At 39.4% G+C, this 72,089-nt stretch overlaps 1 long non-coding RNA gene across 1 annotated transcript; it reads left to right on the forward strand.

The window, feature by feature from the left end:
- The first annotated feature begins 1,456 nt into the window (after positions 1–1,456).
- On the forward strand, positions 1,457–17,073 carry LOC137473456 (uncharacterized). Its single transcript, XR_010998813.1, has 2 exons — positions 1,457–1,746; positions 16,646–17,073. It is a non-coding gene; the product is annotated as an uncharacterized lncRNA (long non-coding RNA).
- The last annotated feature ends 55,016 nt before the right edge of the window (positions 17,074–72,089 follow it).

Below are 72,089 nucleotides of genomic sequence, written 5' to 3' on the forward strand. Positions count from 1 at the left end.
CCAGGGACAAATGAATGTTTTTCTGAGAAACCTGGCTGTCTTGATATAGCTTTACCATAAGAAATCAAAGAGTAAAACAGAAATATGTAAACAGGAGTACAAACCCCCACATTTTTCCAAAGTGTGAAAATTATTCTTCCCGCAAGAAGGCTTCTCTTCCTCAAGAAACTGGCATAAACTCTACTGTGACTCCCCAAGGGATCTACTGATATCAGCAAATCCACCCAAAAGCAGTCACTTAAGGAGTTCCTCGACATTTTCCAGAGTCATTTGAGCTTCTGGGATTTTCAGTCTGAAATCCTGTTTCCAGACATCTGACCCCTGGATACTGTACAGCCCTTGGAAATGTTTATTTTGAACTCTGAGACCCTCTTTAGCAAGGCTACTAGAGGACTCCTGTACAACAACAGTAATCATCATTTCTCTCAGAGTGGAATCAAAGACTGCCCAATTAGTCTGGTGCAAGGCAGTGTTTGTGTATGAGTTATAACTAATGAGGAATTGAACGAGAATTGTTCCATTCCCAGGTTAAGCACTGCTGGCAAAATTAGCAAATGTGATTCCTTTTTTCCCTCAAGACATGAAGCTGGAGAAAAAAGCAAGACGAGAAGGAAGCAGCTTCTGCATTTTTCTTCTAATCAGCCATGCGTATTAGCGTATAAGGCAAGACAGGAAGGTAATATGAGAATCAGGCAAGCAGCCAGATGACATTGTGTAAAGCATCTTTGTATAACTGCCAGCTAGTGTCTTATAATATTGAACACTGAAGTTTCTATTTAGCAGTGTTGATTGAATGGTGGGAAAAAAAAGTCCAGGCAAGGATAATGTCTGTAATCAGCACTGCACGATTGCTATTGTCTATGCTTGGTATACTTAATGGGGAAGCTAATTACCATGTGTTCATTTTTATTACATTTACTATATTGCATAGAGAAGTAATATGATTTTTTTCCCTCCATGGATTTACAGAAAATAAACAACACAAACAAAACCATGATGGATCCCCCTCTCCACCCCCAACCCTAATTAATTCTCATTAGGGCCACCGTTTTTATTTCCAAGAGGAAGTCAGAAGGCGAGGATAGCATGCCTGATGAGCTCCCTAACCTAGCCCTGTGTGTGCTTGGACTGGGCTGCTGATGGGTTTGAATGTGACAGGAAGGAAACTGCACAAGCCCAATGCACAGTCGTTTCATTTAACTTCTCTGAGGCACATTCATATACCTACCATTTCCCATGCAGCTTTACAAAAATAAAAGGGCAAAGCACTCCTGAAAAGTAGTGGACTGACAACTTCTTTCTGCATGGCGGGAAAAGAGCAGTGCTGTGGAGACACATCCCAGGAGTGACATGAGAGTGCCCTAAAAATTTTTAACCCAGTCTTAGAGTAGCTAGATGGGAGAATGTTGGTCCCTCTCTGATCCTCAGACCATCCTCTGTGCCTGTCTCATGCAAAACATCTGGCTGAGTTTGCCTGCCTTCAGTCTGCTGTTGTGGGACATCGGCACAGCAGAGGGCCCTGCAGGACACCACCTGCAGCAATGCCTCCGTGTTACCCATGGCCTCATGGGCTGAGCCCACCCTTGGGTCAAAGCCTTCTGCTCCTGGAGGGAAGAGGGTGTGCACGCACATCTTCAGCCCTTGTCTTGGACACCAACCAAGGGACTCTCGGCTCTTGGTAGGGCTTTTCTTTGTGTAAAATACTTGAACAGCTACCTTGAGAGGGATTGGGACTTTGCTCTAAAAGTAAGTTGGGAGTTTGTCTATTGACTCCTTCTTCCCCGCTCACCTTTCCAATGAATATTCCATGAAATGGGAGCATAGAGGGTCTTTGAATTGCCTCCATGTGAATTCATACCTCACCTGAAGTCAGTGTATGATTTTCAGTGAGAGCAGTGCCCATAGGGGCCTGATTGTTAAGTGTTTGGGAGCCACACGATGGTGGTGGTGATACCAAGTAGGGTGTTTCTGAAGTAACTTTGTCCCCCTAACTTTTCTTGGAAAGCAGTTCTGTACAACTCTGAGAAACGTCTGATTTGCATTGAAGGGTTAATAGAAGTGTTAGCATAACCTCTGCCAAATTTGTGTGACATTATTGAGTCCTATGAATTGCTGCATGGCCCCTGGAACAGCTTAGGGTCCTGCTCAGGTCCTGTTACTCTTCCTGAAAGGATCGAGTTCCACATTCATGCTGTGTTTAGAGAATGCACAAGGTACAGTGTCCCAGGGACCTGAGCAGCAATTTTCAGATGCTGATTAGACCAATATTAACACCAAAGCACAGCTAAAAAATGTCACTCAAACTGAACTGAGTGCTGATTTTAACAAGCAGGTTCACAAAGTCTGATCCTCCCACACTGAAGTAAATAGGAAGATGTTACAGTATTTATAGACTGAATTTCAGAAAGCAGAAGCAGCTAATGCACTCTCTTTATTAGGCATGTTCCCTAGTGCCTGCAAATTGCTGTATATTTCAAGCCTTATTTAATTTTTAATATAGCAACCTGTTACGTAATCAGATATATTTTAAGGGAAACTTATTATTGCATCTTGGAGTCTGACTGGTTTCCCTGTAAGAGTTCAGCAAGCTATTATATGTGGCTTTTATGGACAGGATCTCCTCTCCTTTTCTCCTGCCAAAACTGAAATTAGAATATCCTACTCAAAGTATATTAAGCACAAAGAAGCAGAGTCTGAGAGTGGTGAGTAAGGAGACAGATTACTTCTCTACTACACAGAAAGGGAGTGAAGACTTCCCCATCTGCTAATGAAGATTTTGACATAAAAAATTGGTTGTTCTCCCTTATGGACCTCTATTGCTGCCACAGATTTAGGCAAGGTAAGAAGGGAAGACCAGATGAAGATAAAGTACTTGATAAAGCATTTCAGTGCCTGTGAGACATGACTAGAAGGTCTCTAAAGAGTTTGGTTGCTCCTAGGTTCATAAGTCTTAAAACCATGAAACTGAGATGTAAGACAGACCTGGGCAGGGATTCTACATTTCTCTTTTGCCCTCTTACGCTGTGGGAGGTGAGATTTTGGAGGGATGGGTTTAAAGATAATCTACATTGCAGGTGCAGTTCCATTTACATCCATTATAAATAAGCTTCCTCCTAAAAATGAAAGTTAAATATTTGAGAGAAACTTACAGCAGGCTTGTCTCTGAATCAATGGGTGCTCTGGTGCTGAACAGAGGATAAACCTTACCAGAGGTCAACTTCACCCATCCAGAGAGGGGAGGAGCAGGAATCACAAGCTTCAAAAGAGGGACACAAATCTTTATGATTGCAGGGCATCTTCCCTGGGGTGGTAGGTATGGTAAGGGAGCAAACTCTCCTGCTTTTCCTTAGACTTTCATTGGACTTTTGTTTCTTTTCTAAGAAAACATAAAGGTCTTTTTCTGAGGCCTCTTAGATGCATGATTTAAAGGCTACTTACAAATTTTCTTAAGACAGTAAGCTTACTGCCTGAGGAACCAAGTCAGTGTCTACAGACAGGACTCACTCTGAGGTGTGGCCCCATTTTATATTCTGGCTGTAATCTTCTGCTTCCTAAATACTTGAGCTGAGACAAAGAATTGATTGAAATATCTTTTCTGTGGATGTGTCATGGTTTGACACTGGCGCGATGCCAGCGCCCCCATGAAAATATACTTTTCTAAATAATTGCTGTGAGATGTGATCAGGAACAGAGCAGAGCAGGCCCATCTTAGTAACAAAGGAAAGAACTTTATTAAACTACTACTACTAGAAAAACTACAAACACTAAATCCTGGATGAAGACTTTCTAAAACACCCCTCCTCCTCCCACCTAATTTCTAAACAAACTCAACAGTGAGACACCACCCAGGATCCTGATCAAGTTGCTACTCTTCAGATAATCAAATACTCAGTCTTTCAAGGGAGACAGGAGTCTCTCCTGTGCCACAGACCCCCCACCCCAGGAAACACAATTGCCACCCTTGTGTTTCCGTGTCACACACGGCAACCGCCCGGAGAAAATTTGCCATGGTGACACTCTCCTTTCCATGTCACAGTGCTCTCACCACTGTGCATGGACAGACTGCTCATAGGGCTCCTTTAAGGATGCTTTGCCGTGGACCAAAAGAGACAACAGTTCAGTTTCTCATTTTGGGACTACAGTCCCCCCCATTTTCCCCTGGGGCTGAGGGTCCAAGAACAGAGGTCTTCTTCTCCTCTTCTTCTTCCTTGAAGATAGAGGGCTTCTCCACACCTTCTCTCTACTCCTCTGCTGGTAATCACTGAAACAGGTCTCCTGGCACACCAACGCACCACCCTAAGTGCAGCTTCTGTTAGGAGAATTTGGTTCAGTCTATGGCTAACAAGAGAAGTCCAGCCACAAGCCACTCCATCATCTCCTTCCAACTCAACAATTTCCTCTTCCATCATCTCGGATCCCAGACTGTCTCTCTTCTACTTCATATCAAGGAGGAGTAATATTTCACAAAGCCTTCATTTCTCAGGAAAGGGTTAAAAGCTCAGACTCTCTCTGGACGGCTGATATCTCTGCCCAGCAGCCGATTCCCAAGGCCAAGGCTGGGCGCCTTTCCCCCCCCCCCCCCTTCTCCTCTGCGCCGGCAAAGTTACAGGTGCCGTCCGGACTCTCTATCTCTTCCCTCTGGGGGGGGAATGACAAAGACATCTCCGCTTCTTTCCACCCTTCCGTCCACAGGAGCTGGCTCGGTTCCAGTCCTTCTACCCCTCGGCTCACCTCGACCAGGCCTCATGGCTTCCCCTCCCCCACACAGCCCCATGGCTGAGCAGGGGAGATCTGCACTGCACCCTGACCAGAACCAAAGAGAGCGAGCTCTTGAGAGTTCTTGCTTTTAACCCCCTGTGTTCTCAGAGGCATATCCCTATCTTCAGTGGTCACTTCAAGTGCCAATATCCAAACTTGACCACTGATTGGTTTGACCCAACTTCCTGAAAAAAAAATCACTTCCATGTCAAACCACGACAGGATGGAATTTCAAGTTTTTGAAGTAAAGGACATTTTTGTATATACAAGATCTGCTTTTACTGAAAAATATTTTTTCCAAGAAAAAATAAATCAAAACAGGGAAAAAATCTCTGTAGTTCTGTTACAGAACATCAACAACTTAATAGTGTGTTTAGACTGCAGTGATAACAATGGACAAATTGAAGAAAACAGTGGCTAAAATGATAGAAGTATATGTGTTTGCGACTTTTATGAAGGAATTAGCTTTCAGATAGCTTCCATGGTCACTTTTCCATGCCTATTGTCAGAAAAGTGCTCTCAGCGTGTCTTCTGAGCTCTTCTGCAAGGTGTAGTGGGAAAACAAATATAAAATGATTAAGGAAATATCTCATATGGCCTATTTAGACATAGTCATAGGAGAACTTAACCTGAACTACATTCACAGGACTGTTTTCTATATTCAAATAAGTTTAGAATTGGTTCTCTTTAACTATATCATAGTATGCAATGCATGAACACCAATTCAGTACAGTTTTTAATTTTTCTCTGTGGCTTTTCATATCCTTACTAATTTTAGATAGTGTTTACATCAAGATTATCAGTTTGATGTAGCCAAAACTTGTAGTACCACCCACATATGCTGGTAAATTTTTTGCCTTCAAAAGTAAATACACATCTGGCACCACTTCTCCTATCCTTTTTCCCTTTATGAGATAGTTCTATAATGTAACCTAGTGTGCAGAAAAGTACTGAAATAGCAGAGGAAGTTTAGTGATTTAGGGTGGCATATCTCGCAGGGAATCCAGAGGCCACAGATCTCAATTTGAGTGTCCATTCAGTCCACCAGATTGGCAATAGACTGGACCACTGTAGATAGACTTAAGTGCTTAAATGAGCAGTGTATTTACCTTGTTTTTTTGTCATGCCCTTTACCCACCACTAGCTCTGGTAACTCTTTACATGTAGATTCTTAGATCATGGCACAGCTTTCACTGAGGGCTAAGCTTGGTGTGGCGTTTGGGATGGGCTAAGAGCACACAAGCAAGATGCACTAACACAATCATTTATTAAGCTGTGGTGGCATTTCGGACAGAAAATCACTCATCTTCCTCTCTGATGTAGAAGCCTAGCACAGACATACTCAGGAGGATTGCTTCTTTGTTACCACAGACAGGAAGGCTTGGCTTTTGCAAGGTATTATAGGGATACTGGGCTCTGATACAAAAAGACAAAAAAAAACCCAACAACAAAACCTTCCTCAATAAGAAAAAAAAAAATCACTTCAGTTACAGCTGATGTGGCCATTTGAAATGTATGGCCCACACTACATTCGACTTTCCACTCTTTAATGTCTTGCTAGTGCTGCAAGACATGTTTTTAATCAGATTTCAAAAGAAACATGGTTTATTATAGAGCTGGTATTTTGGAAAGGATTAGTTCTGCTCTGTCACTTCTGCATCTATAAAATTTTATTCAGTCATCATGCAAGCAAGAATACTGTATGTTATGGTTATATTTTAAGGCAGCAAAGTGGTGCACACTAGTGGTCCCATTAGTGGAAAGTGTTGAATCTAGTGCATTTCTAAGCACTTCACTCTAATCTTTCTACCTCTATGTATAGAAGACATTAATGTCTTGTTTTAATTTGAGACTCAGATGCTTAAAAAGCTCTCATCAAGAACAATTTCTAGGCCATGTAATATAGAGGAGATAAAATAAAGCACTAAAAATAAATAATTCAAGACAAATTTTATTCATTATGCTGTGTTTTCTGTGGGCAATGGTTTGTGTAATTTCTCCTGCAGTGCCAAACTGAACAGGATCTCCTTATGAAGGAGCTTAGCTTTTTGCTTCACACAAAATGTTTGATTTATGTACTTGAATCCTTTTATCAAGTAAAGTTTAAGTCTGTCTGACTGTCTCTCCTTGTTTCTATCACCTTAAAAAATGTGGAAGAAACCACTCCCTTCCATGGACATACCATTTCTCAGGCCTCTCTTAGGAAAGGAATGCTCCATTTCTCTGCTGCTTAATCAAACATATTTTATTAACTCTGTTTGCATTGCTTGCAAGAAACTTGGAAAAACACATTTCTTGCCAGTGTGAAATAGTGAGTTCCTTTGAAGTTGTAAACTTCTGGCCTAGTCTGATCTTATTTTCACATGAAATTTACCTTACATGGAACTTACATACCTTCCTTTGGGTAGGGAAATGGCATGTGATTTAAAATATGATGGCTAGCATATTTCTGATTTTTTTAAGTTAATATGATTACTAATAACATTAAATAATAAAATATTAACATTCAGAATATAAAGTAACTCTGTCTTTTCCAATCAGGGTTCAAAGTACCCCAAATAATTTTAAATATTCAGTGTTACTGATTTTCCACCTACTTGTGGCTTCCTTCTTTCGTTCCTCAAGTATTTCTGCCAGCTAGACAATCTTCTGGCACCAAAGACTATCTGAAGTTTGTTCACATATTAAGAGGTTCTGCAGGGTAAGTCTTTGGCCTACAGCATATTTCTTACTAGCTAAGTAGAAAAAAAAAAAATTACCTTCTACAAAGATGGAACTGGAAATTTTAGGGTCAATAGCAAGTTCAGAGCCAGAGCAATACATGGTACAGGGGACTGAGCGCTGTTTGAGAAAGAAAGTCAGAGAAACCAGAGTCAAGTGACTGAACAGCAGAAAGCAGTGATTAACATTTCCTTTGGGCCTGCTGGTGGATGGTGGGACCGGGATTTCTGCCTAAGTCTGTGGCTCTGACTGTTGATTTCCAATAAGGTCTGAGAAACACAACATTGCAAGGACCTCAGTTTTAATTGCATGGACCAAATAGAAGAAATAATGGCAAAGAGATGGGACGTTTGCTTAATGAGACAAAGAATAGGATAAAAGATATTGCCTTTTGCTCTGTGGCCAATGCCACAGTAATGAGTTTTCTGCAGAGTAACAGGAAAGTGGGAATGTATAGCTTCTACTCAACAAAAGCTTCTCAAAGACAATTCCATCCTCATTACAGTTTCAATAAAACAGTAACTTTCACTGTCTGTCCAGACAGAGAAGATGAAGCACTTCTAAAGGTTTGTCAGTATCAGGCAAAATGGCATCTAAGCAGATCCTGGGGTCACACTTAGGAAGAAATTAAATTGCTTCAGCTGTAAGCCTTCCATCAGACTGGATAGATATGGTAGAAAGCTGGTCTCTTCATTGGAACTGATTCAGGGAAGAATTCTGACACCTGGGTCAAGATAGAAACAGGTAAAATTTGTGCCATTATATCCATCTTCCCAAGAGTATTTTTCCTGTGTTCAATTACTCTTCATTTTTGAAGAAACGTAAGATTGTTGGATTGTTGTTATAAAGGTTGCAAGACAAGAACAGCATCAGGATAGTTTCTTTGTCTTACTCTTTCACTCAACCTCTTTAACACAAGCCAATACCTTGAGCAGGACTGCTCCCTTGATACTCTGACTGAAACTGCGTGAATGCTGTCCGTACAGCGTTTCTTGATGAACAAGTAGTCAGAGTGTAAATAAACCCAGTCAAGAGCAGTGCAGCCCTTAAGAAGGACCTCAATAAATGGGAGACAAGGGCAGAAAAGAAGTTTGTAGTTCAACAAGGACAAATGCAGGGTCCTGCACCTGGGGAATAATAACCCCAGGCACCAGTCCAGGATGGGAGCTGATCTGCTGGGCAGCAGCTCTGCGGAGAAGGACCTGGGTGTCCTGCTGGACATCAAGCTGTCCCTGAGCCACCAGTGTCCTTGTGGCCAAGAGGGCCAATGGTGTCCTGGGGTGCATTATGGAGAACACTGCCAGCAGGTTGAGGGATGGGATCCTGGCCCTCTACTCAGCCCTACTGAGGCCACATCTGCAGTGCTGTGTCCAGTTCTGGGCTCCTCAGTACAGGAGAGACATGGAGCTCCTGGAGCATGCCCAGCAGTGGGCAATGAAGATGATGAAGGGGCATGAGCATCTGTCTTATGAGGAAAGGCTGAGGGAGCTGGGCCTGTTCAGCCTTGAGAAGAGAAAACTGAGAGGGGACCTCACCAATGTCTGTCAGTATCTGAAGGGAGGGTGGCAGGAGGATGGAGCCACTCTGCTCAGTGCTGCCAAGCGATAGGACAAGAGGCAACAGACAAAGACTGATTTGCAGGAAGTTCCACCTGAATATAAGAAACAACATTACTGTGCAGATGACCCTGAGGTCACTGCACTGAAGCAGGTTTCACAGAGAGGTTGTGGAGTTTCCCTCACTGGAGATATTCAAGAACCATTTGGATGCAATCCTCTGCCATGTGTTCCAGGATGGCCCTGCCTGAGCAGGGAAGTTCGACTGGTGACCATCTGTGGTCCCTTAAACCTTATCCATTCTGTGATTCTGTGAAGAAAAATTCACTTTCCCCTTCCAATGTAGAAAAGAGATAGGTATGCAACACTTTGCTCATGAAACCTTCTCATGAAGGACTAGAAAAGTGTTGGCAAAGTCCACCAGCTTTTAGATGTCTTGTCTCTTACTGACCATCTTTTCTCACTCATTGCTTTCTGTTGTATCTGATCTTTAAAGACATGGATGTTCACCTTCTTGATGACAATGGTTGTGTCCTGAGAGCTACCAGTATTGACTTTAGAAGACACATGGGAAGTTCGCCATGGGATGGGATCTGCTGCCCCAAATGACAAAGAGTCCATCACTCTTGTCTTTTGTTAAACAAGTCAAAGAATGGTAATAGAAAGTGTTTTTCCTAAAATCCTACAACACAGAATTTCTCCCATGGCATTTTGAGAATTACTGTAATTTTCACAAAGACTGTAAGCATAATAAAGATGTAATTGGGGTTTCCCAACAGACTTAAAATAGGCCTGCTGGGGTACAAGTTAAGATTTTGTTTTATTCTACGATTAAACTGAAAGACATTTCTTAAGACAGAGACTTGGAAAACAGTGTGGAAAAGCAGCATTTACATACTGGATATTGCAATTATAGGACTGGTACTGTAAGTTTGTCATACAGAAGACAAAGGAGAAATCTATTCTCTTCCATTTGTCTTCAGAAATTGTTGCCTTGAATAATGTGTCCATTAAAAAAAACCCAGTTAAAGAGAGACCAAAAAAGAACAGTAAAAATATCAGATAATCAATTAACATGGCTGGTGAATACATTAAAAAATCTGCTTTTATACAGGAAGGAGACAGCAGGGTAAGTGTGGGACAAGGTAGCAGTCTTTGAATAACTGAAAAAGTTATTACAAAGAGAAAACAAATTAACTAAATGGGCTGCAAAGAAGATTTGAATGTTAGAAATAAAACAAAAGAGACTGGTAAGAGAATCTTGTTCAGTGGGGGAATGTAAAAGCAGGCCATACACACTTAGTCTGGTCAAAGTATCAGCTTAAGCTTGTTTCTGAGGAGGTAGTAGGTGGCCACTTGTGGTCCCTTCTTCCTGGCAGGTTTATGACTCAAAGTGGCAGCTGGAGAACAGAATTAACGGGCACCTGCCAAAATCACCTCCGGGAAGTGCTTTTCTTATCAATCATCTTGAAATATTGTTGCTGTTGTATCACACTGATGTGGCACTTACTTTCTGTCACTGACTCAAACTCCACAATTGCTCCTAGAAAAGTGTGTTCTTGGAGGACAATTTTGTTATGATTCCAGAAATCCAAAGGAAGGTCTTGTTTTAAGTTACATAAATGCTTATAACTCATTTTAAACTAGCTTTTGAACCAGTTGAGATATACCTCTTGCAGGAGTTACTCCTGGTACTTGTCAGCAGAGGAAACATGAGATGAACATGACTGGTGGGCATTCAATAGAAACAGCAAAGCAGTTGTTTGCCACAGCTAATCAGGAGGCAGTGTCACAGACCCAGATATAGCAGTTGAGTGTCTAGTCTGGCAGGTATGCCCTTCTGCTGAGAAATTTTTAGTGTAATAAGAAATATGGAGTCTCCTGGTTTGCATCCAGATCCAACATTTGGGTAACAGTGATGACCATAATATCAAGCCATAGTTGATTACAGTGATGCATTTACACTACCGGTCTTTTATTATCAAGGTCTCCCATTGCAAATCTCCACAGAGCTTTATAAAGAAAATAGCAGTTTGCAGGCTTTCTAAGCCATTGTGCCTTTTACACACATCTCTATAGACTCATACACCTCTCTGTAACTATTGCTTGGGGTGTTCAGCAAGGTATACAAGAAGGAATAAAGTTTTATTAGGCAAACCGTTACAATTTGTAGAAATTGTTCTCATAGGCAGTAAATTCTTTCAGGCTGACAAGCCCTCAGCTGGTTCTGAGGAATAAAGACTTTTTCCTTCAGATATGACACAGAAATTATGAAGTATCTTTAGGCCTATTAGTCACCATTTTGCAAGATAATGTCAAGGCAATATTTTAAAGGCATTATTTTTGCTTTCCCAGGTAGTGGTTTTCTTTGTCCAAAGGTTCTTCAGACTCATAATGTATATTTGACTTTTGGTTTGGGAAGGGAGAAAATAGCCCCAATACCTCCCATCTGTATTTGCTTCTTCATTAGTATGTATTTGCTTCTCAATTAGCATTTCCTTTCTTCCTAAACCACTTGCAGGTCTAGTGCTGCCCTAGCCGGTGAGAAAAGACAGGCTGGAGAGATCAGTAGGTGATCAGGGAAGCACTTAAAGGTGATGGCCTAGTGCTTCAAAAAGCACTTGCATAAATAAATCTGCATCAGAGGGCAGAAGGGAAATGAAGCTCAAAATCTGGCTGTCTGCTTGCACTTCCCAGGTCCACGGCAGTTCCCACTGCTAAGTGGGAACAGGCAGAAGTGATTTTGCTTTTCTCTCTTTGGACATGCCATGGGAAACCAATGAAGCCATTCAATAGAAAAACCTGGTGAACACTGGCAGCAAGAGGCATTCCCTTTTCCCAGGAGATCCCAAATACTGAAAGGACAGACTAAAACTTAACAGGCCCTCAAGCCCTGTTGATGTCAGATGATCTCTGACCTCCCAGGTTTTCCTCCATCAAAGTCACTGCTCAGCCTCTAGTATGTAAAACACTTTGCAGGAAGGTTGTTTCAACATAACTTTTCATATTCTTTACAAAGCTGGATGGTTCAGATGGCAGAGCAATGCATTGAGGTCTCTGGCTACATAAAGCCATCAACCCTTTCCAGATGCAGAAGCAACAGATAGAGGAAAGACAGCTTGGAACTGCTACATACAGAGCAAAAAACTACAGAAGATGCAAATGGCATGAGAAATAAGACATGTTCAGGGACAATTCAAGTATATATGGCAAGAAAATTATTATTAGAGCAAAAGCCGGGTGAAGTGAGATGATAAATAATGATGGTAGCATGCAAGATGAAGAGACGTAGGAAGCAGAGGTCCAAAGGATCAAGGGAAAAATATTAGGATTGTTCTGCAAGCTGGAATCATGCTAGAAGTAAAGGGGTACACTAAAGACAGCAAGAATAATTTAACAAAAAAAAAAAAAAAAAAAAAAAAAGGGAAGATTTTCAGATCTGGACTGGAAGAAATTAGTCTGATTTGGAGAACGCCAGATATCAGCAAATTAATTAATCAGGTAGCAGAGCTGATGTAAGCATGCCATCGATTAGACTCGGCATTGATATCATACTGAACACCGTCACAGAGCAGGATTTCAGTTGTCTGAGTTCCTAAAATATTTCCTTCAGGCTGTACATGATTCTGCATTTAAAGAAGAAAAAGAAAAAGAGCAGGCTTGCTTTTTTGCCTTTTTTTTTTCCCTGAGCTTTGAAGTAAGGTAAAGTCACTTAATTTAGTTTCTCTTGGATGGCTCCCTTCTGGATGGCTTTTAAAACATACTTTCAAAAGTACTGACATTTAATGATCTGACACTGCTCCCACTGAAGTCACTGTTGAAATTCCCCTTGACTTCAGGTTCTAAACAAGCTAATGAATAGGCTGAAAAATAAGTACAAAATACGTGAAATTGAAGCTATAACCAACAGGGATTTTAATTTCAGTTCCAGGAGAACAAGTTTTAAAACAGAAGCCACAATACCCATTTCCTAGATGACTGCCTGGTTGCTCAGATTCCTGGTCATTCTGATATCAGCAATGCGATCACTTATTTGCTCTCTGCCAGTCAATCAAATACAGAAGAAAAGGTCTTGATTTAAGCTCAGGAGAGAATAAGACATTTTTGTAATAACAAAAAAATTGCAGTGCTGAGAAAACCACTTCCACCAGCTCCCTTTTTGGTCTACTTTTGTTCACATGTGCCCTGGCAGATATAAGCACAGTTTTGTGGGGCAGAAAACACATCAAAATAACAAACTACTATTTTGATCAACAACATTTCATTGTGCAGCACCCTTCAGAGGACAGGTTTTCTTACCAGCTATCTTCTTATTGTTCACTGACACAATATTGATAGCAATAAATGCGAGATATGTTAAAACAGAGAAAGTGGAATAGAAAGCCCCAAACTTTCTAAAAGCTCTGTATTTCTAATTTTCAAAATAAATGAGGCATCACCCCTGAAGTACAGATGAAAGAGATCTTACAGGCAGACTTATTACTACCTTGTTTTTCAGTCCATGTTAAAGTGTCTTGATATGTGACCTCTCTTTCAGGCAGTTATCTAATTTACTCTTTCTCATGGTCAGTTGTGTGGCCAGCTTTTACAGTTGTGATGAGACACCCACCTGCACTTTTCAAATTACTTTTCTCTGATTACTCACAAGCAGACATCAAGTTTGGGATGCTTATTGATGATTGCATATGAGCATTTTAAAATACAAGTAACAAGTAATGACCTTTTAGTGAGATTACTACCTTCCAAATGGACATAAGTAAGATTCAGTACCTCTCCTCCTTTTGGCTACTTATGCCTATCAACCTGACTAGGAAGATACATATTTTTCATGAAAAATTTCATCTATCTCCTGTGAGCCATGAATTAAGAAAGAGGAAGACAGCTTTCTTCTGTCATGGGAGGGGTAGTGAGTCAAAAGGAGAAGCCCAAAACCCTGCTAGAGCATGATACTAAACAAGACAAGTAAGTGTGCTGGATGATTTTTTTCTTCTTTTTAAATGCATGCAAAGAACTATAAAAAGTCAATAATGAATAGGCTGAATAAATAGATACATGCCATTGCCTCATTAAGGCATCTGCTGATATTTACCAGCTCATAACGGCAGAGTTAATGCAAACTGTGTAATTTCTTTCCGTATTAACCTTCCAAAAAATAGGCATTACTCTTAATGGCAATATCACAGAAATGAAAAGCCAATAGTAAGTGAAAATTTCACAGTGTTATAGTGCTAAAGCAGTGTCAGCACCAATTTAAAAGTGTTTCCATTTAAAATTTAATGAATATGGTCAGACACTGGAAAGCAGCATAAATGCTGTGCTGGTCAAGCAATGTCCAGTTTTCTTAATTGGCTTCAGGCCTGATTTAAATTCTGTCCAATTCAATGGGACTCCTTCCAGTCACTTCACTGGATGGTACCTCTGGTCCTCAATGCTCCAGTGTTATGGGCCTAGGAAATATATTAGATTAGTGGTAAAAGTTGTCATTTATCCAAGGGGTCATTTACTTCTCTCTCATGTAAAGAGAGTGATTTTCTGAACATGAATAGACTGGGTTTGTGAATATTAAAAATGACTGTTATGCACTCCATAATTTATCACTCAAATTGCACCTTCAGCTATATTGGGTATGCTCAAGGATCCTCAAAGACTGTGTGATTAAGTACTCAGTAAGTTAACTAAGAGCCTGGCTTCTCATTTCCTCACATCTGGAAGGATCATTTACATTTGTCAGATTTATTACTTATTTCTAGAATATTTGCAAGGTCATAGCATCTAGGAGTCTGAAGTTACATACCTGGACCTAAACTTCTTAATGGCTCATAGACTCAGAATAAAAAAAAGTCATGCCTACCTCAAGCAATTTATAGTCCATGCAGAAGTGAGCAAATAACTGGGTGGAGCAGGTTCATTTCCAAGAGGGCTTGAGGGAGATCAGTGAAGGAGCTTTAGGGTTGTGTTCAGGGAACACCTCCTACACCTGGGAATGACAGCTCCAGTTTGAAAATCTACCCAGAGATGGATTGAGGGCTGGTAGCTGGGATTATGAGAATGGGGAGCAAGCCTTCCAGCAGTGTGTGAGCAATGATAGATTAAACTCTTTTTAAACCATTTGAGACCCTCAGGTGAAAGACACTATATGATTACAAATAATCCTGAAAAGGCAAATACTGAATATAAAGCTGTCAGTGGTGCTTCTGGAGGAGGCAGGTTGTGCACCATGGCTACCACTGATGCAAGTCTGGTTAGCTTGTTTGTCCTGTGCAAACATTTCCTTTTCTGTCCTTCTTGTTATCTTTAATAATTAGAAAATTAAATCCATTTAATACAGTGAATGGATTATTTTTTAAAAAAGTGGATTTTTTCCTGAATATTAATGAGTTACTATAGTTTTTATTTGAACCTGTCTTGATTTTATTTTTGTCATGTTTATTTGATCATTAAAATGTAGGCTAGTGGGAATGTGAAGTGAAATCAACAGTGTACCTTGAATATAAATGTATCTTGTTTTTAACAAAAGTTTTTACTTGTGACCATGGGAAGGCAGCTCAGAAGTAACAATATAAGTCATATTCTGTAAAATGTGTTTGAAAAGCACAAATTATGTATTCCAGAAATTCCTGTGCACATCCTGCCAATTTTGACCTCTGTAATCTTCAGGAAGTCAGATTTTACATAGCTCTACACCACATGTGTTCTCAGGACCAAATTGTTCCAGATGACTCCACTCCCAATCCCAGTAAACTCTGCACCAATCTTTCTCCAGACCTTCTCTGTACCTTAGGCTGAACCTAAAAAAACTGCTCTGTGCTGTATGGGAAATGAACCTGACTCATGGTTATTCACTCTGTAAATAGACCATTAACTCCAAGGCAAGGGTTCAACATAGATATATGTAGTCATTTTTATGCTTTTGGCATTATAATTCTTGTGCCGGCTATGTAAGCAAATGCGCAGAAAAATGCAGGGACATATTTGCAAAAATCTCTGACCTTCTGAAATTACTGAGAATCTTACTGAAGATTCAAGTAGAAATAGGTCTCATTATTTCTTAAGCTGATTACCACCAGTCATATTGGTGACAGTTTGCCACCCTCCAAGTTTCCCAGGAAAAGCAGAATTGACAGATAGCTCTTCCACTACCAACAGCATCACAATTCTGGTGTGGTGTTAAATGTGTTTAGCCATCATTTCCTTCTCCTGGTATGATCCTGGGTGCAAGATAAAAGTAATTAAGTATTTCATGAGGTTGAGAGAATGATGTGCTAGGCAGAGTTCCATGTATTAAGCTTTGAGCTGTACAGAGAGGGTCTAGTCCTAATACACAATATAGGCCTGTAATTTGTTAATGACTTAGTGGAAATTGTGGGTGCTTGATCTCTTACACAGCCTCCACTTGGAGCTGGGCCCTTGAAAGCACTAGCTTGGCAGGGCTGAGAGACAAGCAGTTTGTGTAAACCATTACCTATGCAAACTCGTCATTTTGGCTGACAATAAGAGACAGTGGGAAGAAAATAATTAGACTAACCATGCTGAGTGCTCTCATCAAAGGACAAAAATCAGACCTAGAAATATGAGTGGGATTTCTTTGTTGGTTTTTTTTTTTTTTTCAGTTGTTATCTTCAGACTAACACAAAAAGAGGCAATGAGAAAACAAGGATTTATGTCAGACTGGAACTCCTCATTATCAGCCTGCTACCTTGAGATGGAAAAAAGAATTCCTGCAACTCGATTCTTCACAAGTAAACTCTGATTGCTAATTATTTGCTAAATTTCCTGCTGATGTTCCCTGAGTGTAGGCAGGCTTGATGAAAGTTTCTGATGCTTGTCTTGTCAGCAGGAGAGAAGAAAAAGTGGGCCAGTTTAGTTCAGAAAAGACCCTCACTGCTCATCTCTTACATTTTCACTGAACATACATTGACACTTGTCTGCCACAAGTTCACAGCATCCCTTCCGCCTTCCTTCATCACGGACATTTGAAGTACAGATGCTCAGGTTCTCTAAAAATTTCTGGCAATAAAAAACTGAAAAAAACCAAAAACTGATATCATGTCATTCACGTTCTACAGTCTCAAGAACAGAGGAAAACTTGCATGTCAGAAAATTATTGTAACAGGTACAGTCACTTTTACTTGTCTATCACCTCTCTTTACACTCATCAGCCAAACAAAAAGTAATAAATTATAGCTGTCCAGTGTTATTTAATCTTTGGTATTCAGATATTTCCCAGCACATGGCTATCTGGAGAGATGCTGATTATTTCCAATACTTCTGGAACAGTATGATGCATCTATGCTGAGAGAGGCCTGTGGTATCAGACAGAGGTCAGTTTTTCAATGACATTGAATGATAACTGCAAAATTGCATAGGAGGAAAATTGCAGAGGAGGAGCAGGTACTGGAATCTGGGTTCTCTGTGCCACAGGGAGGCCTCTGTACAAGATAAGTGCATTAATAATCGCACCTGGTCTAATTTCCTTACTGATGACTATTATTCCATGCAATGTGGAAGGGCTTTAATGGGCAGAAATTAGAAGATATTTTTTGTCCTCCTCTCATTTTATGTCAACTACCATAATTAGGTGATGGTCTTACAGCTATCCTTTTTGGGGGAAGAGAAGAATCAGTATTTTGGTGGTTGTATGAGTCATCAGCTAGTCAGACTTAACACCCATAAATCCATGGTCTCTGATGGAATACACCCATGACTGCTGAGGGATCTGGCAGATGTTGTTGTTCTGCTGCTCTCCACAATCTTTGAAAAATCAGGGAGAATGGGAGAGCTGCCTAATTACTGGAGGAATGCCAATATTACTTCTATCTTCAAAAAGGGCAGGAACAAAAACCCAGGAAACAATCAGCTAGTCAGCCTCACCTCCATCCCAGCAATGATTACAGAAAAGGTCATTCTGGAGGTCATCATCAAGAATATAAAAGAAATGAAGGTCATCAGGAATAGTCAGCTTGGACTCTTCAAGGGGAAATCAAGCTTAATCAATCTGACAGCCTTCTGTGATGGCATGGCAGGACTGATCGATGAGGAGAGAGCAGTGGATTTGTCCACCTTGACTTCACAGGGGTTTTGCACTGTCTCCCATGATATCCATGTAGGTAAACTCAGGAGATTTGGATTAGATGACAGTGAGGTGGATCAAGAGCTGGCTGAATGGCAGAGCTCAGAGGCTTGTGGTCAGCAGAGTAGGAGGCCTCTGGTCTGTGGCATTCCCTGGGAATCAGTAGTGAGTCCAGTCTTACTCAGTTTGTTTATCAAAGACCTGGACAATGGGATAGAGTGTACCCTCAGCAAGTTTTCTGGTGGTACAAACTGGGGGAGTGGCTGCTACACCTGAGGGCTGTGCTGCCATTCAGTGGGACCTTCACAGGCTGGAGTTGGGCAGAGGCAAACTGAGTGAGGTTCAACAAGGGGAAGTGCAGGGTCCTGCACTTGGGGAGGAATAACCCCAAGTACCAGCACAGGCTGGTACTGGTGTACCTACTAAAGATTAGATCTTTAGTAGATCTAGTCAAGAGTAGATCTGAATAAAACCCGCCATCTTTCCAATCCAAATAACACTGCATCTTCACCGTATCTGAGAAACAGATGTATGCATAGTTATACTATCCAGGTACATTTGAAGATCAAATAGAAAATATCTGAAAGGAAGTTTGGCATCTGATCCAAGAACAGATTTTTATAATTTTTAAACAGACAAACTGATTACTTGTGAGTTTGTAAGGAACTTGTTATATGAAAGCTTCCAAAAATCTTACACTACCCTAGTAATTTTTTATGTCAGTAAGAGCAGTCGCAATAGTTAAAACAAGCAATAAAAAATTATAGCACTCAGGAAGTGTTGAGATACTGTGAAATGATGATGCAGTGAATTAATGACTTTGTTTATTATATTTTTTCCTTATGACTTTGCATTAGAGGGCCTAGCTCTATAGACACAATTTTATTCAGATCACATAATGTTCAGTGCATTAGGTTTAATGGGCCTACTTCAAATGAGATTAAAGAAGTAATATTTAAAAAAAATATACGCTGGAATGATTAAAAATACCTAACTTATTTTTATTTTCCTTAGCTTTTATGTCTAAAATTTCTTCTGCCATGAGAAATGGAAGAATGACCTTTTTACCTCTAATTAGTACATTTTTGAGGCATTTTTTCCCTGTTCTCTCTTTAAAAGAAACATATCATGTATTCTGACCCTTCTGAAGTATTCAGAATTCAGTCCCCTACAGTGCCATTACTTATCTTCTGGGTTATTAGATTATTACCAAGTATCATACCATGGAACAAAAATGTGTAACTCTGTTCAATATATAAACTTAATGACACTAGGGGTGAGAGAATCAGAAGTGCAGGTAAACAAATAAACAGTGAAAACTTGCGACTGTCCCATGTCCTGTTCATGTGTTTTATTAAACTGCAATTTCTTGACAAACTCCTATTCCTCCTTCTGCATGAATCTCATTTATCTCTGGCCACATTTGAAACAAACAGAGTTTTCACAGAATCAGACGGTTACATGGATGTTTTCTAATGTTTAGCTTTGCATGAGGCAGGTAGTGCTTAAATTTATGATTAAAGAACTTTCCTCTGGGAAGATTTCCTTGAACACTTGAAGGTAGAAAATGTTGCAACTTTGAGGAGAGAACAAAATAATGGGAATTAGTTATTTTAGAAGTTTGCTTACAAATGGAGGCTTTCTCTGTCATGTGACTGAAACCCAAGCACTAAAATTCAGATATAGTTTTTGCCTTAAAGCTGCATTCTGCAGCAAAATGCTCTAACAGAACACCTCTGACAGAAGCCTTGGGCAAAGAAAGAACATTATTGTGATTCCACTTTGTATCAGCTATTGCATTCTTGAATTCACAATTGCAAATCTGTGTAAAATATCCTAGATTAGCAGCCAGGCTCAAAAGTTACAGGGCCATTATGGAAATGGCTCTAGAGCCACTGCTTTTAAAAACCTGGTTTAATATGTCTGCATCTAAGGACTTGCAGCATGGAGACAGGGATAAGGATGCACACTTGAGAAACTGTCCATAGTTTTTCAGATTCTCAGAATTCATTTGTTCTCAAAATCAAGAAAAAGAATAAGACTTTATATATTCTCATACAAAATTAATCATACCCTTTCATGCTCTGTTGATCATTCCTGTAGAGAAAAACTTTTCTTTCTGGTGCAACAAAACCAAAATATTTGTATGTATGTCCCTCCACACTGTCCAGAAGGTACTAAAGGGAAAGTAAGTATTTAACTCACTTTCCATCCATCTCTCTGAGGCACAGCATGGTCATGTAGGTCCCCTAGTTCTCTATCAGTGACCACAGTCTCCTTTGGGCTACCCTTAGGAGCACCTGGTGGACCACATTCACATGCTCCAACCTTTTGACTGTAAGATGTGATACACCTCATCAGGCAATCTTTGTAAATCTCTGCGTCCAAGTGTGTGGCTGAATCTCTCCTGAATTTGTAGGGTGTGTTTCTATCAGAGTAAGTTTTGGTCTTACTTACCATACAAAGATTTTGTATTCAATCCTGCAAAGAAATTGGAAGGAAGTTAATTCTTTTGCTACTACAAGAGCCTTTTAGTTTATTTCCTTTGCTGCCTGGAGGAGGTTTTGTTCCAAGCTAAGAAAGACCTCAGAGCCCATTATTTTTTCCCTCGTACATTTTTACCTCAGGGTTGATCAAAAGTTCAGCGCTTAAGATGAGGAAAGCTACAGAGCTCTTGGCAGAACTGGCCCACTGCACCACAGCAAAGTGAGAGGCACAGGTTTGCTTGGTTCATTGCATACCAAGTCGTGCCACATCACAAATAGAAAACTATTATTGTATCTAAAAGTAGAAAGAAATGACTTCTTAATTTGAAAATGACTTTTCTGTGTTAGAGATTTGACAGGGAGGATGAAGGACTAGAGGAGATAAAGTGTCGCTGTGCTGAAAAAAATCATTTTGTAAACATGAAATATTGATCTGGCATGTATTGTGTGAGTGCTTGCAGTATGTGTATATTGAGTTCCAAATGTTGCACATTCAGAAAAGCCAAGTTAGAAAAATCACTCACAGGGATATATACACAGAAGTCCACAATATGGACTGTCTGGAAAAGTGTGAAATGTTTATCTAGACAAGAAGAAAATTCTCTTCCATATTGCTGAATAAGGTTTCTGTGGCCACAAGTTTTGTTTGAGGAGGATTTAATGTAATCTAAAGTATCCATAATCTGCATTTTTATGGTTAATTAATATAGATGGTCTGAAAAGTGCTTTCATTAGAATTTATCTTTTGTTTTTTCCCTTTCCTTTTTACTTGACTTCAATAGAAATTTCTTTTGCAGCCCAGAAAATGGGAACATTTATACTCACATCTTTTTATAGCTCCATATTTTAAAGTGCTGTTCTAATTTTTGTTGTTCTCTGGCCACTTTGCAACATCTTTAAGACTTCCCTATATTCCCAGACTGACATGAAATGGTCATAGTCTAAATGTACAGCAGACTCAGAGGAACTTAATTACAGATGTGCCATTAAGAGCACATTGATTTTCACTTAAGAGGATTAATTCTTTGCTTTTTATAAATAACGTGGTTCAACCTGCTCAAATTTTCAGTTCTACCTGAATCTCTCAGCATTATAACAAAAAAGAGTTAAGATCTCTGTTTTTTGAGGCTCTATTGTTTTTGCTTTAATGTTTTTCTTTCTGATCATGAGGGTTAGAGAAATATTTTTACAGATACAAACATTTCAGATTCTGAGGGAATAAAATCACTCAAGAACTGAAAATTTAAGAAAACAAATATTGTAAGACTTAAGAAGAAGCAGAAAGAGATGGCACTGTACAGTTGAATGCAATGCATATGTTTGGGTAAATCTACTTCATTGAACAATAAAGATTTTCTAACAGACCACATGAATTTTTCATTATGTGGTACAGTTTTGTCACCACTGTACAAACACTGATATATGTTAATGTCAGTCACATACTTTTTATATGCAAATAATGTAAGCATTAACAATGCAGTCACAATAACACCAAAATCAATAAATTATAAAAATTTTGAAAGTGTCTTTATTAACTCCCTTAAAACCTTTGCTATTTTTAATAGGTGGATACAAAGATGGAATGATGGTTATTTAGCAATTAAGACAGAGCTTTAAAATGAAAAGAACTCAATTTCTTCCAAAAAGCCATAATCAAAGCTATATCTATGACAGTCAAGCTAAGAGAATGTTCTGCTTATGGCTGGGGAGGAGAAGGTTGGTAAAGAATGGAATCCAGTTGTCAGTGCATCTCACCTCTAGACAAGAATTATTCTGTCCTCATGATTACATGATTTCATGATTACAAAACAAATCTCAGCATCATTCATTTAAAGGATGCAGCACGACAGTTTCACAAAGCATTATTAATTTTTTTTCATTCCTGGAAGAAAGGAATGATTGCAAAAGTACTGAAGATGATAGCAGCCCTCATTCATGATGGTGAAAAGTGATGGCAGCTGGGGTTGTGATAATTCAGGGAAAATTTGCCTCAAGGATGCAGAATATTTCTTCACATAAGATGGTAGAATGCAAGATCTGTATGAACATGGAAAAATCTCTGGAAAGAGAAAACTACCATCTCTCACTGAGGAGTGTCCTGTTCTGCTGGGGCTTGAGGCCGCATGGACAGTTTGGTGTATGGTGGCCACTGTACCCTTGTTCTTGTTGCTAACAGAGAGATGAAAGCAATTGCACATCCTGCTGCCCATTATCACTGCTGATGCACATCCACAAGCCAGGAGCTTCAGGCAGCTATTTCCATCCTGGAGAGAGAGTCTTTGTGCTGCTTTCCTGGAGGTGGCACATTTCCTATCCAGGCACATAAAGCATGCTTCATGCTCACTCCCTTGGGAAGATCAGGTGGAATATGACCCTAAGATACTTCCTCTCCCTGTTTTACAATTACAGTGAAGATCTGGAGTGGAGAGGCAACAGTCAAATTATTAATTAGCACTCTGATGACTACATCTGCATTTTTAAGATTTCATTTTGATTTGCATGGGCCTGCAGAGTCAGCTGTTAAGTTGTAATTCAGCTGAGTTAAGTGGTTATTTGTAATTTTTTAGAAGAGGGAGAAAAAAGATCTAACAAAGAATTGGATCTTTGTCATTAGACCTAGGCAAAAATACAAGCCTATATGCTTCATTCATTAGTGAAACACTGGGGCCAGCACTACGGAAAGAAAGGAAAAATCTTTTACAAGTAGATAATAAGTAATGCTCCCCAGAAGTGACAAACAGGTGAATGATGCACACTGACATTTCAGACATTCACCTTAAGGAGGAGATTGGGCCTGAAGTGCATCTCTTGGTTGTTAATTGGCTATAACTGAACAGAGCAGGGCACTTCTACCTAACTAATGCACAATATGATTTCATCATAGGTTCACAAAGGAAATGGCATTTATGATTGAAAACAGCAAATGTACTGAACACATAGTAGGTGTTTACTACTGTAGTTGCAATATGTATGGAGTCTTATACTCTTATGCCTTCTCTTTCCAAGGCACTCGGACTCCAGATTGCCTCTCACACACTGCTGGATCCTTCTGGATGCAAAGCATTCAGGTGGTGCCTGAAAGTGCTGTTCTGAAAGCAAACTCATTTGATCAATGCTGTTTAACCCATGATAGTGCTGCCTGCCCATTGCTGTCTTAAAATAGGTGTTCACAAGCATCCTTTGAGCTAATGCCTCCTTCCTATAGTCAGCTGAAACAAAATCAGAAGTGAAGACTAGAAGAACCTGCCAAGTGAAAACCAAAGCAGGTTTTCCATTTACATTTGGAAATGTGAAAGGCCTTCTGCATTGTCTCAAAAAAAAAAAATTTACTATTGCAATACACATCACTTGGGCAGCTATAGTTTTTTCCCTCTTATTAACAGGGCAGCAAAGTTGGGAAGATCCATGGTCAGGATCTAGGAAACTGCCATTAATTTCTGGATTCTTGGATGAAATTTATAATTACTATTCACTCCCAAATCTGATAAAAAATCTGGGGAAATGGCAAATTCCCACCTCTGAGTGGTGATGTTTAAAATAGTAAAATTAAGTTCTTCTTTGGATAAAACTGAAAAAAATATGAAACTTTTCTCAGGAATCTGTCCATGTCTTCATTGCATTAGGAATTAAATCCTTTTATCAAACATTCTGTCAAGGCAATCCAGAGAGTATTGATAAAATAAACAAAAAAAATCATAGAATGATAGAAAAATTTAGGTTGGAAAAGACCTTTAAGATTATCAACTCCAACTGAAACAAAACACTGACAAGCCCAGCATTAAACCACGTCCCTGAGTGCCCCATCAACACCACCTACATGGCCTTGAAATACCTTCAAGGATGACAACTCCCCATGGCAGCCTGTTTCAGAGCTTGACAACATTTTTGGAAGATATTTTTGCTCATACCCAATCCAAATCTCTCCTGGCACAACTTGAGGTCATTTCTTCTCCTACTGCTTGTTGACTGGGAGAAGAGACTGGCCCTTACATGGCTATGACCTCCTTTCAGGGAGTTGTGGAGAACCGTAAGATCTCTTCCCAGCCTCCTTTTGTCCTGGCTAAACATCCCCAGCTCCCTCAGCTGCTCCTCATAGGACCTGTGCTCCAGACCCTTCCCCAGCTCTGTTGCCTTTCTCTGGACTCACTCCAGCACCTCAAGGTCTTTCTTGTCATGAGGGGCCCAAAACAGAACACAAGATTCAAAGTGTGGCCTCACCAGTGCCAAATACAGGGGAACAATCACTGTATTGGTCCCACTTGCCACACTATTTCTGAAACAAGCCATGTGCCATTGGCCTTCTTGGCCACCTGGGCACAGCTGGCTCACGTTCAGCTGCTGACCAGCACCCCCAGGTCCTTTTCCACTGGGCAGCTTTCCAGCCACTCTACCCTCAGCCTGTAGTGCTGCCCAAGGGAATGGTCTGAAGTTGTGATATTAGAAAAAGGTTAGAAAAACCCCCAGAGGGTGGTTGGGCTCTGGAACAGGCTGCCCAGGGAAGTGGTCAAAGCCCCATGCCTGAGAGCTCAAGAAGCATTTGATCAACGCTCTCAGGCACATGGTGTGACTTTTGGGGATGGTCCTGTCCATCCCCCTGGGGATGGTCCAGAAGTTGGACTCAATGATTCTTGTGAGTCCCTTGTAACTCTGCTGATTCTGTGATTCTGTGGTTCTGCAACCCAAGGGGAGGATGTGGCACCTGGGCTTGTTGAATGTCATGGAACTGATTTCAGCCCATTGATCCAGCTTGTCCAGATCCCTCTGCAGAGCCTTTCTTCCCTCCAGCAGTTTGACACTCCCACCCAACTTGGTGTCATCTACAAATTGGCAGAGGATGCACTCAATCCCTTTGTTCAGGTCATTGATAAAGATGTTAAAAAGGACTGGTCCAGATACTGAGCCCTGGGGACACCAGTGATGGATGTAACTCCACCCACCACCACTCTCTGGGTCCAGACATCCAGCCTGTTTTCTACACAGCAAAGAGTTTATCCATGCAAGCCAGAGGTAGCCGGTTTCTCCAGGAGAATGCTCCAGACACTCACTTCAGCTGTGGCCTACTGTGGTCATTCTTTTACAGGATACAGAAGTTACAGGCAAAAAAAAAAAAAAAAAAAAAAATATATATATATATATATATAAGGAACATTCTCAGGGCTCCTGATAAATTCACAGCAACCTCTTGGCCATTCCAAATAAATTCTATCTGATTTTTCACTTTTCTTCCTAATCTGGAATGGGAGAACTTTGGAATCCCAGCATTTTGCAAAAAGAGAAATTGTCTAATGCCAGACTAGAGTTACAAGGATAGCAGTATTTGTTGCTGCAAAATGTTCAAATACTGTGGAAATAAAAATTTCTAAGAATAGAGACTGATTTGAAATGTCACCATGAATAAGCTCTTTCATGAAGAATACAAAGTTTTCACTATAAGCATTGTAACAGGCACCTACATGGACCAGTCACGTCCTTATACATTCAGTATCACATTGCTCATTTACATTGAAATTAATCAGATTTACTCTCAAATCCTTATCTTCAGCACTGATTCCTAACAATACATCATTTATACATTTGATTTTTCCTTACTGAACTGAGCTTAGGAATTCAAACTCTCAGATACTTGAATATACAATTCATATATGTACAGCACTTTGATGAACATCATTAAAATGCTTGTTCTTTTTAATCAATTGCTCAAAAATCAGTGTGCTTTTGAGCTGTAACACTCTGTTCCCCTTTGCTTGGGCAGATAAAACTACATGGGACACAGAGTATGTAATTATTTACATGCTTATACCAGAAATAATTTTCTAAAGAGGTTACTGTATTATGAAAGTATTTAATGAAGTACTTTCAGCTTTTGTGCAATTAATGCAAATTTATGTGATGATCTACTATTTTACCAATCACTGACTGTGTGCATTTTAATTTTTTATCCTTCTTTTACTGCAAAAAAAGTTGTTTTCATTATACTCTTGACTGAGTTTAATTACAGCTGCTTTGAAATTTGCAATTTGTGTTCTGTGGGAGGATATACAATTCCAAAAAATCCAAAAAGAAATTCAGAATAGAAGGGAAAACATCTCCAAATTTCCTTTGGAAAGGAAGCCTGGGTGAGGAGCAGTGACTGAGATTTCTTTAGTTGACAATGACAGAGCTATCTTGACCACAGATATTTGTTTCAATGCCTTTCCTTTTTGTTTTGTCTTGCATCAGGAGACCCTGGTGCCAGCTAGTCTGTCTGAACGAGAAGGTGTTTGAGGAGGAAACCCCAGTGCTGTGACAGAGCTGGTGACTCTGGTGACTTTCAATGTATTTGTTATGCCTATTGCTCATGTGACCTCATGTAGTGAAAAATTTTAGTATTTATACCCATGCACAGGGATTTAAATGTGAGAATGATCAAGGTCTGGATCACAGTGCTGAAATACATTTTAATGGTAGCACAATTAAGTTGGCTTTAGATCAATATTCATTGTGACACAATGTTAGTATTTTCGATTAAGGGAAAAACAGTACATATTTTTACTTACCCTTTCTTATTGCTTAACCTGGAGTATTTCTATTCAAACAGGATTACAATCCAAGCCTTCTTCCATTGTTTTTTACTGTTTTGTCATTCCCTCAATTTTTCTACCTCAGGCACGTGAAGCAAACCTACCTTCACATACAGCCACACCCAGTTTTTACAAGATTAATTTACTCCCTACAGCCATACCGTTACTCAGGGTGGAAGCTGATAATCATAACACATTTTTTTTTCCATTTCCATAATTTTCCCTGTCTATACTAACCAGATCTGCAGAGCTTTCACCAAGTCTCAATTTCTTTACTAACAGAGCAGTATTTTGCAACGATTTTGTGGTCATGGAAACTAACAGACACTGCATTGGGTTGGTTGTTTTATGCATACAGATCTAAATTACCCTATTGAAGTACACTAGCCAAATAAATCCATCTTCCTTTAGGTGTTTGTCAGAAACTGGAAATTGCCATTAAAATATCAAAACTGTGCATCAATGAAATAGAACTTCTTTCCACATTTTAAATACTAACATCTACCTTGCTGTAGGATGTTTACTTCTCTTGTTTTCCCATCAGTCTAGAAAAATGAAGCAAAGATAATTAATTTTCTTTACTGCTAACTCAGCCACTCCCTTTTCAGCCCTTTTCATGTGGGGTGAAAGCATTTGTCTCATCTGACATGCTCCCATCTCTTGTGCCTCCTTTGGCACTTGCAATTACATCAGCATATTGATACCTGTCTCCTGCTACCCAGCTCCCTGCATCTTCCACATATTTCTTAACTCAACTCACGTGTATTTTCTCCCCTGTTGCCCCTTATGCCAGGGTATTTGCATAGTGAAATCCCTGAACTCTTACAGATCCTTCCTTAAAAGTTTGCTTTTTTTTTTTTTTTTTTCTGCAAGGCTTATATTATTTCTCACTAGGCTGGCCAGGAGTAGACTGAGGTCACTACTTATTATCCAGGCCAGAAATATCTTATCTTTTTCATACATTTCCCTTTGGTTTTCCATTCTTTATTTCATCTTTTGCAATTAAAGTGCAAACTTATCAGGATGGGAGAGGTTTTTGTTCTCTGTTTGTGTAGCATTTAGTACAAGGCTTTTGGGACATGTGAATTCCTAGACCCTGCAGTAATAAAAGAATAAACACTTACAGACAGGGTAAAATAACATATTGAAGGTAATCTCCCAAACAAACATTATACATCACAGAAACTTAGGGCTACCCTCAAATTCAGAGAAATGCAGTAATATTAAGTCACCAAACAATGTTTTTCTGTTTGGACAATCTTAGTCCTGCTGTGACACTGTACAATAACAATGTGGTTATGGCATTATAACTATTTAAACTGTCATTGACTCAAACAGATTCTTTTTTTCTGTTCCCTGAGGACTGTCAAAGCAAGAGAAACATCCAGGGGTAACCAAGGAGAGAGTTCCCGAGAATCCCCCTATGCAACACTTTTCCTTTCTCTCACTGATAAATTAGAAACTCACAGCTCTGATGAATAACAGCAAAAAAGGACATAATTCCTAAAATAATTACTTTGAAAATGTCCTATGGAAAGGCTTCAAATAATTCTGATGATATATGAATAATGAAGAGTCTGTATTTTATAACAGAAGTCATTAGGGATGAATAAAAGGCTGACAGAATGTGTAAAAGTACCTATTTTCATTTAACTCTAACTCAAACTAAATAATGGATTTAGTTGTAAATTCTCAGAAAATCCATTGCATAGTCTGTAAGTACTGTAATTTTAGGAACAATGGAGTATATTTAGTGCATAGAAAAGTGACTAGATCCCTCCTTTAAGTGGAAATTTCATTTCAGCCTCAACTTTAAAGCAGTGCTGGGCACCTTCGTAATTCTCCTACTTCACTCTATCCACAGAGTGAAAATAGAAGATGAATAGGAGCCTACAAGGAAACCTGATGTATCATCAGGGGAAAAAACTTGACACATAAAGAGAGTTCCATGAATCATAAAAATACACTTCAATAACTAATCTAGAAGGAAAAAAAATCCAACCTTGATTGTCCAATTATAAAACTATAAATGACTGCACTTTTGGGAATGCTCCTGTGGCATCAGTGGAAGTTTTGAACTAAGCCTGATGAAATCCTATTCTTCTTGTGTTATTTTTTCCATGCCATCTTATGTTGCTCTCATACTGCTGTTTAAAATATTTGCAGTAAAAATTCTTCTGGAAATGCACGTGGTTTAAACATGGTTAAACAAAATAAAGAAACAAATTCATAAATATCATGCATGGCAATCATGCAGATTTGGTCCCCGCCTCATTTCCTTTTCAGGACAGTCTTCCAAAAATACTTTCATCAAGAAGAGGAAGAAATCATATGTAAGCATAAAATTGTTATCTTGCAATTTTAACATGTGTCTGGATTTTTGACAGTTTCCATGTATTCTAAGGAATTATTTAATCTAAGTACAAACTGTGTAAATCCTATTTTTTTTCAGTATTGTACATCCATTATATTTTATGGATTGTTCTTAACAACATGGATGGAGCTGTGATAAACTACAAATTTAATAGATTTCACCAAGAGCTATGCTGGGCATGTAGCAGAGAACAGTGTTTCTGCAAGAATCATGATATAATTTCCTGCTCTTTCCAGTATATAGCCCTAATATTACATTAGCATATGGGCTGGGTAAGCTTTACTAATGTTTTAGCCTGGATTCCTTGGACAATATATCAAACCTCTGTCCGTGTTCTTTGGATCTGCATGTCTGCCCTTCTTCCCTCTCTCAGAAATTGTCATCTGAGCAGGAAAGCCACAGAGCTAATGGCACCCCCAGATGTTATGCAAGAAGCTGTGTCGGAGCTGCAGGAAGAGGTCCAGCCTGGTACCAAGGAAAAGGCAGTTTGGCGGTGGTGATGGTGCATCCTGTTTGGCAGTGATGGTATTTATGTGTGTGCACAGGACAGGCAGTGGGCACACAGGCAGCTGCTGACAGCCACCCACAGATGTCCCCTGCAGCAGGGCATGCCACAAGGGGTTTGAAGGGGTGGAGTGGGAAGAAAAGACTGGTGGGCAAACACCTTGGGTGAAACCACATTTCATTGTTCTTTTGGCTACTGAGTAAACTGCTGAGTTTTGCTATGTCAGCTTCACAGTGATAGTGGGTCTGAATAAGACCTTCAGCTTGTCCCCATAGCATCCAGGATTCCTGTGAGATCTCCCACACAAGAAATTTCTAGATCCAAACCTACACAGCTTGCAAGACTAGAGGATAACAAAGGTGGGAAGTCCTTTGATATCTATATGTCCATGATTGTGTGTTATTTTCTGCACTCAGTAAAGGCAAATATGAATGCAATTTGGAGCTGTATTTTTTCTTGATTATGAAAGGGTTAAAAAGAAACACATTTGTAGCACAGAGTCAGAGCGACCTTGTGGGGAGCATTCTGGCCTGTACCAGCAGTTCTTTCTTCCTTTCCACATAGCTTCTAATGGAAAAGTACTGCCTGCCCTCTGTAAATTATTAATTTCTTCATGTTATCAGATACTGTTGATAAAAAGACAAGTGGCCCCTGTACTGACTGTCTGGGGTAAAATGAATAATTGCTGATGCCCTTTAAACTCTGTATAGGTTTTCATCTACTTTCTCCTGAGCTCGGCTTTGCGCTGTGCAATGGACTGTTACACACTTTTAGCTGCTCACATGTAACTCCCTACGGAATAAACCGTTACTGCTTTCATTTTAGGTGCTGACTTAGACGAATGACTTTAAATTACTTACAACCTTCAGCTGATCTAAGATGTCAAACAAACTTTAAACTAGTATATGCTCAAGGATGTGTTAGCCTGAAAACAAGAAAAGGCGGAGGCGCTTTTTCATTAGTCACCGCTCCGTATGTGAAGGAAGGTCAGCCCCTGGAGCGGCTGGGCATGGAGGCAGCACACACTGCTGCTCCAGTCAGTGCTCTTAGCTATTATTAATACAAACAACTCAAAGCAGTACCTCTGATAAAAGCTCAATAAAAGCTACTGAGATTAGGGATCATGTTAACTGGTGTCGATAGCATAAATTATCAAGTGGAACAGCTCCAAATTATAGCATAAAGGGACTCATTTAAGAAGGATTATACATCAGCTTCAAAAAGAATGAGGAAGTAATGGGAATAAAAGCACGTACCAGGCCCAACAAGTAGTACTTTTTGAAAGACTGCTGTACCTCAGAAGACTTTAACTTTTCAGGATAGGCAGTCAAAAGGAAACAGCAATAGGCACAACAATAAGGGTGAGCAGCTGTCTAAAATGCTGTAATGTACAGAAAATGGCACTTCACACATATTCATGAGAGACAGCAGAGTATTCTGTACTGCAGAGGAATGCATTTGGGCTAGCAGCTGACAGTCTAACTACTGAGGATTATCTCCATAGTATTCACTTTAGTTCTTCAGTATCCCTTCTGAGGTTATGCTGCCTCATCATTTGTCATACTACTGCTGAAAGGTAGGAAGCATTTCCAGACCGGATTATGATCATGATACTCTGAAGAAGAGAAATATCAGTTAGCTTGGTTGCACTCATGTCTTCCAAAGGGGCTTTCAAAATGAATGGCAGATCAAAATTACAAAGTGAATTAAACTTCTACTTGGGTCTCCCTATACACTTACATAAATGTTGAAGGACTAGGACAGTTGTGGACCAAATCCTGTACCATGAGGTCTTGCAGTGCTCTTTATGAACTAACCATTCTCTCTTTTAAGCATGGTGAGTTTCTGTGAAGGAACATTCTAAGGGTAACTTGTGTTAACCTTACCCTGGCTATTTGTTCCCAATGAATTTCCTAAACACATGCCAGAACTGGATGTTCTACTTTTCTGAAAACACTTCAAACTGAGAAAAATGAGCTGTTTGAATGCTGTTGTGGAGGAGAAAGTCCTGAAGACATAGTCCTCAGAAAAAGGAGCATCAGATCTAGTTGACATTTATAACACTAATTTATTCACTTTACTAACCAGACACATCTGGCAAATTAAGTGTGCTTGCTAAAAACTTGAACTTACAGAAAATACAGAGCTAAAATGGGGTTTTGTGTTTATGGGCCAATGTTGTTTTGGTGGAGCTATGGGGAACAGCTTTTAGAGTTCTCACAATATCTGTTTGTACATCACACCACAAAGCTCTGTAGCTAAATAGCTAATTAATAATATTTATGCTCAAAATAGTATTGTTGTTGAATTCAAACTATTAGACAATAAAAAGGAAGAAATTTCTGTAAACAACATTCAAAGCAGATCACAACCATGAAAGTCAGTAGTTTCACTGAGTACTGGTTTGGGGTATGGGTGGAAGGAGGTAGGGTATGGGTGGAAGTAAGTAAATGTGGGCTCAGAAATATGGTGCTCTGAACAGAGGATTGGTTGTGCTCTTTTGTGTTAAAGATTGTCTGAATTAGGCTTATTAGAGCAAAAGCCTTTCAAGTTCCTTGGCTCCAACAGGGAAACAAGGTTTTATAAGTTTTTCTTGTAAGTAATTGCCATAACATCAGCTACATTGGAATTAAATTCTTGAGAACTTGGAGACAGTGCCAAAGCTTTGATTTTCAACCAAAAATGTACTCAGATGAAAAAAGAGATAATGATAACACATGGTACCATTGTAAGTGTATTCCTCTTAGCAGGGAGGCCCAAAAATTAAATGGATGTGTAAAATGCCTTGGCTATTCCATATTTTATTTAGTCTGTCCAGTGATGTTTGAGGGAAATTCAGTCTATGTTGTTGTACTGGTTTCATAACTAACCTGAAGTTTTCTATACCTTATCTTGTACTTCTCATGAACATTAAAATTCTTTAAATTGTTATTTGTCAGCCTCGACTGATAATGTTGCCACTGGAGGTATGTGGACTAACCTCCTTCCAAACTGGTTTGGTGTGTACTGCAGGGAACCAACATTACAGTTCAGGCAAACTATGCAAAATCAGACTTTTGTCACCTTAATAAACTTGAGAAAAATCCTAACTTGTCACTGAGAAGGATTCCTCAAAATCAGGAAAATGAGAAGCTGAATGAGTTAGTGGATATTTCACATAACAGATGGGCTGGAAGCTGCCCTCACCGAGAAATGCTAGAAAGTTGTATCCACCTTCTCCACTGCTTGTCTGAACTAATCAAAGAACCAATTAGTGATGAGATGATTGAGCCAGACGCTGTCTCTGCTATCCATTAGATTTCTTACCCCCTGATCTTAACAAATGTAAGACAAATGAGAAAGCAAAGGCGACCCTATTGGATTGCACTACCACTGTCATAAAAGATTATTCTTAAATTGTTTATTGAGTCTAGAAAGAGAAAAATATTTGACAGGGAGGAATAAATGCTGCCAACATTGATTGCTTCACATTTCAAGGGCAAATTTGAAAGTGTACTTTCATCATCAGAGAGATGTTCTCATAAACACCTGCAAGAGACATGAAAATCTGGCTGCTGGCATAACACAATAATAATATAGAGGTGTCTACATGCTGCACATGGGATGATGTGGTGTGAAAGGAAAGGAAAGCAAAATGGACAAGAAGAACCACAAGGACTAATAAGCCAGCAGAGAAAACAAAAATTGTCATAGCAGTCTCCAGAATTTCCTTTTGAAAGGAGGATTCGCAAGAGAGAGCTATCTGTAGAAGAAGCTATGGCTGATAAACTGGAGCTAGAATGCTGATATTACACAGTCCCAGAAATAACTATGGCCTGCTTGTCCAGATATGTGAACCCTGCCCTGCCTTTCCCAAAATCCTTCAGGTACATCCCAGCTTCCTGTTTTGAAGCTGCTTTCTTGTCCACACAAACCACCTTTTTACCAGAAAACACAGCAAATAGGACTACTTTCCCATTTTCAATCCCCCTGTCTGCTGGATTCCTAACTCTTAGACTTACTTTGTTTTCTCCCATGGAAATTCTCAAGCCTCGCCTGGTGCCTGGTGTTCCTTAGCACTTACCCTGCCATGCTGTTGCTGCTATTTACAGCTCTCCTGGTTTTCTTTCTTCAAATGTCCAAATAAAACAGAGGTTTCCATGTGTGAACAATGCAATATATTCAAGGAAGAAGCAACAATAATAAAAGTTTTCAGATCACTCAAATGAAAAATAATGGTTTAGGGGAGAGGATGGAAAGAAAAACTAGATTTAGCATTTTTCTCTCTGAAAAGAGAGAACAATCTACTGAAAAAAAGTAAAGTATAAATTGTTCATAAATTAAAATGTCAGTGGCTTATTCCCTGTAGAGTGCATGTGATCTTTACTAGAAGTATTTGTGATTGTAATATACATATTTCCATGACTGCTGTCTTATTTTCTGTTTGTCTTTATACAAATCTACTGGAAAACTTCTCTTCAAATATTCTTCATATTCTTCAAATATGAAGTTTGCTATGGAAGTTTTCCTAGCTCAACATGTTTTGCCTGCCAGCACTTACACAGGCAGCCTTTGTAAGTTAATTATTCCAGGTGGCTTAATTCTTCATGACAAATAATAGAAATGTAGAAAAACACTTATTATTTTTATAACCCTTACAAAAACTGAGCACTTGGCTGCATTAACTCTTGTGTGCCTTTTCAGAGACTGTAGGCACTTTCATACTCAGAAACAATCTAGTTTATAGCCCCAAAAAGAGACTGAGACAACCCTCATGCTGAAATCAACAGCAAAACTCTTGTTTGTCTTTCTTGATCAGCTGAAGTTCCTCCAGTCATGGAGTTCAGAGCTGCCTTGGTCAGATTCAAACCATAAAATGTAAATGGGTCATGTGAGCATCACATCACTGAGCATCACCAATGGCCAGTGCTTCTTTGACTTTGCAGCCCTGAGGGAACAGTGTTCATCTGGATGTTTGCATCTGAGCCAGCCCACATTTTAGTTATATGTATAGAGATAAGACCTACCGAACCTCTGCAGCTCCAAACAATGAGGAGGATGCAGGCGCTCATGGAATTTTTACCTGACTATGTCACTAGTGACTTCAATACACCCATCAGTGCTGTGAGATAGAGACTCAAAGACGCAGTGGCTGCTCATCACGTGCATTTGAGTGATTAACTTTTAAGAGTACAAAAAATTAAATACATAGGTATTTCTGCACATTTGGATCTAACCAGACTGCTTATCCTTTTCTTTCTCCTTCAGATTCTTGCTAAGGATAATATTATATTTGTCTGTCAAGAAGGGTTAGAAAAATTGTGTATCATCAGTCCATAATTCATCACAGCCAGTTTTCAATCAAGCACTTGTTTGCTCTGATATTTTTATTGCATTACTGCCCACATTATTAATGTTGTTTTCAATGTAGACAATTTATATTTGTATTAATAACGGTTTAAAAAAAGTGACTCTACTGTAATGTTTCAGAATAAAGTTGACATGAAAAGTTGACAATGCCTGAGATTCTCAAGATGAAGTGCCACATGTCAGTTTGACAAAAATGTTTGTTTGTAGCTGTGCTCTGCATGATTGTTTATTAAAAAAGTTCATGAGCTGAATAGACTCTGCAATTGGATCATGCAGAAGAAGTTGCTGTGCTTCAGATCTTGGAGAAGGATAGGAACCTTAAATGAGAACAGGAACACCAAGGGCATAAATGTGTCCTAGTCCAAGATCTGCAATAATGAGTAACAGTGGAAGTTGAAAACTCTTGACCTGCAATTCCATTGTTTTGTATTAAATGCTTATTTTGCTTGATTTGAAATAGATCATATTAGTCAGTATCAGACATAGGTCAGGATAGTAGATGGTCTGCTTGTCTTTTATGATCTAAATCATAGAATAATATCATAGAATGGCTTAAGTTAGAAGGCACTTTAAAGACCACCTAGTTCCAACCCCCCTACCATGTGCCCCTACACCTTTGCCTAGACCAGATTGCTTAAGAGCTCCATCCAACTTGGCCTTGAACACTCACAGGCATGGGGCATCCACAGCTTCTCTGGGGAACTCATTTAAGTGCCTTGTTACCCTCTTGGTAAATAATTTCTTCCTGACATGTAATGTAAATCTCTCCTCTTTTAGTTTAGCACAGTGCTCCTTCGTCCTATCATTATATGCCCATGCAAAAAGCTGCTTTCCCTCAAAAGACTGTAAGATTAAAAACCCTCTTTAAGTACTGGAAGGCGACAATGAGGTCTTCCCAGAGCCTTCTTTTCTCCAGGCTGAACAACTCCAGTTCTTTCAGCCTGTCTTCATAGGAGAGGTGCTCTATTCCTTGGATCATCTTCTGGACCCTCTGTAACAGGTTCATGTCTTTCTTCTGGACCCTCTGTAACAGGTACATGTCTTTCTTCTGGACCCTCTGTAACAGGTTCATGTCTTTCTTCTGGACCCTCTGTAACAGGTTCATGTCTTTCTTCTGGACCCTCTGTAACAGGTTCATGTCTTTCTTCTGGACTCTCTGTAACAGGTTCATGTCTTTCCTGTGTTGTGGCCCTAAAGGTGGATATAGCACTCCAGGGGAAGTCTCATGAGGGTAGAGTAGAGAAGCAGAATCACCTCCCTTGACCTGCTGGCCACGCTGCTTTGGACACACCCCAGGATATGACTGGCTGCAAGTGAATATTGCTGGATCATGCTGAGCTTTTAGTCCGCAACCACCCCCAAATCTTTCTCCACAGATCTCTCAAGGAGTTAATCTCCCAGGCTGTACTTATGTCTAGGATTGCCCTGAGTGAGGTGCAGCACCCTGCACTTGGATTTGTTGAACCTCATTAGGTTCTCATGGGCTCACTTCTCAAGCTTATCCAGGTCCCCCTCTGTGACTGATTTCACTGTGGTTTGGTACAGCCAGAAAGATCTGTCATAGGTCTTCAACTCTGTGGAAGACTTGTAGTACATGGTGATTTAGGGCAGCTAGTGAAACAGTAGTCTCTGTGTGACAGTGATGCTGTAATCGGTTCTTTAGGACAAAAAACAGCTCAAAATATGACAAAGTTACACTGGCACATAATAGTGATTGACTTAAAAAAGGAAACTTTAATGATAACCAGTTAAAAAAACTCTCACCATGAAATTCTATAAACTAATCAGTAGGGGAGTTTTAGGTAGACCAAACCGAATTTCTGTCAGCAAAATTCCCATAGAAATTTTGTTAACAAGTGCTTAGGGCTGACTGGGGCAATTTCTTTCCTTTGTCAAGTTGAAGACCATGCTAGCAGCTTTTTAAGGAAGAAACACATAATTTTTGTTGTGACTGCAGTGACTTTTATACCACTGTGTGCTGTTTACCAGGGCTGCTGAGCTCCTCACAGCTCGAAGAAAGGATTTGTACACTACTTGCAAAAGTAACTGGAATGTGCAGGGCTCTTTGGAAGCAAGCCTAGAAGCCAGATGATGTATAGTGTGTCATGATTTATACCCAGTGTGGGTTATGCCTCTCCATTAGAGATAGTCACAGGCCAGAGATGCAATTCAGAGCTTTCACTGAAAAGTATACAAAAAAGTCAACATTTGTCAGATTTGTACTTATAGCAAATTTAGTTAACAACTAAAGCTAAAGTGCTATACACAACACCACAGACGATGCAGATGCCCATGGTAAAATAATCTCCCTCCACCACTGCATTGGGCTATAGGTGTAATATTCTCTATAAAGCATTATTTATGTGGCATAATTGTGCTGCATAACTCTGGCTAGATTTGTTTTGCCTTTATTTGTTTTTCTTTTCCTAATTACCTGTATTCATGAACAGTTTGGCACTTCTGTTGGAGATCCTTGTAGCCCTAGGAGAGAATTATTATATTACAAGAATATAAGTGAATGTTGCATTGTTTAAATCCTAGTCAAGATCCTGGTACGGGCTAATTCAAGCTCTTAAGTGCCTTAAAAATCTACCAATGTACTTGACAGATAGACCTGGCTATCTCTATTACCAGTGTGTAAGTGCACTACTCATGGTTACTCATGTAAAACCTATTGTAAGTCCTAATGTCCATTTAGTCACTACTCATTAAGAGTAAAACAGAAACACATGAAAATTCAGCTTGGAAGGGGCCTCAAGAGGTCTCCAGACCAACCTCCTGCTTCGAAATGACTCAGTTGTGAGACCAGAGCAAGTGGCTGACAGCTGTATCAGATGGGTTTTGAAAACCTCCAAGAACGGAGACTGTGCAATCTCTGTGTACAGCTTGTGCCACTGCTGGTCTGGCATGGGGAAAGTGTTTCCCCTTGTGTCCATTCTGAATCTCTCTTTTTTCGAAGTCTGCAGTTCCTCATCCTCCAACCATGCATTGCTACAAACAACCCAGACCTATTTCCTTGATGCTGTGCCCATAGATAGCAGCAACTGCTGTTGAGTCTTCCCAAAACCACTCTTTCTCCAGGCTGAAGCAGCCCAGATCCCCCAGTCTTTGCTTGCAGTGCAAGCAGTCCTGCCTCAATTATTGTGGCTGTCCTATGCTGGGATTGCTCTACTTTCTCAACATCTTTCTTATATTGTGAGTGAGACAAAGATAAGACTCAGCTGTCAAAGGTGTCTATAATTGGGATGCTGACCTTCAACACTTCAGTGGGACTAAAACTAAAGCAATCAGAACTAGGGATGTGTTCATGCCTTAAGTCAATGCTCAAACTTGCTCTCATTTGATTTACAAAATAAAATTTGAAAAGTGACAGTGTGGTTCTGTCACTATAAAATGATCATGTCCTGGAATTTCTGTACAGATTCAGAAATGGAAAACAGAGCTCCCAGCTATGTATCACAGTGAGAGCTCACAAAGCCCTCAGTTCAGTGGTAACAGAAATATTTTTAAAATTTTTATGTCAATAAAACTCCTGGAAAACCTTTCCTAATAATTCCTTGAGGGTTTCCTTGCATAGAACATGGCACTTTTCTCCCATGGAAATTAGCTTTCTAGTGGGTGGCTTACTTGCTTAACATCTAAACATTAAAGTCAGTGAAAACTAAGGGGATGGAGGGGGAGGAGATTACTCACAATGGAGGACAGGCTTACCTGATGGTAGTTTCGTGCTAGAAACCACTAGCCCAGAAGTAAATTGATTTGATAGAAGAAACAAGCAAAGCAAGGCAAGAAAACCTACATTTTAAATTTGCTTTTACTTTCAGGTAGCTCTAAGTGATGGTAGTAAAAAATGATGCAGCTCCCTGTCATTTTGAATGTCTCCACTTCAGCACTGGGTTTGTCCTTTTGTTTTTTTTTTTTTTTTTTTTTTTGAAAATTCCAGAGAATGCTTTTCTTGGTAGAAAAGTTTGCCAAAAAAATAAACTTCATAAGTGGAAACTCAACTCCAGGAAGTCAACAGGGCCACCTTTTTGACAATTCCAGATGCCTGAGAAGAGCAGATTGAAAGTCATTACCAGCTATTGCATCCTAAACTTACTTTGAAGAGTAATACTATCCAATGTGAAACAGAGATGGTACTATATGCCCTCTGTGGGTAATAAAACCAGCTCCATCTTCAATGAAAAAAACACAGTAAACCCAGTTAACTTATTGTATTTCTGAGCTGCACATTTTGTAGACAGTCCTTACTATAGGCTGTATATCCTACAAGATATCACGAGAGAAGACACCATCACCTTAGCAGACTATTCTGATTTTCACATAGCAGCTGTACTTTTCCCCCCCAAATATTTTTCTCTTAAATTTTCTCTGTTTCATCTGCGTTGTCTAGTTGCCTTGTTTTTTCTGGGTTTGATTTTGGAGAGAAAGTAGAGCTTATTCTTTCTATGCCCTTCCTTTCTTTTCACACCAAGCTTTACTTTCTTGAGAATTTATTTTTGTTAGTTTTTGGAGTTTTTAAACACTGTTTCTGTTTACTTGGGATGTGTTTTTCCTTTAGATTTTTTTCCTCCTCCTCAATTGCATCTTTTTCTTTCATGCTGTTTTTCTTTGCTCTGGCCTTCCATTTCATTCCCCTTCTAGTATGTTTGTTTTTCAGATTCTGTAGCTTCTTTAGGCTATGACTTCTATCAGCTGCCGGTACTGAGAGAAATGATGTACAATGGACGGCTCCTCCGGGATTACTGTTTCAATGCACTGAGAATGCACCAAGGACTCAGGCAGACCTAATCATATTGCACAGTTTGATTGCAGTGTGATTACCTCTGCAAGAAGGGTTGTTTTCTTTCTCCCACCACAGAGAGCTAGGTAGTCAGCACTGAATAAGAGAAAATTTGAATGACATCAGACAATTGAAATACTTTCTAAATAATGGATCCACATCCTGGCTATACAAACTAAGAATGTATTCCTATTGTTGTGGAACTCCTCAGGAGCTATACAGAGTCCTCAGAAAGGCCCTTTCACATGGGAACAGATGTGCAAAAGAAAGCATTTATAGGAAATTAACTTTTCCCCCCCAGAGTTCTAGAGAGATGTAAAATGGCAGCATGGGAACATACACCATAGTAACTGCTCTAACCCAGAAATGTGCTTTATATAAATACACTAAGAGCAGATGCTTAGAGATGCATAGGTTATGTCTTATCCTTATTTTAACATGAAGAAAACTGAGATCCCACCTTTCTTCTAGGAAAACTGAAGTTAAGAGGGGGAAAAAAGTACTATTAGGAAAAGGCTGTTTGTTTCAACTGTAAAGATTTCCTTTAGAAGTAGTTTTCTTTTGAACTCCAAGTGCACATACATGTTTAGACCTTAGGTCTCTACCCTCAACACAGAGATAAAACACCATGCAAAAAATAAGGAGGCAGAGATCACTCCTTGTCGTCTACCAGCACCAGTGACAGGTGCCCTGGGCTGCTGCACTTCCATGAGAAGAGGGGAGAGGAAGGCAGCAAGAAGGCAGGAAGGTGCTGGTAGGATGAGAGTAACCTTGATAAGACCATATTGTTACACACAGTGGGAAAATGGTCCAGTAGCTAATGAAGTAGCACAGAAGATACATGATTGCAATTCTCTATTCCATTATCCAGTAATGGAATTGCAGTAGTGATGGAAAAACCACAAGGTCCTGTTTTCTGACAATATTTGAGTGCCTGACTGCTACTAATTTCAAGGGAAATGAAACACATAAATATTTTTTCAATATCTTAAACTTGGTACCAAACCTTTCCACTTCTGGAACACAGGCTGCTCTACCTCCTCCTCTAGGTACTTGGGAACGAAAACATCAGGGAGACTTCATGGAGCTGCTCAGCATGCAACTGGTGGAGACTGTGTTCAGCATCTTAGGTGTCTTGTAGAAAGTACAGCTATGTGTGTAGCTGCCAGGCATGAGCATGTAGATGTGTCCTTAGCACCAAGCTCTCCCCAGACATCCTCCCACACACCTGTCTTGCTGATGGGCACACTTTGAGCATGTACAATCTACCTAACAAATACCAGCTGCCTTCAGCAGAAGATCTCTGGGGTATTACAGGAAGAATTTCAGTTTATTTATTTCATCTGCCTGGTATTAGTCAAATCATCTTGTAAGGACTCCTGCATAAAAGGAGCTGACAGTGCCAGCTGGACATACTGGGGACTGTCATTACTGCCTCTGCTGTACCTTGTATCACAGTGTGCATGTAGAGAGCACTGATCTTCCAACTGCATTTCATAGAAAGGTCAGTCACAGCAGAAAGCAGTGTAAGTAGTTGGATCAGCTGGCTTTGAAGTCTTTCACACCCAAAAGCATATATGTAGACTATGCAGCCAGGCAGCCTGAGGGAAAGCCAAGTATTTTTGTCACCAATAAATTTGTGGGCAACTGAAGTAATACCGAAGTCTTACTTCATCTGGCCCCCATCCCACAAATGTTCTAGATTTTGAGGAGAGACTGAAGTTCAAGAGCAGCACTGACAGTTTTTGTGAAGAAACTTCATCAGCTTGCTCATCAGGCTTACCAGGAGAGAGGCGTGCTTAGGGGAGCTAATGGGACATATCCTAAAAAAGACAAAAAGCAGTGAGGCAGAGTGATGCAGGATGCTAAGGTGAGATGTCAGGTCTGCATCCTCTCTGACACAGGAAGGACAGTTGCTGCTGTGCTCTCTCTGAAGCCCTCTGGCTTCGCCTGCCCAGCAGGGGCACGATCAGCAGTGAGGGACACTCCCCTGTGTCTCGTGGCAGATTTAGGGAGCGGCTAAGACAGAGTGCTTCGCTGTCTGCCTTGTATGGAGGAGAGGTGGCGTCCAAGAAGGTAATGAGGGAGTTGACTCGCGGCTGGGGAAAAAGTCTCAGGTTTAATCCGAGCTCCGAGGAGCCCTGAACGCCATTGTATCCAACAGCCGAAAAGCCCCTCGAGGCTTTTGCAACAGCTCAAATACCGGGGCGGTAACAAGGGAGAAGGGACGCCCACCACACAACGGTGGGATCTGGGGGAGTGGAAGGTGGAAGGACAGACAGACACACAAACCAGTGGGGGAAGTTCAAGGGAGGGACCCCTGGCCCTCGTCCACTCACTTGATGCCCAAGGTCGAAGATTCTGGGAGAGTGGGATGGGGAGCCGAGTGATGGATGGGGTGCCAGGGAGGGGACAGGGGAATGACTGAGCATTTTCAGGGAAATTGGCATTGAGGGAAAGGCGGGAAAGCTTGGGGTGGAACCGTTGGGAGAAAATGGGGGGTGAAGGGGCAAACCATTACAGAACTGTTACAGAAATATAAAACCACAATACAACAGGCAGTGGCTGTCCACGAGGATTGCTCCTGCTGAAGGCCTGTGAGACGACAGGAGGACCACGTTGGGGGACCAGGGACAGAGGTCCAGTGAAACTGGTCTGCTACTGTCAGGATGAGACAGAAGAACCATTCATGCCTTCTACATTGCTCTTTTCTCTCCATCCCATGGAAGCAATATTATCTTGGTGATTTCCATGATTTATTGTGAAATTTGGAGCCGAAGGTGTTGTCACAAATTTAACACTTTGATATTGTGACTTTTACAGGAACAAGGAGATTGTAAAGAAATAGCACAATTCTTCTTTCAATGCAGTAGCTGTGGCAAATTAGGAAACAGAGTGAGACAGATAAAATTCATATGACAAATAAATGGGTATTTCTATAAGAGCATTCAAAAAAATTTTCTTTGCAAACAAGATAATCTTAAGATGACCATGCTGTGAATCACAGCTTAAAATAAATACTGATAAAATTTACAATTTATTTGTGAAAATACAAGTATTTTATGCTTTTTCATAAACACTGCAAGCACAAAAAATGAGAGTTCATTTCTTTTCTGAGTATTTTATTATTGCTTTTCTAGAACACCCAGGTTATTTCCTCAGTCTAAGACCTTTCATCATCTCTTTATCTAATCTCAGAACCACATGGGATCCTACTTCCACTAATCTATCTTATGTGTTTAGTGAAAGCTGATAGCAAGGTAGAGAGAGGAGCTAAAGACATAATTTTAATGAAAAATAATGATCAAAATATTTGGTGCACCGTTTGGAATAAAATATGAAGGGCACAATTTAAAATGCTTCACTAGCATTCTGTGTGCTGTTGACTAGATAATGTATACATAATAATATAAATTATCTTCTTGGCCACCACAGCAACAATTTGCCACATTGATGCTATTCAGGTGTTTCAGCAAGGTCCTGGAATCACAAACTATAAGACAACGCTGAATGGCATTTGTTACAAGACACTCCTTCAACATGAGACTGCACATACTGATTTCTTTTTAAATGGATTTGGGTTGCCTCTGGTTGTACAAAGAGCTTGATTCCTATGAAGTGAGAGAGCTCTGCTGTATCACTTTGTAAGACTGACATGACAACATGACAGACATGGCTTCATATGAACACATTGCTTATTAGATTATGAACAAAGCTGAGCACTGTCATGTGCAGAACATAGCTCCTTTCTGAAAGAAAACCTGGCTGTGCTGGGAAGCAATAAGAGAGAAGAAAGAGAGATCCCAGGGTGTCTGCTACAGGAGCGATACACAGGGGCATAGGTGATGGTTTTCCTCACTCACTGTTATGTTTGTCCATATTGTGTCTTCTTTTTTTATCTAGATTTTTGTCATACTTTTTTTTCAGTCAAAAGTCTAAAAAATCTACTCAGGTTACTGAGGATAATTTGTCCCTTAGATAGTTAAAATGGGTTAATATTATACAGGACAAACTTGTTTGCAAGTCAGCTTGTTGTCTTTGGAGGGAAGCTGGAACTCTATGAAAGACATATATATTTCATGTCAAAACCCAGGATATAATTAATTCATAAAATTAGTGATTCAGATAAGCAGCTGAGCAGAAAACAAATTAGAAAAAGATAAAAAGAAATCTTGCACAAAGTCAATTACAAATCTTACCTTTTACTAGAACAAACTAGTAGCCCTTGTAGGTGTCTCCACTCCCATGGGACCTGAGGCCAGGGCTCTACTGCACTGTCTGCACCACTGCCCCTGCCTGGGGACGACCTTATCCCACTCCTTAGCAGAATGCATCTCTCTCTTTCTAATTACCTGGCACCAGAGTACTCGTGGCATTACATTTTCTGCTATATTACATTTTTGGGCATAACACCTAAAGCCCATTTAGAAGCAGTTAGAGGCATATCTACCCTAATATGAACATGTCAGTGCTGTCTAATTGAGCTAATTAACTGAAGCACTGTGTCATTCTGATGTGGCTATGTTGCTTCTGGGTCCAGAGCTCGCAAACTTGCAGTTATTTATGATCCCTGCATCCCATGCCACTATGAAGTTGGGTAGACTCTATCATTAGTATGAGCCAAAGATTTTGTTTCTGCATCTTACTTAAACTAGTTTTTCTATTATTTATTTACCTCATTAAGGTACACATCCTCACTAACATGCATCCTCATTATTCTGTCCTTGTAGAAAACCTTCACCAAAATCTCTCTGCTGCTTGTAGATTGTATAAAGGACTCCTGAGTGTTGAATAACTGACCAGCTGGTTTCTGAGCTTACTCTGGAGTGAGTAACTAATAGCAGAGCCACTGTTGCACATAACTAATGGGAGTGAGAGCCTTCCTCTGGGTCTCATCTGCACTCCCATATAGTTTACCCTTGTTGCCATCAGTGTGTTTGAAATAGGATTTTATTGCGGTGACTTCAATACAGTCAAACTCACCACTAACATCACCACTGCCATGACCTTTGAATAACTAGCTCTGAGAAGTGCAGGTGAGATCATTCACTAAATTGTCCCTTATTTTGTCTGAGTATTTGTTATTCATAGGTGTTTTCTGAATAATCTGGATGAGTAACATTTGAGCTATAGACTGCTCACAAGCCATCTACTCACACTATCAATGTTCATTACTACTGTTATGTGACTTGGCTGTCTAAGTTTCTGATCTTTGATTTTCAAACAGAAGAATAACAAGGAAATATGACTATGAATTTTCACAGCAAGCATAATTTTTACTAAAATTCATTATTTCAAAACATGTGCATTTCAGATACCTGATAGGATCTGTGGTGTCCTCTGAAAGGATTTAGACCCTGCTTGGGCTTCCCAGAGTCCTTACATTGACAATACCACCAGGTTTACCACTCAGTGGTGGTTTTTAACTTCCTTCGGGTCTGAAGATATTTCTTGATGTGAGGCAGCTAAGAAATGGTTACAGCTGTATATTAGCAGCATGCACACAGCTCTCTCTGCAAATAAAGGAAAAAAAATTGTGGTCTCAAGCTCCTCTGCTTTTTTCTTCTCACTCCATTAATCTAATAAAATATGTTGTCTCTCTTTAGAAACCCTATTCACTTTCTGAGGAAACAGAAGGAAGCTAGGGTATTTGCATATTGAACAGAATAGAAATTGTTGCATGATGCTCCCCAAAGAGCAGATGAAAATAGGAGCATTTATTTGCAGCTGCCAGTGGAACAGAGAGATATGAAACTTTGTTAATACTTAGTCAGAAACTGGAATTCAGTGAGGAGCAAGAGCCCTAGGGCTATTCCTGACACATGGAGCAAATGACTGGAGGAGGCAGTACAATTAGAGAAGCCAAGAAATGTTTGGAAATGCCAGGAACTAGCAGGCATTGCAGGTCAATAATCTGGACTGCCAAATACCCTGGAGGATGGGAAATGACAAATTCTGGGAGTAGAGCTGAGCTGTAAGGAAGTTGTGGGGTTCTAGGGTTTTTCCAATTCAAGATGCTCCCAATGAAGTAGAATCCGAGCACCCACGAGGATGTAACCAAAACTATTAGCAGGAAAAAAAAAAATACCCCAATTAAAAATCTGCACCAGATTCTGAATTTGAAGGGGTTAAAGAAGAAAGGGATCTGGTTCCAGCCACTCAGAGCAAGAAGAAAACCAAGACTGTGTGAAAAAGTGGCTCAGCAATGCATCCTTGGCAGTTAGAATTGATTACACTGAAAGTGTATTTTCTCAGTGATGTCATAAGAAGCAGGGGAGTAAGGAGAACAGAAATTTGATAAAACCTGGATGCTTTAAGAAGTATGAACATGCTATGAGAAGCCAGGGACCATAACTGGTTAGTTGTGCAGAGCAGTACTTGCCCAAAGGAGGGGATGTGAAGGCACTCAGTGCTGTCACACTGGCAGCCTGCGGCTCAGCACTACTGGCAGAGTTGCTTCTGGTGTTCACATGCCCCTTCCTCTTCTTCAGCTAACACTACAGACAGGGACTGCTCCTCAATTTCCATGCAATCCTCCCATCATTACCCTTCACTGCTGCAGGAAGAGTGTCCTTGTGTCAACTGAAAAAGGAATCATTAAAACTAATAAATTTTGAGGTAGGACTAACTGTCCACACTTCTGCTGTAAACACATGCAAAACAGGAGGTTTTAAAGGAACTACCCCATCTTGTTTTTGAGATATGAGAATCCATTCTTTGTAGAAAGGTTTGTCTTACTGCCTGGGAAACTGACATAAGACTTTATGAGCTGATTTCTACTCCAGAACAAACCATGGACCTTGTTTCTCTCAGGCTCATCTCAGCTAAAAATTGTGGCATATTTCAGTTTGCATCTACTGAAATTTGATGGCAACCTTAGAGATGTCAGTGTAAAGACTGTCTAAATACAGATTTAATATAGCTTCATGTCACCATCTAAATGATCTTAAAAGAAAATTGTACATTTACAAGCAAAACCTGCATGGAAAAGACATGCAGAAAAATGCTCAATGATGCTGTCATGACAACAATGAAAGTCAGTAGATTACTACTTAAAAGCATCTGTAATTTGAAGGTCTTCCTGGGAAAAGATGGAAGGTGACTACTTTGATGAGTTTTTAAGAGTGAAGTGTGTTTCCTTTCTGGAAGAAATGGTACCATATAAAAAAAAAAAAAAAAGTTGAAATAATTGACAACTAAAAGTGGTAAAGGATGCATTGCATCACAACTAAAGGAGTCACATCCCCAGCAATTAAACTGAAGTAAAATAGTTTCTAAATATTCTAGAAAAGCTATTTCCCATGTAAACCTGAAAGTTTTCATGGAGAACTGCCACTGAATACATTATAAATAAGTAAAAGCATTATTATGGAACTAAGTGGTTCAGAATTCTTCAAGATAGGTTTATATAAAAGTGTAGAAGTTTCAATCAGCCAAAAATATTCAAGTTACTTAGCAATCTGATATCAGACAAGCATGGAAAGCAGAAAGTGATTTTAGCCAGAACTCACTTGCAATGAAGATTGTACAGGAGATAGACCTTGCCTCTCACAAAGGATTTTGTACTTTTCAATTTTGACTTGGTTTTGAATCTAAATGAAATAAAATAAAATATAGAAAGGAAAACACACACAAAAAAATCATATTAGTTTTATAAAAACATTTCCATTTGCTTTTACCTGATTTATTTTTCCCCTTTGCTTCATGAGTAATCTTTCTCCCCTAGCCTTGGCTATGTCTGTCTTAAACCCTGGCTATTTATTTTCTCTTCCTAATCTCTTTACTTAACTGCTCACTCAACAATTGAGTAATTCCTCTTCTTACTCCACTGAAAGCATTTTTGTCGAAGCTCTTACAGACTTTTATATGCCTTGTTCCATCATCAGCTCTCCTTTCTCATTCTCCAAAGTCTGCCAGCTCTTTTGAACCTGTCAGGTGCATCTTTCTTCTCCAAAGCTTGTGCTTTCTTCACTTTGCCTCCTTCTAAGACCTGCCTTATAGCAAAAATGTCCTCTGCAGTTAGAGCAAGCTCTCTTTCCTTCTCTTGCCATCTACAACCAGTCTCTCAGTCTCAACTACAAATATAATTGCCACATTACATTGGCTCATTACACTGATTGCTCTAATAAAGCCTCTTGTGTACACCAACAGTGATGACTTATCTTTGTATCCATCAATATGAAATATTGATGGGATCAAAGATAAGCCGGCCTGTGGCACAGTTTTCACAGCAACAAAATAGAAGAGACCTACCACAATGCAGTGCAAATTTCACTTCCTGCTTAGACAGTTTTCCAAAGACAATTTTTGTTCTAAAGTTTTCAATCAAGAATTTTCAGGCTATGGACGAATGGAAGATTATACAAGGATATATGAGGCATCTCATCAGTTTTGCTTAGAATACTCTGGATGCTGTGCTATGGTCAAGAGTTCCAACACAACACTCTTAGAACCAAAATTCACAAAATGGAAAGAAAAGGGAATATAAAAAAGGTACTTATCTACAATCACACAGCAGCCCTGTAGCAGATTGCTTTAAAGCCTGCCAGAGTCCTGAACTACTGACTCATACACAAGGAATATAGTTCTGGATGCATTGATTAATGTTATTGTCCTACCAACTCTATAAAAAGCTAAGGAGAATAAAAAAATAATTTTAAGCTTCCATAATCCATTGCTGAAAGCATCATTGGAAATAACCCCCTGTTTTAGCATTTACTTTATGCCACAACTCCTTCAGGGGCAGATTTGTAAAAATGCCCAGGCATCTAATGATGTTGACAGATTTCCAATTACATTTCTAAAAGACAGAATGTGTATAAATTCTGTCACGCAGACCTCTGTAGCATTTAGGACTGACATTAATTTCCTTTGCTGTAGTCTTAATTTTTCAGTATTATTTGTTTAACTTTGTCTATTTATTTTTTGTTCCAAATATTATGTAAATCTTGAGAGAAAAGTAGTCTTATAACACTGAATTAAGCTTTCAGAGTCTCATGAAACCTGGGAAGAAATATGTACATTGGGGCCTTCCTTATCAGGAGAAAGACATCTCAGCCCACAAAAATAAGACTGATGATCTGAGGACTGAGGTGCATACTTCACTGCTGTGCCAGGGCTCTAGAATGATGAGTTCTCTAAATTGGAGATTTGGTGATCAAAAATTATGAACAGGTCCTCAGTTCACCTGCTGTACAGGGTTTGTATGCAATTTTCTGCCATGGTGCACTCCGTGTAGTTGTTCTGCCTTCTTAAGCAAAGGCATTTTGGCTCCACCGTGTCAAATCTCAGTACTGTGCTGTGCTACCTAGTGGTCCAGATTTTTCGTCCTAATTGCCAAGAACTGCATGGCCCAAAGGAAGCTTCTTGGCTGTCCAAAGAACGGAGAACCCAGTGCCTTCAAACAAAGTGCCTCTTCTTTATGTGGTGATGGTGATAGCTTCCCCAGGGACTCAGCAAGCTGGAACAAGTGCAGCTACCCAGCCTGTCAATGGTATTGTAAGGTTTATACCTTATATGAGATGCTAGGAAAAGGTGTATTCTTTGAAACCTACAGATGAAAGCTTCTCCAGGAATGCAGAGAATGATGATGAGTATTCCTGTCCCCATCAGACCCATTGCTTTCCTCCAAGGCACTGCAGTGCTAGTTTGGTGATGTGTGCCTCAAGAAGGAAGGGCTGTGCTGTGTCCCTTTGCACAGCTGGCTGAAGCTAGCTGGAAAGAACAGCTTGTAGTGGGGCTGTGTTGACACTCAGTGAACAATCTAAATGAACTGATCATCTCTTGCCTGTGCAGGGAGGAAAAGGGAAAGAAATTAACTCCAAGCCCAAACCCATGCTGTTGTTTTCACGGTGGAAGCATTGGCCATGTATCTGTGCTGCTCATTTAGAACAAGTAGCAGCAGTGTCCTTCCATGTCCTGACTGGGCACTTAAGCAGTGAGGATTGGATTAAACAGTGTCATACAAGTGCTGCTGCTCACAGCATCTGATGGCTTTGATGTAAATGATACAGAAAGTCGTTGCTCTCCATAGTGAGCTGATGTGCAGGGAAAGTGAGATCTGTAGAGATGGGATTGTGGGAACTTTGTGGGTGTTAAATGAACCTGATTTGGAGGACTGCCAAGGGAGGAGATGTAGGAGAATCTGACGAGAGATACCAGGCATGAGAGTTAATTGTGTTTCGGAGGTTGGCGAAAAAGCTAAAATTAAACCATTATCAAAGAAAAGCCTTGGACGGTTTGTTTTAAAACAGAGTTAATGGCTGGAGCCTGCAGAAAACCTAATTAAAAGAGAAAAGAAAACAAATGGGGTTTAGGACTGATGCAGTGCATTCAGAAACAATTTTATATGTGGATTTTCTCCTATTCCCTGCTGTATTTCTGTGACTAAAAGAGCCATTATGGTGAGGCTGATTAAAAAGGTTTGTAACTATGTAAGAGCAAAGTGTTTTGCATAGGTCTGCAACATGAAGCCCCATTGCTAATTTTCATAATGAGAAAGGTAGAAAACAGACTTTTAACTCAGAGTTGATTATGAAGAATAGGTACCAGCTCCTGGGAGCTTTAGATCCCAGAGTGCAGCAAGATCAGAGCTGCCAAAAAAATGGAGCAAAGTGTAAGAACCACAACTGCCTTGAGATGGAACACTACAACTTCCTTTTCCTAAGCTGTGTGATGATGGGTGGGAGTTATACTATCGAAATTTACCTGTTCCTACTCCAGGTGTTCATATGTTAACACACCATCATGACCTAATTTTATATCTGAATAAAAGACACTGGCATTTTTAAGTTGTTATTTAGCTGGTCTAGTTAGATGCCTACCTTAGGATGACATGAATCACATCCTGAACGTGCTTGTTTCCACTGACTTGTTGAAGGAATCTAGAGAATAGTGTGGTGTAACTGCATTTACATGCAGTAACATGCATGATTTAATGCATTGCTGTGAATCACCTGGAAGGGAGATTTACTATGAGTTTGAGATATTTTCTCTTCTGACTTCCTCAGAAATACAAGTCCTAGAGAGAAGCAAGGATTGCTTTTCCTTACTGCTGTGCTTTTTCACTTTCTGTGCTCAGTGGGGGGTGAAACAGTTTCCAGCAAAAGGTTAGCCAAAATTTGAGACTTCTTATGAGTTCCTCAGATGCCTAGAAATATCTCTTGTCTGCTAAAGCATGCCTGTCCTCCAGAACTGGCCCTGCATAAGTCTTACCCTGCAACTTATGAGTTCACAAATTCAGCCTTATACAAGTGGCATCCAGCCTGTACCAGTCTGGACTGCCAATGCTGTGGATACCTCATCTTCAGCTCTCTGCTGTCATTTTGGTTAGGGTTGGGTTCAGAGAGCCACCAAGCCTACATCTGCAGGAGCACTGGGCCTGTAAAAGGCATGCCACTGCACCAGCATTGGTCCCTCCACACCATTCTAATGTGGGCCAACAATGGTGCTGGGGACCTCAGCCTCAGACCCCAGCTGTTATTAGGATTAGGGTTTGGATTCAGAGAGCCACAAAGGCTGCAGCTCCTGGATCACTGGGGATCCAAAAGGCATGAGATGGCGGTTTCTACAGGTGGTTGTCAACCCTAGCTTTTTGTTGCTGCCCCCAGGAGGCAGCATCTAATAGCAGTGACTGGTGCCTGGGCACAAATTCCTCCAGGGGTCCTTGTCCAGAATCACTGAGGTAATTTGTTCCTTTGGCAGAGGAGCTTGTTGGGGATGCAGGGTCATGCATCCTCGTGGCTGCCTTGCTGCTTGCCCTGGCACTGCCACAGCTTAGAGAAGCCTTGACATCTACTGGAGTGTTTGGCAGCTCCTCTCCAGTAAGGCTGGGACCCACTGACCCCCTTTCTCCGGTGTCTGGGCTCCAGCTGTGTGGTGTAGTGGATGTTTAGGGGGAAACACAAGCACAGGATGGGTGTGTTGGTGATTCTTCCCTGTGATGATCTTCCAGCCTCAGGACACCTCTGGCTCAGGAGCCTGAGGGATGAAGAATGGTGTGTGCATAGCTGGGAACCCCTGATAGATTTTTCTCCTGTTAATTTGTCTGACGGCATCCATGTAGACTTAAAAAAACTAAAGATGCCAGTTATCCCCAAAGACTGCTGAAGCTATTGCTCTTCAAACCTGTCCCTCTCTGTCTTCAGTTAGGACCATACTCACCAGAGACACTCTGGGCTGTTTCCATGGATTTTCTGTAGCCTGGGACATTGATGTTGGTGTTTACAGTCCCAAAGCATTCATCCTGGTCACCATTCTTTTAAAACCTATTGTGCATTTTCTATAACAATGAGCTGGTTGTTCTTTGTGAAAGTTCTATCAAATATATTGTGCATCTATCTGGCTGGCTGTCACAGGTAATCTGCTAATTTTTGCTAATGGCTACAGTTCTCTGAAATTGTTTTGCACCTCTAGACTCTCTGAATAGAGGTGTTGTTTGCCATGCACTCATTTCCCATTTTATTACCGATGTAATGGTTCCTTTGCAAAGATTAACTGAGTTACAGGGCCTCTTAATATAAGCAACCTCAGAGCAGAAGAAAGAGAAATTGATATAGTTTATCCTAGATCTAAGAAATACTTCAGATGTTTATGTAGTAAGTGGTGGCATGAATAACTTAAAAATACCCACTGTACAATGTCAAAGTAGCATCAGAAAGCTTACAGTGAAAAAACTCCAGATCTCACCAGAAATCACTTTTATTGTATAAACATGACACCTTTTTCTTATATTTATGCATAATTTAATTTTCTACTTGCAGACAGAAATTATTGTCACAGACTTTCCTGGTTTATACTCTATTAGAGTCAAGTATGCCTGGCCATATAAAAATTTAAAGAAAAGGATTATTTGTTTCTAAGGAACCACAGGACACCCTGATGCTTATAAGCTGTCCTGATGGGTGGCACAATAGCAGAAGACAGAGCAGTAAAGTACAAATCAATTAGAGTAGGTTTGCTTGAGATGGCTCTCTCTGTAGTTGATCATGGCATTCATAGACTGTGCTTCATACAGCTGGTCTGAGTCCAAAAAATAGTTGAAAATAAAAAAATTGGTCCTTGATATATGCAAGAGAAAATGGGTCCCCATGAACTTTGTATCACACTTTGCTGTGTGGTGTTGACAGTTGATTGCAGTTGTTGCCAGAGATAAGGATTTCCAGAAAGCCTCAGATCTTCATTAGAAAGTGCCTACAAGAAAAATGAATATCTTATTACACTGTGCTCTGTTGCTCTGCCAACCTGACCTTCCCAGGCCCTCCATGAGTGCTCATCCCTAGTCTGGGGGAGCTCCCCCATCACTGCAAAAAATCCCTATCAGTAGTTTGTGTTGGTCCCAATCCTCCATGAGTGATGTAGAAATAAGGTAACGGAGGAGTTCCTGGCTAAAAATGTTGTGCAGCTCTGCAGTATCATGGGTGTACAGCTGTCCACATGGTTAGCAAGCATGGCACCAGGTTAGCAAGGCCGGCACCAGGAGGTTCTACTGGAACAAACAGCCTGGGTCCTTAGACAATGATTCTTGTAAGGCAAGATGAGAAACTGGTGTGATGCTTAAATCTTCAGACTTGGGATACTAAAGCAAGAACAGACAAAAGCCCTTATTTTTAACACTTCTTGTTATTTCACATGGTAAACTACACAAAGACACACAGACACACAGACACAGTGTATGCATCTGAGCTAATGTGGTTACACTGCTATATTTAGTTTGCATATATTTCATAGTGTTGCAGGGTCTTTCTGTAAAAGCTAATAAAACCTGAGGAATTGCTCAAGAATGCATTGAAAACCTAATTATCTCACTAGTAGGCTTCAAACACTGCAGTTTCTTGAAGAGACTGGGAGCTCTGACATATCATGATTAAAAGAGGATACAAATATTTTCCAAATTTCAAAGATGCTTTGTGTTGCCAGAACTGAATTGAACAGATCTATGAAAGAGAAGAGATCAGGAAAATAGTTCATATTCACAGCAAAAGCCCTATTTCCTTTAAAGGCTGGTGAAGACTTGATGAGAAGCTGAAAGTAGTATCCATATGTAATATCAGTTGACATTTTTATACCTAGGAACTCCCTCTGTCGTCAAAGGAACCAGGTATTTTATTCTCAGAATTTCTGCAAGCTGTATTATCTTTGTTTGCCTGTATCATATATTAAGTCATACAATGATACATCTTATTCACGTTTTTATTAAAAACCAATGTTTCCATCTACTGTGCCTTCTCACCCAAACCTGTGCCTCAGTACACAAAGAGGTTGAGGCTCCTCTAGACAGCAAAAATAGAAAACTTTTTCATCTTTGTTCTTTGTAGTGGCTTCTTCTTTCCTCACCATACATTTTCCAAACTGTCTCCTACAAACAGAATCATTAATTTCTCATGTTTTTTTTTTTTTAAGTGGAGCTTATTAGTAAAGACTTTCAGCTTTCCACAAACTTTCCTTTATTTTCCCAATGCTTTTGAAAGATAAGTACTGTCAGCTGCATTTTGCAGTTGTCAAACAAAGGTGTGGAGCAAATAAAGCAAAAAAGAGAATAATTTAGTGTGTTTTTTTCAAGTATGTAACATGATATGGTATTTTACATGTTTGAGTTCTTCTTCTTTTAACACCCACTGCAGCTGTGAATCTTCAGTTTCTCACCTTCCTGCCAAATTTCAAGTGTCTTCTCTAAGGACAAGAGCTTAAGAAAGAAGAGGTCACCAGCATTTCTAACACAGACAAAACCTAGCCTCATTCAGAGAAAGACTGTGAATGGTTAGAGACAGAATGTTCCACAAAACTTCAGTCTGAGGCAGTCATGGGACATATAATATTTCAATCTGTATTTACTAGGATTTGACAATTCACATGCAAACAATAACATTTTACTGCAGTGTTTAGCAACCATAGTAACAGCTGATGCTTTCAAAGAGCACTCTAGAAAAAGTGCTGTGCCTGATAACCTAAGGGTCATGTAGGCTTCTATTTCAGTCCTGAAAAAAAGGCTTATGCTGTGAATGCTTCTCTGTTCCTTACAAATAAAAAATTGCTGCCTCTCAAACGTGTAACAGGATGGGTTTTTAACAGGAATATTCAGTTTTAGACCAGGCTTGGAAATCTCGTTCCTTTAAAGGTTTTAGAATTTTTTTCCTGAAATCCAGATATTTCAATAATAAAAAGGTGGGTCTAAATTCCTCCAAAATTTCACTGCTGTCCTGGACAAAATGAAAGATTATTTATATTAGAACTTCTACATGTATTCTTATATCTTTGCATTTTCTGCACAATATTTTCCCAACAAGATCTTTTTTTTTTTTTTTTAGCTGAAGAAGGGTCTTGTAGTTTGGGTGTTTACATGGAATTTAGAGCACATGAATTCATTTTCCATGCCTGCTTGGAAAATGCTCCTTGTGGTGGCTTTGCTCTGTCTGTGGTGCATTTTCCTATCTGTCAGATGGCTACCAAAGTGCAAAGCCTGCCAGGCCACCATCTGGCAAGTTCCTAACTAGCTGACATGCCTTTACTCTTGCCCTGTCACCTGCCACCACCTGTTCTTGGGGTAACTCAACCTGCCAGTTCCACACCATCTCAGATATGTTGGGCTCAATGGACACGTGCCTGGCAGGTGACCTGTTTGTGCATCACAACTGCAGTAGATCTTGAATGCATCAGATTTCTCTCTCATGCACAGAACAAAATGCACATACATGGTCTCTCTGACACACCCCAGGCCCACTGGAGATAAGCAAAAGTGTCATATGTGTAGTCTCTAGTAATTTTTGGAGGTGTCTGGGTCCGGTTTTGTGCTGGGTCTGAAGACAGCAAAACTCCTGATCCCGATATGAGTCTCCTTTCTTATAACAGAAATCAAATTTGCAGTATCATTTTCAGTTTTAAATGTGCTCATGCTCTTAGAGATGAATTTTTTGAAGAGGTAATAAGACTGTGTATCTACAAATACTTGCACACTCAAGATACACTTAGTTACTGTGCTGAAGGAAATAATGGGTAGGAGTTTTGCTGACATTAATTACAGAATCAGAGAATGGCTGGGGTTGGAAGGGACCTCCAGAGATCATCTGGTTCAACCACCTGTTAAAGCAGTTTCTGCTAGAGGAGATTGCACAGGAAGGTGTCCAGGTTGGTTTTGAATACCACCAGAGAAAGAGACTTCACAACCTCTCTGGGTAACTTGCTTCAGTGTTCAGTCACCCTCACAGAAAAGTTCTCCCTCGTATTCAGATTTGTGTCACTTTCCCTTTGCTCTGTCACTGGGCATCACTGAAAAGAGTCTGATGCACTTATCAAGACAAGAATACGAATAACACTATTAAAGAAAAAAAAAAAGTGGCCCATTTTAATAATGCTTGAATTCAAGAATTTTAATATAAATGAGAATATTTATATTAATTACAAAAAGAAAGGATCATTTTGACAGTAAAAACCTATGCCTCTTAAGTTGCATTATTTTCTTTTAGCTAAAATTATCTCTTCACTATCATTTTTAGAGAGATTATAAATACATCTATAACACTTTCCTATGTACTGTACAGATATATTACTCTAACTATTCTTGATATGACTATCAGGAAGTGAGTTAGCTGTTCACCCTTTTTTATTTAATGGATCCCAAGTCACATTTTTCCTAGATAATGGAAATGTGATGAGCATTCTGACAAATTCTCTTTATATGAATCTTTCTTCATTTTTACACAAGAAATAATGACAAACATTTATACAATCTTACATCTGAACTAAGTAAATTAATTCAAGATTTCCACTCTAAATTTCTGCTTATGAAGCCATGAATATATTTCCTGTTCTCTTTATTTCTCCAAAGGGATGCCATCCATTCTCTTACCATAAAAGCTGCAATCTAAAGACCATTGATAGCAGTGTGACTGGCAGCGTGATGCTATTTTATTGCTATACGGGGTTAAGAATATAGCATGAAAGTGAATGGGTTTTGAATACATTTGGTTAGTTGATGTCCTTCACTTAAAGCACCAATCCTAATATTAGTAATTATGGACTTTTTTCCTTTGCTGTCACAGAAGCCAGGTCTGATTTTTTCTTTCATTTATTGTATCTGTATTCTGTCACTTCACTGAAGTTATACTGATTTCAGTGTAAGTTAAAAATTAGATTGAATTTGGTTTTGCCAGAATAAATTACTCTCAAGGGACATGACTGAAGTTCAGAGAAAAAGAATATTGGAAGACTGTCCTTTGGTATGTGCTGGATCAGGCTCATCACAAACTTTAAAACACTTATCTGCAGAAATCTCTAGAGAGCCTTTGAGAGAGATTTCAGTGGAGTCTGATGAACTCTATTGGAAAGACCTGGGACCTTTCACAGTCTGAAATCAAAAGATCTGAAGGGCGAATCAAGAAAAGATGAGCATCTTATGCTGAGGAAGAATGACCAGATCATAGTCTTTTATTATTATTACTAAGAATGACTGCTGGACATGGCTTAGGGAACAGATATCAAAGTAAGAGGCTGTCAAAGGTTAGAGTTAGCATGAATTACATGACAGCAGGCTGAACTTCATGGGAATTTAGACGGGATTGTTGGCAGCCTTTTGATGGTCGTACCTTGCAAGGACAACTGTGCGCATCAGAAATATCATACAAGGCTGAAATGACTGAGAAACCCATCAAAAAGTACTCAAATTTGTTTATTGATAGAAAAAAATAGGATTGGTGCAGAAAAAGTAATTGTGGATGTGTTGTTTATTTGTGAGGAGACTGGGTCAGGCAAATGAGAGGCTAAGTAACTGGAAAAGGGATAATATAGTTCAAATTATATAATCCTGCCAGGCAGCCCCATGCTTGATTTCTCTAGTCTAATTGGGACAAGAAATGAAATGTGTTTATCTTAATGTATGACATGCATCAAAGCCACTGTCATAGTCAGGGCTAGGGTGGGGACAGGATGCTTTCTTTTGTGTTTAGGGGATCACCTAATGAGCAGACTGACCTGTCAGTGCCCATCCCTTATCTAATGGCATCATCTACTCACCATTTCCTATCATTAACATTTTTATAGATTATGTGAAATATTTTATACAGTGAAATATTTGTTGAGGACTTTGACCAGCATTAAGATTGCAAAGCTCAGTGTGCAGCACACATCCTGGGATTCCCATGGTCAATGATGCCACCAGTCATCGTTTGAATAAAAACTTCTCGGGTGTCTTATGCCTTGGTCTACCCTGGCCAAGCCATAGTTCATCACAGAGTGTCACATAATACTTAAGGATGAAAATTATATATATTTTTTGTTACATCAGCCTACAATGCCAAGTAATTATGTCAAAATCTTTGGCCTCTTAAAAAGATGTCTGCCTGATAAGATATGCCCTTCTGAGTTTATGTATAAATATTGAAAGATCCTCTGTCCTGTAGCCAAGAACTTTTAGATATTTGGAAAAATAATTCTGAAATCATGACTCTACAGTTTTTTAGCTTCCTTTGGAAGCACCAAGTCATCCAGTAGAGGGAGTGCATGATACCTTAAAAATTACTAAAGACTAGTTGAATCACATTGGTTGAATAATTTATTGTACAATCCTTATCTCTCAAATAAATTATTCAGAAAATATATTTTTCCATTATTCACCAGTGTCTAGTGCTCCTCGAATAATTCACACCTACATTAATCACAAATTGTACTCAGTGAATTCAATTATTATTTAAAATAAAACATCCATGCCCAGAATTGTACAAACCACAGAAAGTGGAGCTGAAGGCAAATAAAGACATCATCAGTTAACTCTTCAGATGAATTATTTGATACCATAGAAAATGATTCACTATACATTAATTTTAATGATGGTAGAACAGATCAAGACAAACATAAAATGAAAATGTTTGCCAAAAATATAAAAACTGGAGAAGAGCACTAAGATAGATGCTTCCAACTTTGACAGTGACCAACTATCCTTAGCATGTATTAGAAGAGATACTCTACATGTTAAGATCAAGAGCAAAATGATAGTTCCCAAAAATTGAGAATTAAATGACATTAATGTTAGAAAGGAGAGAAAATTTCATTCATTGTATTTAGAAATTAATCAAATTAGTAGAGGTTTTGTGTCAGACTTTCATAAACCCTTAGGCTTGGGCTGTTACTGCAATGAGAGCTGGATGTTTGTCCCATTAGGTGAAGGAAGAATAACTGCAAAACATGGTAAAATTATGACAGTTTTTCCTCAGATTTTAATGTGGCAGAAAAAGGTGTTATTTCACAATGAATCAAAGAATCATTTAGATTGGAAAACTCTCCAAGACCACTGAGTCCAACTGTTAATCAGCACTGCCAAGTGCACCACTGACTGTGTCCCTAAGAGCCACATCAAGGGATGGGGTGAGCTTCAGCCCAAATCAAAGACTTATTCCTCTAGAATCTCTGAAAGCAAAATTGAGGGTACTTAATTTTCTGTGTCAGTTCTGTCAGCAATAATAGGAAATTAATCCCAGGGGTCAAAATCTAATTCCATAGCAACAGATCCACTTTATCAGGACTTTGCACAATAATAAAGTTAGTCCACACTTATTTAAATTTTTTTGTACATTGTGGCAGAGGTAATTAATGCTAATTAACTGATCAACTTATTTTAGAATTTTATAGATATTTTTAATCACTAATCTTTGTGTCATGACTTGTCTTGTTTTTCACTAGGAGAACAACATCAACAGGCAGTTTCTGTTGAAGTAGAAGGTTCAGAAGAGACCACATAGGCAAATAAAAAAAAATGGATGGCTTATTTTTTTATCTTTTATACATTGAGTTTGTGGATTTATGTTTAATTATAGTCTGTCTGAGTTAAATGAGAGTACTAACTCCTGTTAAATTCAAGTTTTCAAACACTTTTGGGGTGTTCTCACTTACAACTCCAATGAGGATATCTGTTGCCCTCCAACACGAGGAACAGATTTAAGGCTACATAGAGATTTTTTTTAGTATCACAACCAGCCTAGTCTTTCTTTTCATCTGTGCCTAATGAAATCCTGCTCTCTGAACTTAAAATGTTACCTACATCTGTCACTAAACTCAAAAAAATTAATATTGTCATTACCTGCTTTCTATTTTATTCCACATTAGGAAAAGCCTAAGGAACAGACTATTTCCTATGTAAGCTGTGCAGGCAACTTTTGCAGTAAAACAGCCTTGCCTACCCCTACACTCTGCCTGCAGGGGTTACACTTTTCCTGGACACCACCGTGGGGCTGACCACACTCGCCTGGACCTTGGAGCCCTGCCTGCAGCCAGGATCAGTGTGAGCCAGGTTCAGGTGAGACCAGGCTCAGGCAGAACAAGTGCAGGACCACATCCTCAGGAAGGCTTAGGGAGGGGCTGGCATGCTTGGGACATTCCAGCCTCAGTGACCTTGGGTAAGCTTGGCCTGGGACCAATGAACCAAAGCTTCATATTTCAGGCTGTTGCACGCTGCCCCCTCCCTTATAGTACCAAAGGCAGAGATTTGTATTCTAAATGAAGCAATGACCTTTGATCTTGCTTTTTAATTAAGCACCTAGCAAGAAGGTCTCACAGGCCATGTTATTACCTGTCGGCTTATTATTAGATATTAAGATAAAGGATTCAGAGTATATGGTCCTGGCCCTTTATTTTTTTTTCACAGTGCCTTAAAGCTTGTTTCTGTCTGTAATTTTAAAGATTTTATGCCAATAATAAAGTCCAAATCAGGAAAATAATGGCTCAGCCTTATAAAGAGATTGGGCTAACTGGTATCTTTGTGGTTTCTCTGGAGGTGGTAAGTTGAAATTATCCTGTGGCATTTCAAGGATATAGGCATATTGGAAAAGTGTTGGTCTTTGAAAAAAAGTCAAGATAAACGAGACACCAAAGCTGACTCTAACCTGTCAAACCCCTTCCCAGACATGGAAGCTTTGAAGTAGAATGAAAAGATTAAGTGAAGCCATAATTACATCTTGTTTAACTTGGCCTTTTAAACAGCTAACCCTTCAACTTGCTTTTCTTCTTCACATGTCTGCATACAGCATTCAGCTTAATCAACAAATTATTAAAAAACAAATCTATGCTTTATGCTTCTGCTTTGCTGAATATTACACATGTACTTAAAGTTAAACATATGCTTAATGACTAAGGAATCAGGAATTATCTCCTTTTCCTTCCAAATGTCTTTCTTTCTTTCTTTTGAAAAGGTGGCTAAAGTCATGTACTATATGCCCTTGTGGGAAAGAATTAATCTTGGACTGGAATTTATAGGGATTGTTGTCCTAATAGGATTTAGCCATTTTTTCTTCTTGCTTTTCAGTATTCACAGTGGCTGGGAAGAAGTGGGTTTGCATGGCTCTTTCCCATATTAGTTTCTGTTAGAAAGGTGCTCTAATGGCCATTTAGTTCATGGTGATTACACAAAGTGCTGAAAATAGGATTAGTACTTTTAACTACCTTTTAAAAGATAACTGACTGGCATCGTGTTTTGTTGCTGAGTATTCTATTATTTTCTTTGTATCCTACAGTAAACCTCTGCAAATCTCAAAAATAAGCAGACTGGTTACTTGAAGTCCCTGACTTCTTTGGTTCCAGTGACTCAGAAGGGTTCTATTTGCCCTGTAACTATCCGCAGCATGAGATCTGACTACAACATGAATACCACTGATAGCAGGCTCCCAAAAGATAATGAAATTACTTCACAATATTCCCATCCTAAAATCCTTTCTCACTGAAAGCAATCTAAAAAATCCACTAATCACTTCACATGCTAGACTTCCTTCTTTGGGAATTCAACACATTATTTCCCCAGCAAAAATTTAGAAAAAATTTTGAGTGCTATAGTATCAAGAACAGCCTCTGATACTTCAGATTTCCTGCTGAAATATGATGCTTGGAGTATTCCCAGATTATGTAAACTTGCATGACCTGTATATAAACCAATTCAGAACATCAAGAAACATATTGCTTTTCTTACCCACAATTTCTTTGCCATCCATGTGCCTTGCAGAGGTGAGAAGATACAGTGAATTAATTTTACTCTGAGAGGATTTTAAAAGCATGAGAGTTTTAGAAGTCTCCCCTCATTCTGGGTACTCCTGCTGACTTCATTAGCTTTTCACCCTGGTAAGTCACAGGTCAATCTCATATTGAAAACATGCTCCCACATTGTTAAGTAATGTCCTTGGTGAGAAGCTACAATTAATAAATAACAAACAGTAATATGTGAAAGACAATGTGTATCCTGAAAGAACACAGCCTGAATTTTGTAAGCAGCTGCACAATGTATTTTCAGTTTCTAGAGGAGAAACTAAGACAGATTCCCTCTGTCCTACATAACAGTATATTGCTCCACAAATTTATTGCAAGAAGTTGTTTTTTTTTTCCCCTCTGTAAACAATTCAGATAGATGTGAACAACTTCCAAATAGAAACATAAGTTTAATTCATTTGTCTCAAGTGACATAACATATGTCACTAGTGCTGCTGCAGAAGCAAGGAAGTCTTCTACATTGTATAGTAGTATACTTTTTACAGCCATGCAAACAATGTTGCTAGTACTGCAGCAATTTGAAAGAGGAATATATGTGGCAACTACGGCAAGCCTTTCTGCATCCACCTCCCTTCTGCAGGGTGTAAAATTTTGTAATTTTTTTTTGTAAGGGGACTTGGTAGGAAAATTGAAATTCTTGGAAAGGAGTGGGTTACTGTACCTTTTTTTAATTGAAAAATTCCTTTTGAGGTTAAAAGGCAAAGTTTTCTTCACCTTTTCATTTTTTTATCTGCTGTGAATGTAAAATTAGACTTGAATGAGAAAAATGAAGTTGGTGATTCACTAAAATGCTGAGTCTACTTTCTGAAAAATTAAGCAATTTTTAATGTAAATCCTACCTCTTTAGTATTCTCTGTAGTATAGTTTGGTATTTGACAATGTAATTGTTTCAATGAAAAAAACACAAAATCTGAATTAGAAGTGAGATTATATTTGTCTAGTGGAGACATTTTTGAATAAACTCCATGGGGGACACACCAATTGCATTTCTACCATAAAAAATGTCACACAAACTCAGGTTCTGTAGCAAAGCAGAAACTCTAGCCTGCTATGAAACCAATGGCCAACCTAACCCACTTCCTTCTCTTTAAAGAGAAACTTTAAGCCTGACAGGTAGGAAGACCTTGGGCATTGGTGACCAACCTTCCCAGTTCCAAAATTGTTTTTTAAAAATTATGTCAGTATTTGTGTAGCATGCTCAACCAAGAACCTGAACCTGTTCTCCAGCCCTAGAACCAGCTCAGGCTTCTTAAATTTGTATACAATTTCAGGGTCTGCCTATGTAGACAATAATATTAGCTCTTTAGAAATATCATTCCAAAAGGCTTAGAAGAAAGGTCAAATACAGCATGTGGTGTCTATCATATATGTAACTGACAATAATATTTTAATGTAAAAAGCTTTTCAAACAATTTAAAAATATTGAGATATAGGAGTGGAAAAGAGCCTGAGGACATGATAGTTCCACTTTTAAGAGTCAAACAAGGTATTGAAAAAGTAAATTCTCCATTTAGCCATTTCTATACAGAGGGACCCCCAAAACTATTTATCGGCAAAAGATGACCAAAAAAACCTACAAAGAATATACACAACCCTCCACACTGAACAGATGTTTTACCACTTACATGCTGCAGTCCTGAAATTTTTAGAATTATTCAGACACTGCAGAAGCTGCGAGGCCTTGCTGTTTATTGCTCCTAGTGGATATAAAATCAAATAATGATTTGTTTGTCATTTAATTTTATGGAAAATTTTACACTGTCTAGCCCAGAACAACTGTGTTGATCTTTCAAATGAGACATAAAACTTGAGGTTTTAACCATTTCTTTTCATTAATATCTGTTGAGGATGTGAGATGATTTTCTTTTTTGGGGGGGTCGGGGTGGGGTTGGTGTTTTGTTTTGTTTGTTTGGGGTTTTTTTTTGTTTGTTTGGTTGGTTTTTTTTTGAGATTAGGCGTATTAACATCCTGACTAAATTACTGCTCTGGAAATTACATTTGTCTTAGCTACAAATCCTCCTGCAGCTTCAATGGAATGTGGTTTGTTCCTCTCCTGATGTGTTGTGCAATGCTGGTTTCACTACGAAACGTTTTGCTTAAGTGTGCCCAAAAGTTTCTACTGACAACATGTAGCCTAAATTTGCTTATTTGACACTCTTTGTGCCTTTTCTTTCTGACTCTTCAGTCTGGAGTGGGGCCAGAGCCATTCAAAGGATGGGTGTGGAGAGCACTGGCCTCCTACTCCTGTGTAAGCAGAGCCTTCTTTGAGCAAAGACTTAGGAATGAGCAATACTTTGAAATTTGTGAAGAAGGAACAAATTTCATTTCTCATATCATATGCTCTCAACAGGTTTCAGAAAGAACCACAGGCGCAGATGAAAACTAAGGGCAAAAGCTGATGCAAGCACATAGGAAAAGCCTCAGCTCACTAATATTTCCTGTGCTGCACACTGTCTGCTTTTCAGTTTCCTTCTTTCCTAGTAAAAGTATGGGAAGGGTCTTTCAAAACAGCTTAAAGGACTGAAGTACAAAATTTACATTCAGTTTCTGTGAGAGTAAAGCTCCTAAACCCACAAGTCCCTTGGAAATCCTAGCTATTGAATGTAATTACAGGGAGCAGAGCCAGAGGCACTATGTGGTCCCCTGGAAATTAAACCCTTGCCAAACCTTTTTATGTGTAAAACACTCAGATGCTGCAATGGCAGGAGCAATACAGAACCTTGAGTAGACAGATAATAAACCATGATTAAATATAAACTACTGTCCTTTCTTTCCCAAAATAAATGGTGCTGACTTTACCAGTTTTGAAGGATGCTCTTTGGCTCTGCTCTTGGGGCAAAGGAAACTGATGATCAGACAAGCAATACAGCAAGTACAAATCAGGTGACGTTGCACAGGTTAGTGAGACTGCTGGAAGAGATACCTTGGCATGCACAGAGAAGTCAGCCTTAATTCATCTGTGGATGATGATTCTTATAAAGTTAAGGTACAGGCAAGGAGAGACAGTTTTGGGGTTGTGACTAAGGACATTTTGACTAAGAACGTGGCCAAGCCACTTCTGCTTTTTATTTGGGGTGAAATGGTCACCAGGAACAGCCCACCACTGCTATATCTCAGGCCTTAAAGTTTTTATGAGTTAGGAAAAACTATCAATATGTACAAACAGTGTTTATGATCGACTGGAGGGAGGTGTAGCTGAAACAGTGATGTATTCTGCGCATTGGTACAACATTTTTTTTCTAAGTTGCTCTTTTCAGATGAATTTTAATGTTGATTAACAAGCAAGGTTGATTTCTCTACTGGCAGTTTCAGTTCACTGCATTGTAATTTGCAGGGGTGACCAGTTCATTGTGAACCTATAAATGTATACTTATAGGCCTGATAAAAGAGAAGGAAAGTAGTTTGGTCATATCTGGTCAGCTTTTTCTTCAGAATTATATAGTTTGCAATAGTATAAATAGTATTATTGGGCAATATAAGACATTTTTTCTTAAAGCAAATGGCAGGAGAACAGTTAGCTATACAGTATTATTTCATTTGACTTGGCTGGCTTTTTGATAAAATCATTAACCTCTTTGTTAGAAGGGTAATAATGTAAGACAATATTCCTGGCAAATTAAATGTTATTGATATTGGAGTGCAAAAATTTAAAAAAGTCAAAACACGGCCATCATTCATCTTTTCTACAAATAAAAGCCAAATAAAACATGTTTTGTATTAGTATGGTTTGGATAAGTTATGATCAACTGTCTGCAAGTGAGTGATCCAGAGTTCTTTGAACTGTTCTAGGAATGAGAGTCATAAACTCCCAGACAGTGTGTGGGACTCTAAACCAATAACCACTGAAAGGAAACAGGATTGAGTGAGAGTCTTTGTTGGAGATTGATGTGAAGAAATATTGCCAATTATTTGTCCAATAAGGCCCAGTGTGCTTTTTAGCAAAAGCAGGAACATGGAGGAGACTTGGTTAGGTGAGGACCTAACCTCACCTAACCAAGTAAGATTATGCCATTGGGTGTCTGCTGGGATTCTTGGTTAGTTCAACAGAGGCACTGAGAATTTAGAAGGGCCCCTGAGATCTGTTGCAGTGATTTAAAAATCTGAAAGCAAAGAATTCCAGCAGCTAATTTAGTTTAGTTTATAAAAAACATGGTTCCTGGCAAGCTGAACAGAATCTCTAATGGATATGCAGGGAAGATAATTAGGTCTTTCATTTGCAAAGCAATATTAGAACTAAAGCAAAGTTCTGGAAGATAAAGAGAATGCTAGTGTTGGATATTTTTGATAAAATTCTCTATATGTAAATTAAATAAAATAGGACAGTTATATAGCATATGTTAAACAGAGCATCCTGGCACAGGTACTCTTTCTGGCTCAATTAAGCAATTAACAATCTCAGAAATAAAAAACAATATCCCAGCAGCAAGTGATAGTGGCCCACATGCATTTCCCTCCACTCCACTCCCTATCTATTCAAAGAGTTTCAGACCTGGTGTTAAAATCTGGCTCTCAATACTTTGACACTGTCAGTGGAGAGAAAGTCCTTGTTCTTATGCATGATCTGTTCAGAAAGTAAATCCCACTGTTCCTGACACTTTGGTTAATAACCTTAGTCCCTGAAGCAGAAAATATGTGAGCACAGACAGATTCACCTGTACTCACACAGGAGCCACTTTCAAATTTGTTAAGATGCAGATAGGAGATGAGTAGGGTGCTCAAAAGCTGGAAGCAGATTTCAACCTAAGCACATCACTCAAAGTGCTGTTTTGAACTTGGCCCTTGAGATAGTGAGAGTAAGCAGTCAGATAAACCTCTTTTGCTCAGCCTCCTGGCTGAATTGATTTTCCCCAGAAAGCATTCATGGAGCTAACACTACTGGAGATATCAGTGTATATGCTTGGCTGGGCATTTTTTTTTTAAATATTGGCTGCTTAAGAAAGGTTTGAATTTATTAACCTGCCACAGAAAATTTTTGATGGCTTGAGAGTATCTTTAGGGCTTTGCACAAAGATGCTGGCATGGCAAACACCCATCCAACTCCAAAAAAAGGATCTACATCTAGAGCAGCAGAGATTTCTCAGAAGGTCACTTAAGCAAGGTGGGTTTGGGTTTTGGTAGTCATTCTCTACTGAATAGCTGAAAGCATAGAGGTCTTCTACACTGACGTGGTTTTTGTATTATAAAAGAAAAGATGTAATTCTGCAAGCAAGAATATGGGCCACATCTAATCTCTGTAATAAATTAACAGCATTTTCTCAACATAACACTGAATTTATATGACCTTAATAAATCAAAATTATTTTAAATAATATATTTATAATAAATAAGTCTATGGCAGCTGAGAAATTAAGTCAGCTACTTACGCTATGCACTAAATACTTGAGATTTATCTGGGTTTTTTTTTTTTTTTTGGTGTCTGTAAAACTCACTGGCTGTGAATTTTATGGTATTGCCTGAAGCATGTGTTTTCTATCAATACAGTGGGATCAGATAACCACTGAAGATTAGCTAGTAAAATTCAAACACATCAACTGCTGTATTTTAAGGACCATATATATAATCTCCCAATGGAGGGAAGTACCTGGAGCCAAGTTCAAGAAGGATGTTGATGCCAAATATGGAATTTAGGCAGAATTGAAATATCTAGACAGAAAAGTGTAATCTTGAAAGTGTTTGTTTAAGCTTGTGTTTAACCCAAGGGGTGTTAAAACTCCCTTAGAAGCTCATTATTTTCGTTTTCAATGTATCTGGTCTTGAATAATGCACTCCCTAGAACTGCTGCAGTAACAGACTTTATCCACAGGTTAATTAACATTTTGGTGTGTCATTCATTCCTGCATCTAACCATAGTCCATAAGCTGAGCTCCCTTGCCTAAATCCTTAGAGGGGGCCTTAAGGCAGTAGATAAGGCTGACCATACCAGAGGTTGTGATTATCTTTCTATTTGAATATGACCACTGGTATCCTATTTTTTTTTTCTTCTGTCTTGATGGTCACAGTAATCTTGCAAAAAGTTGCCAATTCATGCTCTTCTCTCTTCTCAGCCTCTCTAAGAGGCTGAAGGCCAGGAAGAGCCAAGGCTTTGTTGGTGACTCAAGACAGACCCAGATCATCAAACTTTAGTCTTTTGGGAAGCAGATATGCTCCACTAATCCTACTGTAATAGGAACACAAGACAGAGAAGAAATCAGGATTGACTGGTAGATATAAAGAGCAAGAGGAGTCTTATATTTTTCTACTGGGTGTGAATATTTACCTGATTTCTGTTCTCCAGAGGCATCACATAGTACTTACAAACTCTAAGGAAGCGTGGATCAAGCTCTTAAATATTAAATATGATAGCATCTAAATATTAAGGGCTTTGGTCTTTAATTCTTTCTCTCTCACAACCCTCAGGTTCAGGTATATATTCAAGAAACTCAGTGAGGTGCTCCTGATGTAACTCTGCAACTCAGGTAAGTGTTGTGCAAGGGAACTGCAGATGATGGTGCAATGCTCAAGTTCCACCAACTGCTCTATTTACATTACGAAATGTGAGGCTTCCACTAGTTTACCTGTGGGGTCTCCCATGAATTACTGCAAAATATTATAATTTTGCACAGGCATTCATTCCAATTTTACATAGTAAAGTCAACAATTAGAAATCACTTACACTGCTCTTTACATTTTCAAAGTGCTGAACAAATATTAATTCAGTTTCTTCATAAAACCGTAGGCTCCTTGTGATACTAATAGGCTGGCTGAGTCATACCTTCATATTCATAAGCCACAGTTTTTTTTCACAGTATATCTCAGAATTTATACAAGTTGATTTTGCATCCATTTGTTTAAAAGAAATACAGCATTTCCAAAGCACAGGTTTACATTATTGTATTTACTGTATGAAATTAAATTTGCAACATAAAACTGACAAGATTTTTTTTTTAAGTAAGGCTGGAACATCTTTGAAAAATAGTTTTTATATTTAATTTCTTTAAGTGCTGAAAATGTATCTTTCTCAGCTGAAAATGTATCTTTCTCAGCATATTTTTGAACAGACACTTTAAAACTTCAATTCCAAAACTTTCTGTAACGTTATGCAATAGACCTTATGCTACCTCCCCCCACACACCCCCAAACCAAAACACACAACTTAGAACAATCAGAAACCTTGTCAGTGTCTTGTTGCAACCTTTCATTTCAATTGATAACCAGAAAAGCAAAAATATGTACTTTGAAAATGGCAAATTTCCTTGAACAAATGTCTTACAATATGTTTATTTTTATCCTGAAATGTGTGAAAACACTAACTATGGCTCATAAATATGAAGATATGACTCAGACAATCCAGTAGCGTCACATGGAGCCTGGGGTTTTACCAAGAAATGAGACTGACTTACTTAATCCTTTTCCAGTTCAAAGCCACCTTCAGTTTTTATATATGCAGTGTATACAAACATTTGCATGACCTGAAATCCTCAATAACTATGCCATTGTATAGAAGAAGGGTGGTCAGATTTTCAAGCTCTATTGTAATCTATCCATTATGCTCTTGAGACTAGAATCTAGCACTTTGGGAAAGCCACTTTTAAAATAAAACATGTCAATAGTTTTATTGGTTTTGAAGTAACACAACTGCTGGCTTTCAGAACAAGTAATGCATAGCACCTAATCTAACAGGGCTGAGTGACTCCTCTATACTACATCAGGAATGTTTTTATTCAAGGGCAGTTCAAAAGGATACAAAATTGGCAGAAAAAATTGTACACCTCACTTGCATCCTCTTGCATGTGCAATTGAAAGTGCTCCCCCCCATCCCAAAGGCTGTTAAATGTTCATTGCCATGGGTTGGAAGAAAGTCTGTGAATTCAATTCTGCACCCAAATCTATTTATGTATTTTATCATCTATTTAATGGCTTTTTAAAATGAAATTTATAAACAGTACCCAAGATTATTTCTCATCCTTCTAGTGCAGTACCTTAATCAGAGGTATGAGATAATCAAGTTCCGTCTTATTTATATTTAATCTGATCTTATTTGTCTTACATTTGTTGTTGCCAGGGGATCCTACCTCATCAGGACAGATGGACAGAGATCCCATTGGCACTGTGTTTCATTCGGCTAAAACTGTCCCCTGGCTGTGGGAGTACTTCCAAGAAGACTAGGTGAATATGTTAAATCTGCCTCATGATCCATCTGTCTCAGTGCTTTCCCCAGCATCTGTCTGTCTGGGTAATGACTCTTTCCTCTATTTAGGTTCAATTTGCTGAAAGTTTGAAGGAACAACCCCAACAGCAGCTCCCAGACATTGCTCTTCCTCCTTCCTACCACTCCTTCTTTCCATAATAACTCCAGAAGGAACGGGATGAATCACAACCTCATGATTCTTAACCTTTCAGTGTGTGGAAGCTTAATGGGATTCACAGCTCTCAAATGACAGCCCTAGGCTCCTAGAATGATGGATTGGTTAAGTATGCATCTAAAAGTTAATCTGCTAAGAGTCAGATTGCCAAAAGGTCACACTTTGTGCAGGAGGAAAAATATGTGCCCTAAATGTGGGTCCCTTAGTCTGGGTTGAGTGCTGCACTTCCCACTGCTCAGCCCTGAGCCTGGTTCTGCAGTTGGGTGCCTAATGGATTTTTTTTTTCAGAAGCTACCACTGAGTCAACCAAAGCTTTGAAATACAGTAAAAGTAGTCCTATGTCCCTTTTTAATCAGTGAAAGTTAGCCAGTTAAATTATTTACAGATGATGAAGGAAACCTGTCTTCTTTCCCAAAGAAAGTGAAACCACAACTCCCATCTACCACTAGGAAATGCCCAACTTCTTAAGGAAATCTGTGGATGGAGACATTCTCGGTCCTTTGCCTTTGAAGTGTGCCAAATTGCACAAGCTTAATTAAATATCCATTAAGAGAGATTAAAAAAAATTAGACATATTAAAGTCCATAGCTTTCTGTCTAGGACATTCACCTTACAGGGATGAATCTCCATTCCTAAATGTACGCAATGTAAATTAGGGAAACTGTCCTTTGAAATAGAGCTTAGCAGTCCAATTTTCTTTATTCTGGGTGAAGGCCTTCACTATTAGCCCAGAAGCTGCTCTCTCTCCATGCCTGACAAGTTAATGTTACATTTTTATTCCCACCCTAAAATAAAAGGTTCAGAAAGAAGTTCAAGGAGGTTACCTGCAAATTCCATTTGTCAGAGCGATTTTTCAAAAGCAGTTTATTGGCTTGGAAGCCTCAATTCCACTAGGTTTGCTAATTAGAAACTTTCTCGAGTGGGTTGAATTGAGAGAGCATTACCATTACCAGGAATAAAATAGAGTTGACAGTTGGTAGGAGTTCCAGAGGATGTGCCCTCAATGAAATGTTTACAATTAAGCCTTGAGAACATTACATGAAGAAGAGATGTGTCACAAGGCATGACACAGCTGGCAGGTGTAGGGACCCTGTATGAGCTTGTAGCATACAATGGCAACTCAAGTCTAACCCAAGCTGAGATGAAGAGAGAGGAATGCTGTGACTCACAGGGATCACATGAACAGGCCTGCCACAAACTCAGTTACTGTGAGCACTTTGTGGAGTTTCTGCTTCCCCCTCCTCTGCTCCAAGGCTTTTCAAACAGCACCTTGGATGTGCTGCTGTTACCTGCAGAGGTGCTGGGTACCATGATAGATGAAACGTCCATAGAACATTTTAAAGATCATGGACCCTGCTAAGAAGAGACAGCAACACAGAATGGCCTTCAATATATTAATCCCACAAAATTTGTAAAACATTTGGCAATAGGTGTGTAGGCAGTAGTGTAACTGTCATGTTTTACATTTGTCAGGATTGTCTTGCTGTGGTCTTGATGTCCATCTGCTACAGCCATCTACAACCTGATTTGGAAGCTCTTTGAGCCAACATTTTTCTGCTTATTTCAGG

The sequence above is a fragment of the Anomalospiza imberbis genome, chromosome 4 (assembly GCF_031753505.1).
Source record: "Anomalospiza imberbis isolate Cuckoo-Finch-1a 21T00152 chromosome 4, ASM3175350v1, whole genome shotgun sequence".
NCBI lineage: Eukaryota > Metazoa > Chordata > Aves > Passeriformes > Viduidae > Anomalospiza > Anomalospiza imberbis.